Source organism: Armigeres subalbatus, chromosome 2, assembly GCF_024139115.2.
Source record: "Armigeres subalbatus isolate Guangzhou_Male chromosome 2, GZ_Asu_2, whole genome shotgun sequence".
In the NCBI taxonomy this organism is placed as follows: domain Eukaryota; kingdom Metazoa; phylum Arthropoda; class Insecta; order Diptera; family Culicidae; genus Armigeres; species Armigeres subalbatus.
The window spans coordinates 291,179,525-291,250,857 of NC_085140.1; the positions used below are offsets into that span (position 1 = coordinate 291,179,525).

A 71,333-nucleotide genomic window follows, 5' to 3' on the forward strand; every position below is an offset into this window, starting at 1 on the left:
TGCCATTCGCCAAGTACTGCAGAAATGCCGCGAATACAACGTGCCCACACACCATCTATTCATCGACTTCAAAGCCGCATATGATACAATCGATCGGGACCAGCTATGGCAGCTAATGCACGAACACGGTTTTTTGGATAAACTGACACGGTTGATCAAAGCGACGATGGATCGGGTGATGTGCGTAGTTCGAGTTTCAGGGGCATTCTCGAGTCCCTTCGAAACCCGCAGAGGGTTACGGCAAGGTGATGGTCTTTCGTGTTTGCTATTCAACATCGCTTTGGAAGGTGTAATACGAAGAGCAGGGATTAACATGAGTGGTACAATTTTCAATAAGTCCGTCCAGCTATTTGGTTTCGCCGACGACATAGATATTATGGCACGTAACTTTGAGAAGATGGAGGAAGCCTACATCAGACTGGAGAGGGAAGCTAAGCGGATCGGACTAGTCATGAACACGTCGAAGACGAAGTACATGATAGGAAGAGGTTCAAGAGAAGACAATGTGAGCCACCCACCGCGAGTTTGCATCGGTGGTGACGAAATCGAGGTGGTAGAAGAATTTGTGTACTTGGGCTCACTGGTGACTGCCGAAAATGACACCAGCAGAGAAATTCGGAGACGCATAGTGGCTGGAAATCGTACGTACTTTGGACTCCGCAAGACGCTCCGATCGAATAGAGTTCGCCGCCGTACCAAACTGACAATCTACAAAACGCTAATTAGACCGGTAGTCCTCTACGGACACGAGACCTGGACGATGCTCGTGGAGGACCAACGCGCACTTGGAGTTTTCGAAAGGAAAGTGCTGCGTACCATCTATGGTGGGGTGCAGATGGCGGACGGTACGTGGAGGAGGCGAATGAACCACGAATTGCATCAGCTGATGGGAGAACCATCCATCGTTCACACCGCGAAAATCGGACGACTGCGATGGGCCGGGCACATAGCCAGAATGTCGGACAGTAACCCGGTGAAAATGGTTCTCGACAACGATCCGACGGGCACAAGAAGGCGAGGTGCGCAGCGGGCAAGGTGGATCGATCAGGTGGAAGATGACTTGCGGACCCTCCGTAGACTGCGTGGTTGGCGACGTGTAGCCATGGACCGAGCCGAATGGAGAAGACTCTTATATACCGCACAGGCCACTTCGGCCTTAGTCTGAATAAATAATAATAATAGAATCATACAAACGTATACCAGTTGAACTGTACCTGTGAATTGCTGTGATTCAGGGTAATTATTAATTATTTTTTATCTTTCAATTTGGATTCCAAAAATCAAGCTCTATCTGGTAAAAGAGTGAATGTCACAAGAGAGAATTCTCTTCGTCGACTTCCCCTCTTTTAAATAAAAGTGACAAGCAGATGATTTCTTTGCAGTTTATCACCTCAGAATGCAAGTTCGCATTGTTTTCTATCGTGCTGTAGTGATAAACCACAAAGAAATCCACTGCTTGTCACTTTTATCAAAAAGAGGGGAAGTCGGCGAAGAGAAACCTCTCTTGCGACATTCGCCCTTATTCCAGATAGAGCTTGAAATAGGTATTTTCCCCTATTGCAAATTGTGTTATTTACATCCAGTGTTAATGCATCTTCCGTATAACGCAGGCTACTGTCATGCTATTGTTTAGCCCATCGCCAAATCGTAGCCAGGATGTCCCGGGCACATTTTTTTTTCATACTACTTTTCAATGATGACAGCGGTCTATGTCTATTGATGATGATGACACCGCGCTTGTTACAGGCTCGGTATAACGCATCTTTCGAAAAGATATTTTGGTTACAAAATAAAGATTGTCGCTGTCGTCGCTGTCCGGAATATCTTTAGCTGGCGAGCATAGAATGCTAAATGTCAATGAAGGGAAAATTCATACGATTTGACAGTTCGGTACCCAACATGTTTCGGACAGCAGAACAAAGGGAACCGAAGCGACAATCTTTATCTTGTAACTAGAATATCTTTTATCTCTGGCAGTCACTGATTATTAAATAGCAGGCCATGAGTCTGCTTCTTTCTTCATCGCGCAATCAACAAAGATGGACGCCTCTCAACACTTAGGGATCATCCAGCTTGTTCTGCGGAATCAGACCCCACTTTTGGCGATCCTGCCAAGTTGTTCCTGGTTGGAAATAATCATTTTCATATCCCATTGCAGGTAGCCTGGTTGAAGATTTGTATGACATGTAGAATGAAGAAGACACTTCCTCAGCCGAGCGGTAAGACGCGCGGCTGTAAAGCAATACCATGCTGAAGGTGGCTGAGTTCGATTCCCAATCCGGTCTAGAAAAATTTTGGGTTGGAAATTTCCTCGACCTTTCTGGACATATAAAAGTATCATCGTGTTAACCTCATAGATATACGTATGGTCTAGAAACCTCGCAGTTAATAGCTGTGGAAGTGCCTAATGAACAATAAGTTGCGAGGCGGTAATGTCCAAGTGGGGGATGTAACTCCAATAAGAAGAAGAGTACGTAGAGAACACTTTGGAAGAGTAGAGTGCTCCGCTGACAATCGGACGATGATCAACAGATGCTGTTGTGAACCGCTTCTAACATGGATAACAGATGCTTGTTCAGATCTCCATCTCTGGAGAGGAGCAATCCCTTTCCCTATCAGCAAACGACCAAAGCTCCCACCGGGATCCCATCTTCCCTAAGGTTGCTAGTTGTTGAGCAGCGCAACTACACTTTGCTGCCGTTGTCTGCATAGTTAGTGCTGGTTGGGTCAATTTTTCATTACAAAGTAAATATTCATGTTTTTAAAATTAAATTTGGTTTATTTTGATTTTTTCTTTCTTTTTCACACATATACATTAACAATAGCTTTCTTCTCTCCAAGAAAATTCCTTTCCTTTGGCTTTACAGATCGTAGTTTCAAGTCAAGTTCGAATTAGTATGTTTTTGTGACGTTTTTCTCAGTTTTATTTTTCTAGTGTTCTCTCTCAGTGTATAAGGTCGTGAAAATAGATTCGTTTTCAGGATGCTGCGGTTCGCGTCTGGCTTTTCTGGGTCAGCTTGAGAAACCTGTTAACCAGCGCCCGGTAGGCCCCACGGCAACAAACCCTTTCGGGAACTGGAATGCACGCCGGATGACAAGGTAGATGGCGTTTGGCGGAGGAACGGTCGAACGTTTAGACAATTGCGAAGTTTTCTTAAATCGATGGGCTGATGTTTGTTGGTAATTTGAACGTGTCTCTATATTTATCTCTCGTTTTGCCTAGTTGAAGATGGTAATTTCGGGCTGTACTAAACGTACTACGCGTCGCAATCAATTCTTTTCGGAAACGATGCGTGGGGACCGGGACTAGTCAACAACTTCCAAAGCGTAATTCGGATTGTTCGGCTGCGAAGCGCAACTCCACAGTAAAAACTAAATCATTTTCCATTTGTTTCAGTTTCGAATAGTATCTTATTTCGTTATTTTAATTAATAAAAATAAATACATTTTTTATTAATAAAATTATAAAAGATTCAGAGCGAAAGTACAAAATTAAAACGAATACAAACATAAAGAAAATAAAGAATGATAACGTTTGAAAAAAGTATCATTATCATTATGTTTTGATGGACATAGCTATCCTCTCTCGATATAACAGGCGATTCATTTTCCTTTGTTCTCGCATGACGCTCGCAAGATCTTCCAATACCTAATATACAAGTTCCGCTCTCGGAGAATTATTCGCGACGGACACGTTTGCTCACTTCCACATACAGATAACACGTGTACGTTAAACAATACTAATTCTTTCGGGCTGAAAATGTGTATGTGTGAGCGTTGATCATCGTTGTTGGTTGTGTCTCTCTCTCAATTGTTGTTGGCAAGATGTTGGTTGCTGTTGTTTCTCGGAGACGCTTCTCTGTATGTGTTTGTGAGGGGGAAACGTGCCACGCGCACTGGCTTTGCTCTGAAATCTTTTTGTGGTTGTATTTGTGATGACGGCCTACGTCAGCGAGTAGCGTGAGGATCTTTTTTTACGTGTAAATAAATTAATTAAATAAATAAAAAGGTGTATTTTATCTATAAATTAATTGGGGTTGTTTCAGAATTTAGAAGCCGTGGTCATCGAATGTAGGGAAGTTCAGACCGGCAAGTGATGGCAGAACAGATGGTTGTCTCTGGGGCTGTGGAAGAGAGAAGATAAAGAGTACGTTTTGGATGAGCATGGGTGTATCAATATTTTACATGTTTTTCGTTTATTATTATCAAATAATGCCGAATGACAGCGTAAAGTTTATATTTTTTTTAGGATACTTTCAATGGTGATCAATGAGACGATGATTCTTGGGTGTGATTGTTGATTCAGTGAAGTGCACGCCAATGTAATTTGAAAAGAATTATCACTTTCTGTAGTGATTCAAATGAAGATCAATGAAGGCATTCCATTTAAATTATTGAGCTTGTGATTGTGAAACTCGTTTGGTGCATTGTGTGTGATTCCGGTGAATGATACTCAGATAACACAATAAAACAGGAAGGTATTTTATGCTTGGGAGCTTGACTTGTCAAACGATGAATGGTAGGAGGTTACAGTAAATAACAGAAGAACTCGTCGTTATCAACTGGTGACGATTGAGTAGGGTACATGAGACACACTGAAGGTGGGATTAATCAGGTACTCAAAAACATAAATATTGCTACCATTCGGTACACTTACAAATGTGAACGGTTCATATGGTTCAATTTATTCGTTTGGATTGGGCGTACAATAGTCTATCATTTGTTTATTTGCAGCGATTTTACGCTCTGATGACCGATGGCTAAATCGATACAAGAAAAAAGAATTAATGAGGCCCAATTTTGCATGAGACATATTTTTGAGAAAATGAAATGAAGGAACATGAAAACTAATGGCTTCTCTTCAATCTGTTCCTAGCGTACTGATTTATTCAGAAAACCACGAGATCGTACGAGGATTGTTGAAATTGAATAATCGATTCTAAGCGGAATAGAACACAGAAAGTATACTTACTGCTGGGCTGGCACCGCGCTGCACTGAACCGCCACGTCCTCCCTTGGTGCGGAATTTGGTGGCAGCTTGTTCGGCAATGTCGGCGCGCTCTTCGGCTTCTTCCAGTTCCTGCTGAGCCTTGCGGAACTTGGCAAGATTCAGAGCGGCGATTTCCTCGGCTTCCTCAATCTGCCTCTTGTAAGTCTTGATCTTCTGCTGCAGCTTGTCGACGAGATCCTGCATGCGTTCGTGGTTCTTGCGGTCTTCCTCAGACTGGAAGGTCAGTTCCTTGATGCGGCGCTCAGACTTGCGGAGGTTCTTCTGGGCATCGGCGTGTCTTCTCTGTTCGCTGTCCAGTTCGGATTCCAGCTCGCGGACGCGCTGTTCCAGTTTCTGGATTGCCTTCTTGCCTCCCTTCAGTGCGTTGGTTTCAGCATCGTCCAGGCGGACCTGCAGTTCCTTGATTTGTTGTTCAAGACCCTTGCGCAGTTTCTCCTGGGTCTGGGCATGATCCTGTTCGGCACGGAGTTCATCAGCCAGGCGGGCGGCATCAACCATAGCCTTCTTGGCCTTCTCTTCGGAGTTCTTGGCTTCGTTCAGCAGCTCATCAAGGTCGGAGTGCAGGGTCTGCAGTTCAGACTCCAGCTTCCTCTTGGCGGCGGCAATGGAGGCGTTCTGGGCGGAAACTTCGTTTAGCTGTTCGTGAGCATCGCTCAGTTCCTGTTCGGCCTGGCGGCGGCCACGGTCAGCCTGTTCCAGGAGGGTACGCGACTCCTCCAGTTCGTTCTGCAGGGCGTTGGCACGGCGTTCAGAGATTCCAAGCTGTTCACGGGCATCGTCGCGGGCACGCTGTTCTTCCTCCAGGGCGCTCTGGACATCCTTCAGTTGTTGCTGGTAGCGCTTAATGTTCTTCTGGGCCTCAGCGTTAGCCTATGTAGAAAAAGAAAGCAAATAAATAAATTAGAATTGTGCTCCAATTTTATCGTAGAAGATGTATCACGTTACCTTGTTGGCATGATCCAGAGCAATCTCAAGCTCATTGATGTCAGCTTCCAACTTCTTCTTCATGCGCAGGGCCTCAGCCTTACCCTTGGCTTCGGCTTCAAGAGAGGCCTGCATGGAGTCCAGGGCGCGCTGGTGGTTCTTGCGGGTGTTTTCGAATTCCTCTTCCTTCTCCTGGATGCGGCGATCGATTTCCTGGCGCACCTGAGACAGTTCCAGCTGAGCGCGCAGAACCTTGTTCTCTTCCTGTTCCAGAGCAGCCTCGGCTTCCTCGAGAGCGGCCTGCAGTTCGTCCTTTTCGGCTTCCAGACGCTTGCGAGACTTCTCAATCTCGTGGATGTTGCGGCCACCTTCGCCAATCTGGTCCAGCAGATCCTTGACTTCATCAGCCAGGTTCTTGTTTTCACGGCGGACAGCCTCAAGCTGCTCCTGGCCTTCTTCGTAGGCACCCTTGAGACGGAACAGTTCGGTGGAGTAGTTGCGGCATTCCTTCTGGGAAGCGTCCAGCTCGGCAGCCAAATCGTCGACCTTGAGTTTCCATTCTCCAATGATCTTGTCGAAGGCCTTCTGCTTCTTCTCGGCAGCATTGGCAATCGAGGTGGCACGGTCGACCTCGAGCTGCAGATCCTCGACTTCGGTGGACAGGCGCTGCTTGGTCTTCTCCAGAGCGACGCACTTCTGGTTGAGCGACTCGATGGTTTCCTCGGCTTCGGCAAGGCGGGCCTGGAGCTTCCTCTTGGCTTCCTCGAGTTCCTCGGCGCGGGCAACACCCTCGGACTCGTACTTGCTGCGCCACAACTGGGCTTCGGCGTTGGCCTTGCTGAGCTGGCGCTGAATGTCAGCCTTGCCTTCAGCTTCCTCCTCAACCTGTTCACGCAGGCTGTCGAGGTCGTGTTCCAGGTTGCGGAACTTGCCGAGCAGGGTAGCACGCTCGCGGGATTCCTCGTCGGCGAGACGCTTGGTATCCTCCAGCTGCTGGGTAAGCGAGATCTTGATCTTGCTCAGCTGCGACACCTGGGATTCAGCATCCTCCAGCTGGCGGAGCAGGTCGGAGTTCTCGATCGACAGCTTCTTCTTGGAGGAGTCCAGGTCGTTCAGAGTGCGGTTGGTTTCATCCAGCTTGCCCTGGACTTCGTTCAGAGTATGCTGCAATTGCTTGGCAACCTTCTCCTGGGCAGCCTGTTTTTTTTTAATTGAATTGCCGCGGACAGGATGACGTAATGTTCGATTTCGACGGGAATGGTAAAAAGTCAGATGGTTAGTATCAATAATCCGAAAGCGGATACGAGGCCACTCATTTACAGAAGCTGAGGCTGTGCATGTTGATTTTCTTTGATCCTATATTTACAGTAGGATTGCTATTGCTGGAGTGCATAGTGAATTGATATTTTTAAAACGATGAGTTTGGTGTGGGTGTAAGTAGGTGTTATTGGGTGCTCGTGATGTGTTGTAGATGCTTTTGATAATTCTTCCATTAGGTGGGTAGTAGTGCGAGTTTTAGGAGCAGATATCGCGCAAAAAATCAGCCGGAAGTAAAATTTAACGAATGTATTCTTAGAAAGCAGCGTTAGAGCTGTTGGTATTGCTTGAAACAAGTCTATATAAAATTTTAGTTGTAGCTTAATTGAAGATAATGCCAGCTGCAAATCTTTTAATACCTTCTCATTGGCCAAATGATCTAAGCTGATACGGGAGTCGTTCAATTCAGCATAGTATTGACTGCGCTCCTTTTCGGCTCTAGGGAGATAATTGGATGACAAACATACAAACGGGTATCGGTTAGATTCGGTGACGTTGTGGTTGGGATGGAGAAATCATTTTTATCGATTATTAGAGAAAATAATTATCCAATTCAGTCGCTGCATCTACTCGTGGTTTTGGTGGTGGTGATGGTGATGGTTGGACTCGCTGTTATTGGTTGGATGCATATTGTTTTGTATAGTTTGGGGGTGTGGTGGAAGACCATGCTCAGTCATCAACTTGCTGCTCAGGCGGATTTGAAGGAGGTGATAAGAAAGGAAGAATGGAAATACATTACCTTCTCGCGGGCAAGAGTATCGCAAGCGGAGCGAGTGTTGTTCAATTCATTGTACATATTTCCGCGATCATGTTCAGCCCTGGATGAGGTATCGTTTTATGAAGGAATGGAGGATGGGATTATAGGATGTAGGAACGTGCAAGACAGAATATAGAAAGAAAATATTGCATTTAGAGAAGAACGGCTATGGTCAGCAATGCATTCCAACCAATCCGATTGGTTAACCTGTGAATGAGAAGATCGGAAACATATTTGATGCAGTACGACTATACTCACTTAGTCTTCAGCTTGTTGAGCTGGTCAACCTGTTCGGCCATCTCGGCGACGGCATCGTTGTGCTTCTTGCGCAGGTTGGCCAAGGTTCCTTCGTGCTGGATGTTGGATTCTTCCAAGTCGCGGCGCAGTTTGGCGAGTTCGGCTTCACGCTTCTTGTTCAGTTCGATCTGGGCAGAGGTGGCACCACCGGCTTCCTCCAGGCGCTCACCCAATTCCTCGAGTTCACGAGCCAGATCGGCACGCTGCTTCTCAGCCTTAGCGCGGGCTTGACGCTCGGCTTCGACTTCCTCCTCCAGTTCCTCAATGCGGCCCTGCAGTTCCTTGATCTGCTTCTGCAGTTTGCCAACCAGGGACTGTTCATCTTCCAGCTTGGCAGACAGGGCAGAGATTTCCTTGTCCTTGCGCAAGATGGTCTGTTCCAGTTCCTTCTTGTTGCGCTCCAGGTCGGCAACGGCTTCCTGGGTGAGCTTCAAGTCACCCTCGACCTTGCGCTTAGACTTCTCAACATCTCCGCGCAGCTTCTTCTCGCGTTCCAGAGAATCCTCCAGTTCGTCGAGGGTCTGCTCCAACTTGGCCTTTACCTTGTTCAGGTGGTTGACCTTGTCTTCAGCGGCCTGCAGCTCTTCGGCGGTCTTCTGGTTGACCTCACCCTGAACCTTCTTTTCCTTGTTCAACTTGTTGATCAGTTCGTCCTGGTGGGCGATCTCATCGTTCAAGTTGCGGATCTGGTGATCCTTGGAAGCCTTGTCCTGTTCGATCTTCTGGATCTGCAGTTCCAGATCCTCGGCATCCTTCTTCTGTCCTCCGATTTCCTGTTCCAACTTCTTCTTGGTCTGCAGCAGTTGGTTGCGGGCATCTTCCTCCTGAGACAGGCGCTCCTGGGTGTCGCGCAGCTGGTTCTCGAGGTCGTTCTTCTGGGCGTTCAACTTGGCAGCCTTCTCCTGGAAGTCCTGGAGGGCACCCTTTTCGCCGGACAGGGAATCCAGCAGAGCGGTCTTTTCAGCCAACAGCTTGCTGTTGAGGGCTTCCAGTTCCTTGCGGGCCTTCTCTTCCTTCTCGAAGGCTTCCTGGGCCTTCTGAGCCTTCTCTTCCAGTTTCTGTAATTTAGATTTAGAGGCGGGCGCACCTTTAGCACTACCATTCACACTATTTTCTTCGTCAACTAGACTGGTTGTCGGAACGGTTGCTTTCGCGGGTTTGTTATCGGCGTTGGGTGGTAAATTGTTTTCCGCATTGGCAAAGTTGAAGTTAAATGTAACTTCCACATCGGTTTCGATTTGATTTTCCATGTTGCTTCGAGCGTTCGATTAAGTAAGGTAAGTATTGTATGAAGTAAAGAAATGCTGCTACTGGTCAAATGCTATCGAATCACTGGATCTAGCTGGACACTATTTAACACTACTTAATTGCACCACAATTGGCTATGAATACTGGTTGATATTTCTCTAAGTCGTTGGACCACGTAAAGCTCAGGTAGAGGTCCGTCCGCTGTACTGCGAATCACTGGAGTGTATGAAATGATTGGCCATCCAGCAAGAGGTTGCGTTCGCTATGTCACCCACTTCGGCTCCAACCGAGCGCACAGCTTCGCTTAATCTTCGGCACCAATTAAGTGGACCTACGCAGTGGAAATATTTGTGCATATCTATTCCCATCCCGAGGACGAGAGTCATTAAGAAAACGACACTCTTCTAGTTCCGACAGGTTGAAACAATTTCCAACCGCTATGGCACGGGAATGTGTAAAATTATCACGAAGAGAAATTTTGATCAAAAATTGTTCAAAAATAACCTGGAATATTTTCCGCCCACGCCGAAAGCGGGGCCGATCCAATCGCGAGGTAATAATTTATTTTCCACCCAGCCCCACTACTGGAGGCGAATCGTCAGAGTGCTAATGAAATTTTATGTTCACTAATTTCCTTCCTCTTCGGAGTGTGCTACTAAGTGTTTTCGCCACAAGTGGCAAAGGTGATGCGGATCTATTTTTGGCGCTTGAATCAGCGCCGTTAATTATGGGTCCGGCACAGGTGAAAACCAAGAAAAACTGTTGGCCCGAGTTCCATGGAAAATCAAATCGTGATGATCGCGAATGCAACCGCTGCGGCAGTCGTCATCGTTGCCGTCATTTTTAGAGAAAGGAAACTTACAGCAATCTGGTCCTCAACGCGGGAAACGTTCAGCAGAGGCTTGACCTTCTGCCACAGTTTCCACCAGGCCCAGGTACGGAGCTTCAGGTACTTGCGCAGATTGCGCTGGACGATCTCCAGGGAGACGCGCTGTTCCTGCATCTTCTTGAAGTTCTTACGGGCGATGTAGCCACGGCACCAGGACTGCATCCAGGACATGATCTTGGACAGACGCTCGTCACGGAATTCCTCCATCTGACCCAGGACACCGGCACGGAAGAAGACCTGTTTGTGTGGAAGTAAATGGAGGGGGAGGGGCGGACATCGCGAAACACGATGTGTAGAGAAAACTGTCGGTTAGATCTTGTTCGGCTTCAGGTTTCTCCGTTCCACGACGACGGTGCGATAGCACACGGTCGGGCTCGGAGTTGTGACGAGTGAGTTACAGACATTCACGACAACACATATAATGGCTTTTTTGTACAGAGGATAGAATGAGAGCGGTAGGAAGCGATAAACACAGATATTTTTCACGAGAATGATGATGAAAAAAAAAGGATGGCGGTCGATGGGAGGTTGACAGACATAAAGGGGAATTTATGACTATGGAATGTGTGAATCGAAGGTGAGTGCAGAAATCTAACGGTGTTTAGATTCAAATGGTTTCTACTATTTATTTTTGTTTCGCATGGGTGAGTGCAGAAAAGAAAATGTTTCCGCCAACGGCGGACATATTAGTACACGCGCTGAATCACGTCATTCGGATTTTTTGATATTTTTATAGTGTGTGAGTTAGAAAGGCCAAATAACACAACATAGAAGCGAAAGATATCTGGAAGATTTCAATTAAATTTCTATGATTAAAATCACCATAAGTTTCCCACTTTCCAGATACCTTTGCTGACACTCAACACCAATTTTCAGAGACCGTCCAGTTATACCTTGGTCTTGCCCAATCGGAACTGTTCGTCCGGTAGTTGAATATGGGCCACAATAATCTGACATGCCTTTTCTGGTGAACAGGGTTCTTTAATCAGTTGAGGGCACAGAATTTTGTATCTGTGTTGGGAGAGTAAAAGTACAAAAGGGATATATGATTGTGGGTGTGTGTGCATTATGGTACAATGTGGATCGAGGGGTTAGTTCGGTATTCCTGTCGAATATCCTGACACTCTTCAATCTGCTTTTTCTGAGGGGTTATGTACATATTTATGAGCTATAGACAGTCTGTTCATTGGGAGGCTGGTCTCAAGTAACCTCTTATGGACAAATGCTGCTTTGAGGGTGATTTTGCTATCGGAGCGAATGAGTTCCCTAAGGTAAGTAACGAAGTGATCCCGTTGGTGGAGTTGACGGTCTCAATCGTATAACTCCGAGGATCCGATGGGGGCCAAATGAGAATATGTATAAATCCGCTTGCACGGCGCTCCAGGTGTTGTGATGTTGCTGCTGCTGCTTTGTACAGTTCGCGAAAGAAAAACCCTATTTCTGATTATGCTTCTACTCAATCGAACTATGGCTACTACTAGAGGATAATTTGGATCATGCCTTGGTGAGACCCAATCGGAATTGATCTTCGGACAGCTGGACGGTGTCGATGATGATACTGCCGCACTTCTTGCCGTCTTCGACGTCCTCAACAAGCTTCGGGCAGAGGATTTTGTAACTATTCGTGGGGTGCGATGTTGAAGCGAGACATGTTAGGATTATCGTAAATGGTAGGTGTAGAATACAGTTTCCGGGAGGGAAGAGATAATCATTTGGTAAAACATTAGTGTTCAGTTGGTTGAAATGAAGGTAGGTGAGGGTCGCGGTAGAATTCCATGTTTCAAGAGGAATTCGTCCGCTAGAGGAATTTGGTTTGAGTGTGGGTGGTGTGTTGAAAGAATCAAAATGTGGTTGGTGTTTCGGAAGAACGAAGCGTGTCCAGATCATTGACGTTCGGCTTCAGTTCTTCTTAACTTAAAGCACAGACTAAACAACTGTCACGGGGGGTTCATAGTTGGTTGTAACAGGACAGGCATAACATAACGCATACAAAAGAGTTGCTATTGGGAGTAAACGCATAACAAACGGTACTGAATTGGGGATTCATGCCTTGGTGTGTCCGAGGCGGTACGATTCGGAGTCGAGGCCAATGGAATTCAAGATAACTTCGGCGACGTTCTTAGGCTCTTTCTGTTCTTCGGCAGCCTTGGGGTTTAGGATTTTGTAGCTGGATAATGGCACAATCACGTTGTGTGGTTTAACATATGTGCGTGTGGTTCATGTGGAACGTGACGGGACATTCACAGTGACAAGGTTTACACGAAATATCGAATAGAATAAAAACATAAAAAATCAAATGAATTATTGTGCACCGGGAGCTTTGGTTCAACTTTCGAGTTGACGTAATCCCTGAAAGGAAGTGGTTCTGGTTTAAACTGTCATCGTAGACGTATCATTTCTACAAGTCCATTGGGTTGAGTTTGTGTATTTTTCGGGGGCTGTGGTGAAACACATAAAGGTGTAGACAATCACAATTTGGTGAACTGAACGAAGAGGAACGGGACTAGACAAGACAGAATTGAACAGGTGGTCAACAGTTTCCATCTTCAGATGTGATTCATCCCATTGACCATCCAAGGATGTGGTTCGTTGGGGTTCGATACTAATGGCGTATGATTGGACAAATACGACTGGGTAACAGATATAAAGTAGAAAAAGGTAAGTTCTCGCCTTGGTGTGACCAATACGGTAGGACTCGGGATCCAAACCGATGGCATCGAAACATTTCTGGGCAGCATTCTTCGGTTCGCTTTCAGCCTGCATGGCAGCGGGGGCCAAAATCAGGTAACTACAAGTCAAGAAAGAGTCAGCTATTAGTCAACCGCTAAGCTAGAATTCGTCCAAAGTCCGAACTGTTCGTCAAGGCTGTGTGGGCTCCTGGCACTAAGTGTAGCTATGTATTCTATTGTATGGCTGAAAAGTAGAAAAGTATGCTCATTTGTTGGCTAAAATTGATACTTACCGCAGCTTGAAGTCGGGGTACATCATTCGGTTGGGGAAACCTTTACGGCAAATACGGATACCTTCAAGTACACCGTTACAGGTCAGCTGGTGCATAACCAAGTGGGCATCGATGAGACCGGTCTGCTTCAATTCGTTGGGAATGATACAACGGACGAAGTGAGGCTGAGTCGACTTCAGGGTGGTCATCAGGTTGTTCAGCTGTTCCTTGTACGAGGAGGAGACAGTGGCGAAACCAGCGCCCTTCTTACCACGTCCACCCTTGCCGCCACCGGCATCAGCACCGCCAGACTGTCCTGGGTGATCGGCGAAGATTTCAACCAGCAGCTTGTTCTGACCCTTCTTGAACTGATCGACGACGGTATCGTTCAGAGGATCCTTGTTCTTCTCAAGCCATCCGGTGATGTTGTACGAGACAACACCGGCGTAGTGACCAATGGCGAAGTGACCGGCCTGGCAACCTGGCTTTGGTGGCTTGGGCTTCTGGAACGGAGCGGACTTGCCGAGATGGTTGTTCATCAGCTTCTCAGCAAAGGTCTGATCAGTGGCTTTCGGGAACATAGACTCTTCCTCAAGAATGGACAGGATACCCATGGGCTACGGAGTAAACAAGTTTGAATAAAACCAGAAAAGAAAACATCGGTTAACACGGCGCTCAACGCATCATGGTTAGACGTCCTCAAAACGGACCGTCCGGGATGCATCGTAAAGCATGCTAAGCTGAAAAATCGCGTGCAAATATTTAGTTAGTGCCATCAAAGTTACGCTCTCCTACACGGTTAGTCTCATTTATCTACACAATACAGTTTCCTGCAACCCTTTTCAGGCGCTTACCTTACCCATTTAGCTTTAGTACAAAGCGCATTTCTTCAGCGAAAAAAATGAAACTCAGCGAGAGAAAAATGAGTGGGAAACACTTCAAAAACCAAAGGAAAAATCTGTTTCCCACTGTGGTACAGCAAAAATGGTCTCGGCGTGGGGGAAACGCACGGAAGTGCTAACTTCCGCCGGGGCTAATCTACGGGACAAAAATTGAAATAACGTAGCGTTCGTAGGTAGTGGGTGGCTCGCAGTGACTGTTACTACCTTCTCGATCAGGTCGATCGTCGGCTGGAGATCCAGACCGAAATCAATGAACGTCCACTGTATGCCTTCGCGTTCGTACTCCTCTTGCTCGAGGATGAACATGAAGTGATTGAAAAATTGCTGTAGCCGCTCGTTGGTGTAATTAATACAGAGCTGATTGAAACCATTGTACTGTACCATGGCCGGGGTTGAACAGGAGGTGAGGTTGTGTGTGGGTTGAAAGGAGAAATAGATACACAATGAGCTATGAGAGTGATGATGGAGATAAGAGAATGATTAGTCGTTTAGAGAAAACCATGAATATCTGAAATGAGAACCGTTGTGGAATGTTGGAATATAACGTCTTGTGGTTATATTTCGGTTGTCGGGCAATTAGGGATGAACGTAGATAAAAAAAACTCTGGAGGGTTATAGAAAAGTTGTTGTGTATGGAGGAATCACGACATTCAACACGTGTGGGGTAATCAATCTGTTACGAGAGATTCTAGAAGAAAATACACAAAACGCATCGAGCAGTGGTTGGCCGGCAGAGATCACTCCCGAACAAATGGGCGCTCTACCTTCTCGATCAATTCAATACACTGCTGCAAATCCATGCCGAAATCAATGAAGGTCCACTCGATACCCTCGCGTTGGTATTCCTCCTGCTCGAGGACGAACATGTGGTGATTGAAGAACTGCTGTAGCTTCTCGTTGGTGAAGTTTATACAGAGCTGTTCGAAGCCGTTGTACTGTATGATTCGTGTGGGAAGGAATATGCGAGGTTAGTGTTATGTAAAGAATGACCCGGCAGGGGTTGAGTTGTCCCAAAACAACAATTTTTGTATTGTTCTTTCTAGGCCCCTGCCGGAAGATGATGGAGAACCCAAAGAGAATGACACGGTATTGTCGCGTATTGTGCTCTTCCTTCAGAGACACTCCGACGTAACCAATGATCAACGCAACTGTCTTAGTAATGGTAATGACGAATAATGGTAGTATTGTCTTTGGTACGGCGTTAGAAGTTCGGGTTTGCACGAGTCTATCTCGTTGAAACCCGCGTTATGTAACTGTGGTAAGCGTTTCGCATAGAAGCGGTCGTTGTAAGGGTCGTTGAGTTGTACCTTTTCGATCAGATCGATACAGGCCAGCAAGTCCATGCCAAAATCGATGAAGGCCCAGTTAATACCTTCCTTCTTATATTCTTCCTGTTCCAGGACGAACATGTGATGGTTGAAGAACTGCTGCAGCTTCTCGTTTGTGAAGTTAATACACAGCTGCTCGAAGCCGTTGAACTACAGTAATGGAAACGGTGGTTGAGTACAGTTAGTCGAGTCTGGTCCAGGTCATACACAAAATTGGGGTCCCCTTTAGGTGAGTATTCTCCGTTTGTCCGGTGTCCATTTTTTTTTTATGAAAAAGTGATGAGTGATGATGTAATATCGGTACATGAACATGAGCTTTTGCCACATAAAGAAACACGAGTATACCTGTTTAATTCCTTCGTGACCCCAACTGAAAAAGCTTGAAAGACCAACTTCGTGGTGCATGCTGGAATTGTGATTTATGATTTATACATGCTACAGGAGATACTCGTTCGCCAATCAAAGTCAAGTCTAAAAAGCAGCTATCCTTGACTTAGATGCGGAAACATTCAATCACAAAAAAACAAATCGTATAACGACGGGCAATAGGGATGAAATTTGGTATGAACCTTCTCAATCAGTTCAATACAGGCCAGCAGATCCATGCCGAAATCGATAAAGGCCCAGTTAATACCCTCCTTCTTGTATTCCTCCTGTTCCAGGACGAACATGTGATGGTTGAAGAACTGCTGCAGCTTCTCGTTTGTGAAGTTAATACACAGCTGCTCGAAGCCGTTGAACTACAGTAATGGAAACGGTGATTGAGTACAATTAGTCGATTCTGGATCAGGTCATACACAAAATTGAGGTCCCCTTCGTTTGTCTGGTGTCCATTTTTTATGAAAAAATGATGAGTGATGATGTAATATCGGTACATGAGCATGAGATTTTGCCACATAAGGTTACACAAGTATACCTGTTTAATTCCTTCGTGACCCTAACTGAAAAAGCTTGAAAGACCAACTCCATGGTGCATGCTGGAATTGTGATTCGCGATTTATACATGCTACAGAAGATACTCGTTCACCAATCAAAGTCAAGTCCAAAGAGCAGCTACCCTTGGCTTGGATGTGGAAACATTCAATCACAGAAAGCAAATCCTTAAACGACGGGCAATAGGGAAGAAATTTGGTATGAACCTTCTCAATCAGTTCAATGCAGGCCAGCAGATCCATACCGAAATCGATGAAGGCCCAGTTAATACCCTCCTTCTTGTACTCCTCTTGTTCCAGGACGAACATGTGGTGGTTGAAGAACTGCTGCAGCTTCTCGTTGGTGAAGTTAATACAGAGCTGCTCGAAACCGTTGTACTAAATGGTATATGGGTGGCGAAAATCATTAAGTGTGTGGCTCCAATGTGTTCCCGAATGTACGTTTGGTCGTGTTGGTTGATCATTTGTGAAACCCTCCCTTTCCCCCTTTGCCCGTATTGAGCCCCTTCCTGTTCCGACAAGAAGCAAGTCGATTTGGAACCAAGCTTCGTTGGCGATCACCTACTCAAAAAGACCATTTGAAGCAGATCACCCCCCATCGCTAGGATCCCCATGCGACCGGTTCGTCGGCAGTGTTGCCTCCAGTGTGTCGCATACTTACGTCGAAAATTTCGAAACCAGCAATATCCAGCACACCGATGAACTGGACGCGCTTCATCTTAGTGTCCAGAGTCTCGTTACACTTCTTGACCAGCCACTTGAAGAGACGATCGAAGATACCCTTGCAGAGGGCACCGACGGCGTTGGTGACCTGGTCCTTGTTCTGACCCTTGGTGACGAATTCGGCACCGACCTTGATACGTGGCTTCAGCAAGTTCTTGTACAGATCCTCAGTGACGCAACCCAGCAGCTTGGCGACGCGATCACCTTCCTCGGTACCGTCGGCTTCAGCCTGCTCTTCGCGACCCTTTTGCTTGAACTTCATGCCACCCATGTGCATGACAGCGGCGGTGATTCTGTAGATGTTGTCCTTCTCCTCCTGGGTGAAACCCAAGACGTTGAAGGCTTCCTATTTTAGGTACATGGGAAGAAAACGTGCATTAGAAAGTGTTCGTCCGACGTACGGACGTTCGGGTAAAATGCGACACATGAAGTAAAGCGCGCTTCCCCTGTTTGATTGATGTTCGCGACTCACGCATGGTTGCGGAAAAGCGGAAAATCAACCAAGTGGAGCTAGCGCGGTGGTTAGTAATGCTCAAAATGGCGTCTAAGCGTTATTCGAATAGCGTTTTCTACAAAGAAGTTTTGTTCATTTCGATTCCTGAGTGTTTCGATCTCATCGTAGGTGCTTGGATTCGACATGTTTTACGCTCTACTGTTCCAGACAGCTTCGTTGCGCAGACAGGTGGATTCTAATAGGTGCTCGTTTTGATGGTGGAGGTTCAGGATTTGGGAGAATTATCCAGTGGGTACAACAACTTACATCGGTCAGCAGACATTCCTCACCATCATCGACATTGGGAATGGTAATTTTACCCTGGGCGACGTTGTAGTAATCGTAGATGTCGTTGGACAACAAGCACATATCTGTAGATTTTCATCAGATGGTTGAAAGAACGGATCTCAATTATTTGGTTCTGGCTGTACGGTTGATGGCGGTCCGGTCGGTACTTAGTTTTTTTTTGGGATTCATTATATAGTGGCATGATTCTATGTTTTCTTCAGTTCTTGGTGAGTTGTGCTGCTGGTGCGCTTCGGCTCTTTGGTAAGTTTGATTACAGCGCTTTGGAACAAAACACACACACACGCAAACGTGTACGAAATAAAACACTCACACAAAGTGCGGAGAACATTACGTACACAAAAGGGTAAGGACGAGTAACGGGGAGCGTTAGTTGGTGAGAAAGTTCAGGAATTCATACATTTTGACAGCTCAATCCAGGACACGCGGCAGCGGACGCTTCGTATTTTTGTACAGCGGAACGCGATTTAATACAACAGTGGGGACTGGTTGGTGTGACGCTTGCAGTTTGCATTGGTCTGTACAAGGAAATTAGGTCGATCGGTGTGCGAGTGCACCAAAAGGTAATTCACCAAAGGGAAGACCCGGTACGACAGACTTACGTCCAATGATTCTAGCTCTTCTGCGTCGTTCACACCCGGGATGCGTGTCTTTCCTTGAGTAATCGTTGGATAATCACTAATGCGCGTACTGAGCATCGTTAGTTCTGTCCAATCGGATCGGTTCAAAATGTATGGATTTCAAAGATAAATACGAGTAATGAACACTTGATAACTGAGTGTGTATTCAGGTGAGATTAGTAGAGGATCTGGGTTTCGTGTAATGTTGGCAAAAGGACAACAACAGAAGCAACATTCAGCGATCAGAGTCCAGTTTCTGCCGATTCTTACTTCGGTGCCCAGCATTTCTTCGCCATCATCGACGCTTGGGATAGTAGTTTTCCCCTGCGATACGATATGGTAGTCATGAATGTTGTTGGAGAGCATACACAGCTCTGCAGGCCGATGGTGAGAAAGTGCGGTTGCATGAAATAGGTGATTCAAATTGTGTAGGGTACGGTTAGTGTAATGTGTGAAATCAACGGAGGCGTAAAACTGTAGTCCTGTGGTTTTCGCGTTGATGTCCTCACGAAGATACGAATGATGTAAACCGTCCGATGTGATCCGTTTCGAGGGATCCATCGGACGGCTGCTACTCTACGCTATAAATCAACGATAGTTCATAGTATCTACCAATGGAAATGAAGTACTCGACCATCAGTAGGGTCGTTCCATCAAGAACTACGCGATCTACATTCAAATCAACTGAAGCGATCCACCCTGTCAAAATCTATAACTACTGAGAGAACTGTTCATGGTTTCTCGAAATCTTACATCGGTCAGACTCATTTCTTCGCCGTCGTCTACGTTGGGAATGGTAGTTTTACCCTGGGCAACAACCATGTAATCGTAAATGTTGTCACTGAGCAAACATTTTTCTATTTGAAGTCCATTGAACAAAAGAAAATCAACGGTTAATGTGCGTTCTCTGACGATTACTGCTGCTCGGAGCAGATTTGATGGTGACGCGGTCTCCTGAAAAAAATAACTTTTCCTTTCGTGTTTCAGTATGAAAGGAAAAGTCGTGCTACGGGTGCACTTTTGTGCTATCAAAAACGCTACAATGTGAAGGAGGGGATATGTCTAACAGTACAATTCCTAAATTGCTGTTTTCGGGGTAGGGGGTTCACAACATACAAGTCCAGGTTTTCTTTGGATCGTCATTTGTCCGCGAAGTGGTACGTGGTCAAAATAGTTCGTAAAAGTCCCTTGTATTGTCATTTGCATCAGTCCGAATATATTACCTTTCAGTCCCTTGACGGAACCGGACATCATCTGGTAGAAGATATGGTAAGAACGCTCCAGCGTCTGTTGGGAGATGACACGGGCCTTCTCCAGCAGGTAGGTCTCAATATCAGCACCAGCCAGTTTACCGGATCCAGTGAAGTGAATACGGATGAACTTACCCTAGGGGGGTTGCAGAAGAAGAAAAATTGTGTTCAGTTTTCCAACGGCTCCGACTTTCAAGTTTCCAGCGTGACTTACGAAACGGGAAGAGTTATCGTTACGGACGGTCTTGGCGTTACCGTAGGCTTCCAGGACGGGATTGGTTTGGACGACCTGATCTTCCAGGGAGGCCTTCTTCTCAGTGCCTTCCTCCTTCTTGGTCGAGGCGCCAATGGTGGCGAAGTACGCAATGACCTTCTTGGTGTTCTCAGTCTTTCCGGCACCAGATTCACCGGTAATCAACATAGACTGGTTCTCGTGGTTGGTCAACATGTTGACGTAGGCACCGTCAGAAACGGCGAACAGATGGGGTGGCACTTCATTACGACGCTTACCACGGTACATCTTGGCGACACGCAGAGTATACAGGGGCCAACGCTTGTAGGGATTGATGACAACGCAGAACAATCCGGAGTAGGTCTGTGGGTGGGTAAAGACATTGTGGTTAGTCGGCGGTATGACTGGAATGAGTGTTAAAACGAAATGCAACGGGGTACGAGAGAAAACGCTGGTCCCGAACGCGCGGCACATGTCGATCATGTGTTTCTCGGTCCGGGACGCAGTGGTGAAGGCGATTCGTGGTGCGGTGTAGATTTTGTTCTACGATACCGACGCACAGAACACTCGAATGAATTGTGTAGTCAATGTGAAAAGACATTTTTTTTGGGAACGCGCTGCAAGTTGCAGCTATGGTTTCGAATATGGTGATGGATTTTCAGAACGATCCATCCGACGATAGAAGATGATGTTGTAGTGATGTAGTTGTGCGGGTGTTCGTCGATCCGGGTGTAGATCCAAAACGGGTGCCATTTTTGCGATTGATTGGTCCTTTTTCGAGGAGGTTTCACGCTCGCAAAAGCTGATGGTGCAAGGAAGGAGTGGATTCTTCTTGGGATGTTAGTATCGGGAACAGTATTGGAATGATTTTTGGTTACATTTTGAGATGATTGTATCCAGCGGTGAAAGTCAGCCAGGGTTAGTTCTGGGATATCGAATGGTTGGCGGTGTTAGCCAGTGAGTTCTTACCGCAGAAGCAGAATACTTACGTAGATAAGCTTGGCCCTATAACGCTCTCTCAAGTTATGCAAGACAGAGGCATCGTTAAGATATGTCAAGTTGGACATATCCTCGCATTTCTCGTATTTCGGTGGATTGACCTGGTTGACCAGATCCTTCTTGAAGTCCTTGGACTGAATAGGTCATGCGTTCAACAAAAACATCAAGTACCCCGAAGTGTTGGGTGACCCCATATTAAGTCGAAGCCACGTGCGGCATGTCGACAATATCGATAAATTTGATTGGAAGTATAGAAGAGAAGAAGAGCATCTGTTAGTTCTCGTTGCCATGAACTTACGTAGATCAGTTTGCAGTAGTATCGTTGGCGCAAGTTGTGCAGTACAGCAGCTTCGTTTAGATAGGTCAGATCGGCCATATCTTCGACTTTTTCGAACTTTGGAGGATTCACTTGGGAAACCAATTCCTTTTTGATGTTTTTCTCCTGCTCGTGTAGATGTGGATGGGAAAAAATTGTGAAGAATGTGTTAAGTGTAGTTTTTGGTAGAGTGCTGGGTTGAATGAGAACAATCCATCTGTTGGTGATCTATCCTGCCGACCGAATAGAAGTTGTGATCTTTGAATACATCTTCCATTTCGTCTGGTACTGAATTCGATCCCTTCAGAGTCATGTTCCGTATATTGTCGTGTTTGAATCCTCTCCGGTTCCGTCGAAACTGCGCGCTATCAGTCGATTGATACTGTTGTCTATGTCCGCGGGTTGTGGACGTCGGAACGAATGGTTTTACCTCACCACCGGGCAGGCCAACGGTGACCAGCTCACCCTTGGTGGCCTTGATTTCACCGAGGACGTAGCCCTCCTTCTCGTCTGGAACCCAGCAGGCCTTCTTGGCATCGTACGGCTTGCTTTGATCGATACGCTTCTGTTCGAGCGACACGAACAACCACTCGCTTGGATCGGGATCATCACCGACTTGAACAACTGGCTTCGGCATCTTGAGCTTTTTTAATTTAAAGTGAGACGGGGGCTAATGAGAGACACGTTTATTTCGATTGATTTTTTCAGCCCTAGTTGCCTTCCTGAAAAGGGAAGAAAGAGAAAACTATCGGTTAAATGTTGGCACAATTTCTTTCGTTTGGTTGGCAGTTTTAGCTGGAGCCATTTCAGTTTGCAGCAAGATCGAGGACGTCCTAACGTAGCGCAAAACCAGTGACTTTATTCGGTTCAACAGTTGATTCTTAGTTCAACTATAGATCCAAATAAAGTCACTGACAGTTTAAATCATCTCATATTAAATGTTTTTTTTTTTTAATTTTCTGTCAAGTATTTTGCAATGTATTGCAATTGAACAGAGCAATACTTTTGAAGTGAAAATAAACTCAAATTTGTAACACAAACGATAACAATTCTAAAATCAGTTCTATTATCGTAAAAACAATTAAAATTTCCTTTCCTTGATCTATCCATTTTTAGATCGTCTCATTAAACTCTCAATCCGATAGTGTGTACAATATCTTCATTGTATGCAAACCTTGCACCGAGCAATCAGATCATTCCTTCAACGGCCGATGAGTCAAATTCTACAAAAAGAAAATATCACGCTTGCGCACCCGTGAAATCGCGCAAACCTGGAAAGTGACGATCCCACGCAGAAAATTCCAAGTTATGCAACGGTATTGATCACGACACAGACTGTTTTCATCTTTTCACGCAACCCCTCGGCAACTTGGCTTCTAATAATAGACACCACCGGGATTGCACAAGTAAAATTTTTCCGCCTCTGCTGGGGCCATAATTTTCAAACTATAGGCGGGCGAGAAAATTTTCGCGCGCGCTGTTCGGGATATTTTTAAACATTTCCACCGAAAGCAGATTTTCACATTCCACCGGGTTGAACATTTGGACGGGCTACGGATTAGATATGAATCGTTGATTCCAAATATGCCACTGCTAACACCGTTTGAAAAATAATTTATGTACAAGCAAAGGTAAGAAATTTTGGCTTTGAATTGATAAACTTTCTGGAATTCTTTGCTTTATGATAATCGTTGATTTATTTAGGCCAAGTTTTCGAACCAACTATCATAGAGTCTTCATCATCCAGTAAAATTTTCACCAGTTCTAATAATTCACTATTTTGCAACCATTGAAATGTGCAATCAGTCTAATCAAAGCTAGGCTATGCCTCCAACAAAAATAAAATGCATCACATTATGCGTTTATTGCCGAACACCTTTCCAAATTACCTCAACACTATTACCAGTTTCTTCGAGATCACTTAACAATTCGTTAAAGTTCGATAAACTTCGTATAGTCCAATAAATATGATCACTTATAAGAACAATCACCGTTCCAACAAATTACACCGAATAAAAATTGTACTCCAAGGTGTAACACCCGAGAGAGACACACAGAGATCGACTAGACTAGAGACTAGAGAGAGACGATCTGCAACCAACGACAATCGCGATCGAATTGAATAGGCCCTGCGAGCGATCGGTACGATCAAGTGGCCGTGTCACGGCGCTACCGAGCCGAAAATTCACGAACGTGAACCGAAAGCCAAAACACACAACCGTGTGAGTCACTCCGCTGACCGTCTGGGAAGGACAACCATAGAAGTTCGGCCCTGTGTGTCATCGAGAGGATACGAGACAGGGTCCTAGGACCGATGACGGCAATCGACACGAAGATGCGTTTCGGGAGTTCTATTTCTGAAACACAAGTCGACCGGCTCCCGAGCAGGGGTGTCATCTATTTACGTAACCAGCTTGACGATCGGCTATCGTTCGGTTCGCTGCCAGCCCGTACCCCAATACGGACATGACACAAGCGTGTACTCTCTCGGGGAATGAGTTGCGTGCGCACGCGTGCCGTAATTCACACGTGGATGCGCAAACGCACTTCACCGATCGGTAACCTGTCGCCCTCACTGCGCCCAGCAGGTGGCGAACGCTGCAACAATCTCGGTATGAATCACTCCAGTCAAATACGTGGCAAAGGTATCCCACTTTGACAGCTGTCTGGCGCCAAGTTCATTCACAACCGTTCAAATGTTATGTAAGGCGGAAACAGTCTCATTTGCCATTCATAAAAACAATCTGCGGACAGCACCTGAATCAATCACAAAATAATTACAGAAGATCAAAAAGCGCCTTGCACTGCTGATCAGTTTTTCCACAACTGTCTTCCTTCATGTCCTTATCACTTATCACTGGAAGACTACCATCAAAAAAGTCCATCAAATTTCGTTAATAAATCCTTTACTCAGGCACTGTAAGGCACTTTTTGATTTTCATTCGTAAAAATTTTGTATTTTTCAGAACAGTCACGTAATTTGCTGTCACATCCTTTAAGCTGGCGCTCAGATCATTCCAAACGTTAATCCATCGATTAGGTTCAGGTTATCCAGTAATCCAGATGCACTTGACAATTCTAATATACGAAAAACTTCACACTTCGCCCCGTTTGATGATATAATCCTCGATCAATACAGGTTGTTCCAGGTCAGCTCGGAAATACACCTTCTCGAACCCCTCGTAAGTATCGTCGCCCTAATTGGGTTGAGCTCACTCTACCTTCCCCCTCTCTCGCACTATTTCACACCGAAATGGCTCCTTGCAACCCAATATGGAGGACAAAAGCTAGAATTTGATGTTATCACTTACGCGTTCGAAAGCCGTTCTAACCGAGAAATGTGTGGAACTTGCTTTTTATACGGGCCAATTTGATTGCCTGTTGAGTGCCTGGGATTTGCCTCCCGATTATGACGCACACCACCCCAACGTCCTATGTATTCGGGTACCCACACACGATCAGCGCCACACGGTGACCTCCTGTATATAATAAGGCACCCACCTCACCCCACCGGGAATGTGCGCGAGATGCTGCGAAACCATTCAGCTTTCCACGCTTTTCCACATCTCAGTGGTGTGCGCGGCGGTGGGTTCAAGGGTCCCCGCATAAGATTTGTGGACATGAATGTAATCACAATATCACTAAAAAATAACGGGAGCTGACCACAGCATGCAGAATTGACACGCAAAAAAATATTCAGGCCTAATTAGATAAGACATTTTTAGAACATGTTTGCCAACTATAGAATGAAATTTCCCATCGGAACCATTGTTTCCCCTGCGTAACTAACGTATTATTTTTTACAAATCTCTTTGGATTTTTGAAATGATGAGGAAAATGTTCGGTCTTCCCTTAATAAGTGATATTGAAAACAAAAATAGCAAACCAGTTGCCGTAATCCGCACAAAACTTATTTATTGATTACAACAAGAGCCTAAAAAATGTTTAAGATTTACTTTTTCAAATCCAAAAACAACGTATCTTTACGCTCTATGCTTTTTTGCCACTTTGCCAATACAAAAATAAAGGCAGTTGCCCAAGAATGACCCTTTTGATATACTGATAGTTTTGGTAACAGTAGGACCCCTCTTATAGGGCGATCCTTAAAAATTGCTGTACCATACAAAGTATTTACGTAGAACCTTACGGATGGTTCCTGGAGTGACTTTTGCTTAGACTAGCATATGCAATTCATTAGTCGCATTTGTCGATCTGTACAGTGCGTGTATTATTCGTCCCGAGCAAGAGAAAAAAATATCTTTTTGATATTCGGCGGAGAATATGCTTGTATTGCGCTTTAATCAGGTTGAGACAAGTGCGCTCTTCTATAGTTTGAAGTAATTATCGGGCAAGTAAGTACTGAGTGCTGCACGTCGATTCGGTCGCCCAAAACGCGATTCTTCACAGTTTGCATATGCCACCGGGCGTGCATAATCTAACTTGTTTTTCTCATCGCGAGACAACGAAGGTAATAAGCTGCTGTTTGGAGGATTGTGTGCAAGTATTGTGTGTCGTTTCGGTCGTACAAAGCGTGATCCTTCTCAGTTTTCATATGCCACCGAGTGAGTTTTTTTTCTTCTCGTCGCGAAACAGCGAAAGTAATTAATTGGTGTTTTATCCCATCCCATAGATCGTATCGCTTACCGAAGTGAATCCAGATAAATCGTCCTTCGTAACTAAAACGATAACCTATCCCAAGACAATCGTGGAGATGCAGAGGCATACTTGGTCACTAGTAGCAACGAGAGTTGGACTAACAATCCTTTCCTTCCTATAAAATATTTGAGCTACTTGCAACTTAGTAGTTGCAACTACTAATTGTGCGGTCATGATGCTCATGCTCATGCTTATGCTCATTCATTTTCGCGGTTGAGCATTTTGTGGTATATTATTTGGCGGTGTGTAACTTTTCACGGTCCGACATTTGGCGGAATGTATTTTTTTTGCCGAATTACTTTTGGCGGAATGTATCATTTCGCGGAATTCCGTTTTGCGGAATATTGCATTTAGTAGATTGGCAAATTTTTGGTTAAAAATGGTGTAAATTTCAGCAGATAGTCACTTTCTCAGAATAGCATAGTATAAAATGGTTTCATCTTTTCCTTCTTCTACTTCTTCTTTTTTTATTCTTCTGTTTAGTGTTACTTTAACACTATCACAATTATTAACAGCGAGGTTTCTAAGCCAATTTACCATTTTTGCCTTTCTAGTATAACAAAGTTGTACCGAAAGGCTCACATTTCCTGTGGTGCGATTTCTTAGTCTCAGTGAGTGAGATTTGTAGGATACTGATACCATTATTGTCTGTTCACACTCACTTCCTGGCAATGAAAACTAAAAATTCTTAGCAGCAACAATCAAAGATAAAGTAAACAAAAGACCTCTTTTCTCACCGCACATGCAGCCCGCAGTGAAAGTGAGGGCCCTATATAAATGCATAATGAATACTATCACTTGAAAGAAAAATACAGGAAATTTCTGCCGAATGATTATCAGCTCCCGTCCACTGTTGGCAACCCGAGTTGGCTAATCTACGTATTCCTGCTTTGTATTTCTGACTGAAGGGCAGCCCCATAGGCAGAGAGAAATAGAGAAAAATACCGAACAAAAGAATCACACTCAGCAGGCGCTGTTGATAAATTGCACCACTGATCATTCCACTCCAAAAACGAACTTTTTATAGATGACTCAGAGACCCACAATGTGATATACCAAATCGTTTCAGCTCGACGAATTGAGCAAATGTCTGTCTGTCCGTGTTTTTTTTTATTTTTTATAGAGGGATGAAGGCAAATCTGTATACAGACACCTGAAATTATCAGTCAGGGAGTGGGTTAGCGCGAAAAGCAGAAGGCCAGACCGCTGAACCCACACAGATAAAGATATGTTGTGATTTTAAATGTATTTTCATGCACATATTTGGAGCATGCAAATAAACGTAACATTCAATCGATTTCACTGTTCTTTAAAATCGAAATAAATTTAAACTGTGCTTGCTTGTTAAATTCAATCAAATTTAGTTGAATATCGAATGTTAATTTGTTTGATATGGTTGGGTGCAATTTTACACGTCGTTGAACTTTGCTGTGCACCCAAGTAACAGAGGGTTACTTGACATACCCTCTCTTATAACGCCCTGCCTCTTATAACGCCAGTAAAGGCTGCCTGCTGCTGCTCTATTCGTCAACTTCATTGTAGGATGCTATTCGGCTATCCTGGACGTCGCTCTTGCGACCGCTCTCCACTGTTCTGGGTTCTGGCACATTTTTTGACGATGTTATCGGTGGTAGTGTCCGTTCCACATGCTTCCAACATTGCACGCCTCTCCGTTTCGGACCGGGGGCATGTGAACAGGATGTGTTCAGCCTTTTCTGTCACGTCTCGGCATTGCGGGCAGGCGGGAGAAGCCGCGTGTCCGAACCTGTGTAGGTACCACTTGAAGCATCCGTGGCCTGTTAAGAACTGGGTCAAGCCAAAGTTTAGCTCTCCATGAGATCTGCTTATCCATGCCGACACACTTGGGACTAGACGATGGGTCCTCCTCCCTTAGCCGAGTTGTCTCACTCCCTCAGCCATTTGGCTACCGTTGCTGCCTTGATATTCCTTCGAGCGTAATCGGTGCCCCTGAGGCACTTTTCGTCTTCCTCCACCACCAGTTTGATAGGCATCATGCCCGCGACGCGAGCACACATGCCGCTTCGCGAGATACGGTGCGATATGCGGTGATGACTCTCAGGCACGTTAGCCTATGAGTACTCTCCAGCTTTCGCACGTTGCAGGTTACACTCAACGCCGATCCCCAAGCTGGACCTCCGTATCGTTGTATTGATTGCGCTACGCTTACCAGCAATCTGCGCTTGCTGGAGCACACCCTAGAGCTGTTCGCCATCATCCCGAGCAGCATACATATTGCACATCAAACACAGTAACTTATATATTCAGATTCAGTCACAATATGGCTACTGCAACCCGATTTGCTCAACTTGTGCTCTTCGGGATCTTCGATAGTGCCCCTATTGCCGTCGACGCGCGCTTGCAGGCGTAGTCGACGTGACTATTAAAGCTCAACTTATCGTCGAACATCACCCCCTATTGTTTCAGAGATCTCTTGGAGGTAATGTCACAGCCGCCGACTCTAATTATCGCCTCTTGAACCTATTTCCGGTTGTTAACGACTATCATTTCCGTTTTATGATGTGCCAGCTGGAGCTTCTTGCTGCGCAACCATTCCACCACTAAACAGATCGAATAGGCAGCAGTCAATTCGACCTCCTCGATGAATTACGATGAAATCCGCACACGGTCATGGTTACGTCAATGACGAATCCCAATAACTTGACTCCTGGTGGGAGCTTCAACCTCAGCACGCCATCGTACATCATTAGCCACTTTTTAATTGTTTACGTAACAGTTGTACTGAAAAACGTACAGTAAGGTCTATTTTAAGTTGATTCAAAAGAATAGTGGAACACGACGGATCAAAAGAAAACATCGTGCATTCGGTAGCTTAAGGTCACTCCTGACGGAATCCAAGTTTCAAAGTGCTCGCGTTTTCGGGGGCACACCACTCGATAAGGAAGCAACGCACAATTGCCATTTTTGTTGATTTAGTTTTGCTGCGTCGCAGCTTGCGTGAAAAAATAAAAATGACAGTTGTGCGTTGCTTCCGAATCGAGTGGTGTACCCTCGAAAACGCGAGCACTTTAAAACTTGGATTCCGTCAGGAGTGACCTTAAAACCGAATCTTTCAGATGGTGGCTGTTTGGCTTGCCGCTTTTCATGGTGTGTTGATGTGAAAATTGACTATTTTTTCTAAAAATTCCTTAATATCTTTGACAGGTTTCAAGATAGATCAAAGTAGTCTTCTAGACAAACATGTTTTTTGTCATTATGCACAACTTTCTAGAATAAACCATAGTGCTAAAATCATTTTCAAAAAAGTTAAGCTCAAAATATGATTTTTGGGGGTCATTCATACAAAACGTGCTCTAATTCGTTACAAATCCGTTTGTCCAATATGGTGTCTTCAGAAAAGATGTTCCAATTCACATGCTTTATAGCATTGCAGAGGGCCACCACTGCTGTTGGTTATTTGCGTAAATTTTTTATTTCATACCGCCCTTCAAGGTGAATAGATCATTGATATTTTCTTCTCAAAAGAAAGCCCAAGAAATATCCTTCAACATCATGACTCTAAAATGTAGTTTTTAGGTCGAAAACTAAAAAACGCACGTTTTGGGGGCTTCTGAACCAGTGTGCGTCGCTTGCATTCGATGGCGAGTTTTGCAGTGTCAACCACCGATTGAATGGCACCCAGAGTAGACCTGTCTAAAAGCCGAATTGCTCACTCGATAATCCTCCTACCTCCTCCACGTACGGCGACAGCCTGTTCAGGATCAACTTCTCCAGTAGCTCCCCTACCGTGTCTATTAGATAGATTGGTCTGTACGCTGAGGGGTCTCCTGGTGGTTTACCAGGTTTCGGTAACAGGACCAAACGCTGTCGCTTCCATATATCCGGGAATGTCCGCTCGTACAGAAACCTCTGCACGGCTAACCTAAACATGTTCGGATTAGGCATTATGGCTGCCTTCAACACCATGTTCGGGATCCCGTCCGGATCAGGTGCTTTACTCGGATCGAGAGACTTTGCCACCGTCATTAGCTCCTCTACCGTCACCCTCGCCATTGCTTCGTTATTTGCTCCTACCCTCGCTGCTGGCGGCCAATGGGTTGGGCCGTGGTGCGGGAATAGTGCTTCGATTATCGTCTTCAGCCTCGTTGGACATCGCTCGGGAGGTGCCAGTGCTCATCTTGTTTTGGCCATCACCACCCTATAGGCGTCTCCCCATGGGTTCGAATTGAGGCTCTGGCACAATCTGTCGAAGCAGGCTTTCTTGCTTTCTTTAATGGTTTTGTTTAGAGCCAGTCTCGCTGCTTTGAATTGCTCGATGCGTTCCTCCCTCACTTCCGCCGAGCGTGTCCTTTGCGTTTTTCTTCTAGCCCGGAGGCAGGCTGCTCGGGCTGCAATATGCTCGCTCCACCAGTATACCTGTGGTCGACAATTCCGCGGTCGTGCCTTCCTCGGCATGGTAGCGTCGCATGCTCGTGACAGAACCGCAGCCAGTTCATCGCCACTTTCCGTGTTTTCCTCTAGGCGCAAAGCTTCACTGAAGGTTCTACTGTCGAAGTGGGCGACTCTCTTTGGCTCGCTGCTTATCCTGTACCGGATAACACTATGGATATAGCCGTCGTCGTCCCTCCACTACAGGACACCGGTCAAACTTGGACTGCAGAATGTTCCATCTATTATCGATTCCACTCCATTTCGCTAGAAGGTACTGCGGGAGCCGTCATTTCCTAGTACGACGTCCAGCTTAGCTAAGGCCTCTAGTAGCGTTTGCCCTCTCCGGTTAGTTAGGCGGCTTCCCCATTCCATCGCCCACGCATTGAAGTCCCCTGAAATGACTACTGGCTTGCGACCTGCCAGGTCTGATGTCAGCCGATCGACAATCTGGGTGAATTGCTCTATCGGCCACCTTGGCGGCCTTTTATCTGGTTGAGGTTGAGCTGCGATACTTGCACGGCCTCCTCGTACTAACACTCAACGAGCAAGCAGGCCCAGCCATGACGTGGTTGTATATCTGGTTCCTGATCGCACATAGCGTACACGATGGCGCTTTCTCGCACCTGTGCGCCTTATGACCCTCTTCGCCGCATCGCCTTCATAGGTTACTCCTATACGGCCATTTGCACGCCCACGATTTGTGTCCCCCTTCGAGGCAGCGGAAACACTGTCTTTCTGTCCGTGTGTATGTATGTATGTGTGTATGTGCGTGCACAATTGCTATAAAAAATAGCTGATTTTTCATTAATTCTCAACCGGTTCTCTCGTAACAAATTGCATTCGACAGAGAATAAAGCGTAGTTGAGTACTTTTGAATTTCATAACGATTGCGCATACCAAAAAAGGTTGTATATTAAAATAGTTATGAAATATAGTGATTAAGTTTAAGCTTGCTTTAAAATGCTGTAGAATCAACTCATGCAAGCTCATCAACTCGATTTAGTACACAACTTTAAAACAACAAATGGGACTCTTGCTTTAATAGCATGCAAGTTAAGATGCATAACGTCGTAACGCTTCTACAGGTATAAAATAGCTCGAATGAAACACGCACGCTTATAATACTAAAGATCAGATCATTTAGAAATGCGGCACTTTCAAATGCGTGTATTTTTGTAACTTCTAGTTTGATTGGAAAACCTTCTAAGAATAGAACAAAAGTTTTATTATTTTATTTCATATAAATGAATGAAACGAATCATGAATCGTTATTTCAAAGAAATTCTCGCAGTTTTCTATTGATGCCGCTTGTCAGTCGGCGCACACCTTCTCCACTCATGATTTTGGCTAGCCGATTACACCAATTCTTCATACGGCCAATGTCAGTGGTGACTGCTTCCTTCATCTTTAGTTTCTGGTTAATAATCACCCAAAATTACTCTATTGTATACAACTGAGGACAATTTGATTGACTCAGTTTTTTTGGGATAAACTAGCCTTCACTATTGTAGTACCATTGTAGCACTTCCTTGCTACAATGGCTGCTGGCTAAATCTGGCCAAACGTAAATTGGCCATCATGGGACTGAATCAAGGGTAAAATCCGGCTTTTGATGCAGATGGACTTTGTAGGATTGTGCATAATTATTTTTCGTTTCTCTTCCTGCATGGTGAATATTTTGAAACCACGTTAGTTTAGAACTGTGAAAAAATAGACCGAAAAGAACGGGGGTCCCGTTGCGTAGTTGGCTACACGTTCGCCTTATAAGCGGACGGTCATGGCTTCGATTCTCAACCCCTTCACCAACCTTCGTCCAGTCACTGGAAAACGTGTTTAGCGGATGGGGCTATGGGGGACGCCCGTCTACAGTCAACTGCGACATTTGACCCTCACGCCACACACCGTCTTCTTGCACACCGCCAAAGATGGTCCTAAGCACCCGTCTCTCGAATACTCCGAGTGCTTGCAAGTCCTCCTCGAGCATTGTCCACGTTTCATGTCCGTAGAGGACAACCGGTCTTATAAGCGTCTTGTACATGACACATTTGGTGCGGTGGCGAATCTTTTTCGACCGCAGTTTTTTCTGGAGCCCGTAGTAGGCCCGACTTCCACAGATGATGCGCCTTCGTATTTCACGACTAACGTTGTTGTCAGCCGTTAGCAAGGATCCGAGGTAGATGAATTCCTCGACCACCTCGAAGGTATCCCCGTCTATCGTCACACTGCTTCCCAGGCGGGCCCTGTCGCGCTCGGTTCCGCCCACAAGCATGTACTTTGTCTTTGACGCATTCACCACCAGTCCAACTTTTGTTGCTTCACGTTTCAGGCGGGTGTACAGAAGGGCAGTTCAAATTTCAAAAATGTTCGAAAATTCCAACTCCCATATGTCTATTAGCATCATTTTGATAATATAGGAGTCCTGGCAAAATTTCAGGCAATTCGGTGGCCATTTAGGGGTGGCGCGAAGTCAATTTATGTTTATATGGAAATTTGTATGGGAAAAACTTAAAATTTGTTCAAATCCCCCTACAGCTTTTAAATCGTGATGAATTCAAATAAACATCCCCAACCTCCATTTTTGGAATCTATTTGAGTTCAACCAGTGGGTAACTCATTAATTTTGATTTATATTTCCACTGCTACGTTGAGGCTAATTACACAATTTTAGCCATTTATCCCATATTCACACTGTCAATAGAACCGTTCAATCCACTCAAATCTGATGTGTTATCCGGAGGTCTCATTTATATAGATTCCAAAAAACGAGGTTGGGGATGTTTATTTGAATTCATCACGATTTGACAGCTGTAGGGAGACTTGAATAAATTTTACGTTTTTCCCATACAAATTTCCATATAAACATAAATTGACTTCGCGCCACCCCTAAATGGCCACCGAATTGCCTGAAATTTTGCCAGGACTCCTATATTATCAAAATGATGCTAATAAACATATGGGAGTTGGAATTTTCGAACATTTTTGAAATTTGAACTGCCCTAGTGTACAGTTCTGCCACCTTTGCAAATGTTCGGCCGCGATGTCCATGTCATCCGCGAAGCAAATAAATTGACTGGATCTGTTAAAAATCGTACCCCGGCTCTCCGCATGACACCTTCTAGCGCAATGTTGAACAACAGGCACGAAAGTCCATCAGCTTGTCTTAGTCCCCGGTGCGATTCGAACGAACTGGAGTGTTCGCCCGAAATCTTCACACAGTTTTGCACACCATCCACCGTTGCTTTGATCAGTCTGATAAGCTTCCCAGGGAAGCTGTTCTCGTCCATAATTTTCCATAGCTCTACGCGGTCTATACTGTCGTATGCCGCCTTGAAATCAATAAACAGATGATGTGTTGGGACGTTGTATTCACGGCATTTTTGAAGGATTTGCCGTACAGTAAAGATCTGGTCCGTTGTGGAGCGGCCGTCAACGAAGCTGGCTTGATAACTTCCCACGAACTCATTCACTAATGGTGACAGACGACGGAAGATGCTCTGGGACATCACTTTGTAGGCGGCATTAAGGATGGTGATCGCTCGAAAGTTCTCACACTCCAGTTTGTCGCCTTTCTTGTAGATGGGGCAGATAACCCCTTCCTTCCACTCCTCCGGTAGCTGTTCGGTTTCCCAGATTCTGACTATTAGTTTGTGCAGGCAAGTGGCCAGCTTTTCCGGGCCCATCTTGATGAGCTCAGCTCCGATACCATCCTTACCAGCTGCTTTATTGGCCTTTAGCTGTTGAATGGCATCCTTAACTTCCCTCAAGGTGGGGGCTGGTTGGCTTCCATCGTCCGCTGAACTGACGTAGTCATCTCCTCCACTGCCTTGACTTTCACTGCCTGTACTCTCCGCGCCATTTATATGTTCCTCGAAGTGCTGCTTCCACCTTTCGATCACCACACGTTCGTCCGTCAAGATGCTCCCATCCTTATCCCGGCACATTTCGGCTCGCGGCACGAAGCCTTTGCGGGATGCGTTGAGCTTCTGATAGAACTTGCGTGTATCTTGAGAACGGCACAGCTGTTCCATCTCCTCGCACTCCGCTTCTTCCAGGCGACGTTTCTTCTCCTGGAAAGGCGGGTCTGCTGTCTCCGCTTCCGTCTATAACGTTCCACGTTCTGCCGGGTACCTTGCTGCAGCGCGACCGCCCGCGCTGCGTCCTTCTCCTCCAGAATCTGTCTGCACTCTTCGTCGAACCAATCGTTCCGTCGACTTCGACCCATATACCCGACGTTGTTCTCCGCTGCGTCGTTAATGGCTGCTTTGACTGTATTCCAGCAGTCCTCAAGAGGGGCCCCATCGAGCTCATCCTCTTCCGGCAACGCTGCCTCGAGATGCTGCGCGTATGCAGTGGCGACATCAGGCTGCTTCAGTCGCTCTAGGTCGTACCGCGGCGGTCGTCGGTACCGAACATTGTTGATGACGGATAGTTTTGGGCGCAGTTTAACCATCACCAGATAGTGGTCAGAGTCGATGTTAGCGCCACGATATGTCCTAACGTCGATAATGTCGGAGAAGTGCCGTCCATCATTCAGAACGTGGTCGATTTGTGATTCTGTTTGCAGTGGTGATCTCCAGGTGTACCGATACGGGAGGCTGTGTTGGAAGTAGGTGCTGCGAATGGCCATATTCTTGGAGGCGGCGAACTCAATTAGTCGTAGGCCGTTTTCGTTCGTCAGCCGGTGAGCGCTGAACTTTTCAATAGTCGGTCTAAACTCCTCCTCTTGGCCAACCTGAGCGTTCAAATCTCCTACGATGATTTTGACGTCGTGGCTTGGGCAGCTGTCGTACTCACGTTCCAGCTGCGCGTAGAATGCATCCTTATCATCATCAGTGCTTCCGGAGTGTGAGCTATGGACGTTGATTATGCTGAAGTTGAAGAACCGGCCTTTGATCCTCAACCTGCACATTCTTTCATTGATCGGCCACCACCCGATCACGCGCCTTTGCATATCGCCCATCACTATGAAAGCTGTTCCCAGCTCGTGTGTGTTGCCGCAGCTCTGGTAGATGGTATGATCACCTCTAAACGTTCGCACCATTGATCCCTTCCAACAAACCTCCTGCAGCGCTACGATGCCGAATCCACGGTTCTTGAGCACATCGGCAAGTATGCGTGTGCTCCCGATGAAGTTGAGAGATTTGCAGTTCCACGAACCGAGTTTCCAATCGCTAGTCCCTTTTCGTCGCAGTGGTCTTCGCCGATGGTTCCGGTCCGTACTCTCTTGTTGATTGTTCGTTGCTTATGATTTTTTAAAGGCTGGCTTGCAGGGCCTGACACCAAACCCCTAAATTTCCGGAGGACCATTCCTCCTTATTTCCGGTGGACCATGGTGCACAGTTTCACTTAGAGTCCCTCGCTGGCACTCGGACGATGATCAGCCGCCCCTAACATGGAGAACAGACGCTGTTGTGAGCCGATCCTGACATGGAGAACAGACGCTCAATAAGATTTGCACCTCCGGAGAGGAGCAAACCCCCGCTTCCCTGTCAGCATACGACCATAGTTTCCACCGGGGTTGGTTACCCGATCTTCCCTAAGGTTGCTCGTATCCCGGCCAGCACCACGGGGAGGTAGGGATAGGAGTTGCTGGGTAAGAGGCTAAGGACCGCGAGATTGGGTCTATTTTATTCCTTCAGGTACGCGAAGTACCACCCGGATAAAAATTTACAGTATCTTGTATGACATAACCCATTGAAATACAATAGATTGTGTGGCAAACAATACAAACTATTGTATGCTTATTGTAAAATGTTCACGGTTGTAAAAGATCTTTATTGTACGTACATTAAAATCACAATATATTTAAATGTTTCCGATATATTTTATTATATTTTTATTGTTCGCTTATGTTTAGTATTGCTCATCAAAAACTAAACAATTTTTAAAAGTATTCGGTTTGGATGATCTGGAAATCCGTCTAATGTTATTGAATTAATATAATTTTGGAATATTTCATGGATTTATTATATTGATGAAATAACAATTGAAAACAATAAAATTACAATAGCTTTGTTTGTTAAATGAATAAAAATGTTATACCGGTTCTCAAGTATATATTTTCATATTGCAGGTCTTGTTGCAGGTCTAGAAATGTTTTGCAATAAAAATTTGATTTCAAAAAAATGAAAGGGAACAAAAACTTTTGCTTATAATTTACTCGGAGAATGGCTGGATTCATTTGACCGTGTACAGTTTTGTTTATAATTAGTGAAGAGATGAAAATAATGAAACTGTATGGTGCAGAAAGTGTTTTTTCATTGCAGTTTCTGCTGCTGAGAAAGCGGTAGATCACTATGGCTTCTGTACCGTGGTGAGTATCTAAAATGTTGAAGCGCGTTAGAGCATCATTATTTGGCGCGAGTATTTTGATCACTCTCACTGTACTGTCATTTTAGATTAGTCACTCTTTTTCGCATCGGTCACTATTTTCGGTATTTTCGGTTATCATTTCGGTGGCTGCATTCCGTATCGGTGACGTTCGACGTTTGATAGTTCATCAAATAGTAGCGCTGTTATTTGGTCAATTTGGTCACCTGTCAGCTGCGCTACTGTTTTAGCAGCGCGTTTAGTAGCGACCGATAAAGTGTCAAGTAATGATACTGCGCTGACAAACGGCTTATACTCACCACCGGTAATCGTAATCTTATACTACAAAAGTTCAATGTACATAATGAACGCAGTGGTTCATCCCGAACAAAAAATAAATGAAAATTTTATCATCATAGTACCTGATGACATGCCTGGTCACATGTATCCTTGTTCCTTTACAGAAATGAAGCTTATGATAAATAAAATACTGCTGCTTGCTGGTCACTGATTGAAGATCGTTCAGTGGCTACCATTGGCCAATATCACCAACGGAATATAATAAGAACTGATGCAGGTAATTTTTTATTTTCTTCTCGACGTATTTTTTCTAATAAAACTGACGTTCTTTTATAATTTACATTTTTCACAGGTTTATATCTATTCGGAACAAAGTTAGTACACTTTTTAAACCGATGTTGGATTTTTTCCCAGATACAGGTAACGCACTTAACTTTGAAAGTAGTGCGCTGGATTCGTCTAAAGATATGCTAAACAACCGGAGGAAAATAAAATGATATGTAAAACAATTAATTGTATTGTATTTTTATTGTAATATTGGAGTATAATGTTTTATAAATCCTGTTTTATTCCTATTGTAAAACAATAGAAACAGTAATTGAAAACATTTAAAACACAATGTTTTCTATTGTTTTGTCGCTCGAAATCATCCCATTGAAGAACCGTAAAATCAATTGTTTTGCTCCGAATTTTGTATGGAAAATTTTCGATTTTTTTATTGTAAAGATACATAACAACCCCCCTTTTTAATTGTAAAAGTCCCATTTACCATTCATTTTATCGTGGAAAACCATTATTTCTCATGTGATTTTATTGTCGAAATTCCATCATATTCAATGGTAAAAATTATGTTTTAAATGGTGTTGTAACAACAAAATTTATGATATTTTAATGATATTTTTTATCCGGGCAATGGTACGCTTTACCCAGCATTTGCCGTACCCAACATGTGTAAGTGTATGAAATGTACGAATGTATATTATGGAAATAAAAATGACGCTGTTCTAATCGAATAGTAGTGAAAGATATGATCAGCTCAGTGATGCCTAATGGGCGAATGAGCTATAAAAATATATTAAAAAAAAAGACCGAAAAGAATGGTTTACTAATTATTAAACTCTGTGAAAACTTGCATATCCGACCACTATCTCTAAAATGAAGCGCCCCATTTCTAAATGATCTAAGCTTTATAAGCTATTTTACGAAACGAGTGAAATTACAGGAGACCTAACACTTTTCATACGGAACACTTGCGAAAATGAAACGAAATGATGATGATGATGACTGCCATGCAAATTACCAAAACAAAACTCCGAGCAATCCACTCAATTGATGGTGCAGTCTCGATCAGCTGATCGAAACTGTCTCATAAAATGGCGTATACTTGGTATGTTTGTAAATACATTTTAAAAATACAGTAATATCCCGATTTATCGCCCTCCTGGTGATTTATGGTGTGATAAAATAGGAAATGTGGCAAAACAAAACCGGATTTTTTTTAATTTAAATATTTTAATTTGTTTCATAAATATGAATAGGAGGTAGACAAAATTGGGGAGTGACAAAATCGGGTCAATACTGTAATTCAGCATTTCAACTAATTTTCCGATAATGTATTTGATTGATTAATGATGTTGTTTAATAATGCACGAGAAATGCATAATCACTGCTAGGTGGACTAATCTGTGGACTGGTAAAGTAAAGTACAGTTGGTACCTTATTTTTTTGTAAAACCATTATATATAGTATGTGAAGTACATAGTTTTGTACTACATAATGACAATGCGGTGCACTTGAAAATGCGAGTATTTTTAAATTTGGATTCCGTGAGGATTGTCCTTAAAGACGACATTATCTACTCCTTTCGCCTTAAATCGGGCAGACGCATCCCTTTAAGGATCTTTTTTTCGCTTTATACCAAGCAAACGTGCCCATTTCAAGAAAGTAATATCTCCTCACTTTGCCTAAGACCGTATTTTTTAAAAGAAAGCATTGCCTTCTTTCGTTGTTGCAAACCACAATATAAAAGAATTGAGACTGAGTTACTAAGCACTAGTCAGGGAAGATCCATAAAGTACGTCACGCATAAATTGGCGATTTTCGACCCCCCCCCCCTCTTTGTCACACTTTTTGTTTCAAAGCTCTAAAATTTTTGTATGAGCGTGACGTACTTTGTGGATGGCCCCTAAATAAATAGAATTCAATAAATATTTCAATGGTAATTATTCAAACAAAATTCTACCAAATGGAATTCCGCGAAATTTCGTTCGGAGAATTGGTACATTCCGCGGCAGAGATGCATTCTGAACACTAGAACGCGTGTTCGAACTCAAAACGTTCTGAACACAGCACACTGTTCAAGAGCACTGATATAACATCCCAAGTAACAAATTCAAAACCATATGAATTTATTCATAATTAGTAATGGTTTTAAGAAAGATTTTAAAATCTTCTTCTTCTTCTTCTTATTGGCATTACATCCCCACACTGACAGAGCCGCCTCGCATCTTAGTGTTCATTAAGCACTTCCACAGTTATCAACTGCGAGGTTTCTAAGCCATGTTACCATTTTTGCATTCGTATATCATGAGGCTAACACGATGATACTTTTATGCCCAGGGAAGTCGAGACAATTTCTAATCCGAAAATTGCCTAGACCGGCACCGGGAATCGAACCCAGCCACCCTCAGCATGGACTTGCTTTGTAGCCGCGCGTCTTACCGATTTTAAAATACATGTATGTTTTAAAAGAGTTTTCAATAAGAAAATGGCGCGTTCAATTTTATGATTCTTAAAATAGTATTAGAAATCTCTTTAATTGAACAATAAAAACAAACATTGATCTAGCGCTGATGCTCTTATGAATGTTTTTAAAACATTCTCCTAGATGCATTAAAAGTTTGAACAATAAGTCCAAATGAATGTTTCTTATAGAGTTCCTTTGGCACACTGGGATAAAATACAACTTTTCCATAAACTCACATTAAAACCACAACAAAAGCTTTTGAGTCTCAGTTAAATTTTTACGTTCTGGCATAAAACTAATTCATATATGTCAAACATGGAACCCAATCGATGGAAAAAATCAAGTCAAGTCGATCTTTCAAATGAAAAGTACACGATAACGTATAAAATAGTAAATTAGATACAATTCCAAAAACCGTTAATTCTTCAATAATAAACACTAGAACAGTTGGATGATGAGTTACTGCAAACAGGATACGAAAATGTCAACCGGAACGAAGAAATGCTTGCAGACGCAGTACATCTTCTTCCATTTATCGTCCGGCATCGATGACTCCAACTGGCACAGTTTTCCCACCAGGTGTTTTTTCGGCCAACGGAGGATGCTTTTTGATTCCCACCCACTGGGGATGACACCGAAACAGATTTTTTTTTATCATCAATTCCTCCCGATGTATTGCTTAATTTATGGCCGGGAGGATTAAGGCTAGTGAAAAGGGTTTTGGTTTCAGTGACTCGGGTGAGCTCTTCTATGACACCCATCCCCACACTACATGAGTTGCAGATTTCCGTTTTGCCCACCTTGGACCACCTTAAAAAGCTAAATATGAGCTATATATATATAGAGTTATGAGATACTTTATTTAATTCGCAAACAATAATTATTATTAGCTTTAAAATGAACAAATATTATTAAAAATTTAGATTTCCGGTACCAATGGAAACCCAAAACCAAAACAAACAGCTGTCAAAATATTCACAGATAACCCACTCTTATTCAAGAGTGCCATAAAGGCGACGGTACTGGTAATGGGTTTAAACTAGATATAACGATTTTAACAAAGTTTTTTTCAAGAGGAAATTGTTATATTCAAAACTGGATTAATTTGTAATGGTTTTATTCAAAGTAAAATGGTGCCTTTGCTATTTTACTTGACTGAAAATCAACAACCATATTGGAAATTTTGGATTGGCTAGAAACTATATTGCAAGTTACAGCTCTTATAGGCTGAATTTCATTGTAACACCAATCCATGTTACAATGAACTCTTTCATAAATTTACTATATATGAACAATTTTTGCGTTAGAGTACAAGAGCGCTTTGATTATTGTAATATTTGAATAATCATTTTTCCGCAATATTTTCAAAGCACTAGTCCATTTTTCATAGTTTTACGTAAAAATCGACAGTAAATTTTGAAGCGCAAGTTTTTTCTTTGTATTTTTAAAATAAAATTTGCAAACATATGAAATGTATTATTGGTTTTTAGAGACATGGCGACATGAATTTTGCGTGAAATATTTACATTTTATTATTCTCTATGATTCCCCTTTTTATTTTATTAATAAATATAATTAGGTCTGAAGCATTCTCAAATAAGAGTATTGTAAAATAGTTTGTGGTTAAAATGACTTTGAAATAGTTTTATGGAGGATTAGAAAACCATGAGAAATACGTTTTGCATAGATCTGAATAGTTTTAAGATATTCTTATTCTATTTCTTCCCAACTTCTACAAGTGGGCCAAATTGAGCTTATAGATGATGTATGCTTAGTTTATTAAGGTGTTGAAAGAAGATTTATTTCTGGTTTTATCAAGTGGTACTTACACTCTACTTCAGATGTGCCTTCAAGCAATATTTGTTACTTGGGATAGCAACTTGTATCCTAGGAAAACCAATTCAAGCGACGGCATGCTACACACTTTTCGGTAATGGAACACGTGAGCAGTCTTGAAATTGCTTGCATAGAACTTGAACTTGCTTGACTTCCGGCTACCATGATTCTTTTGAGATTCGGCTTAAAAACGATTAATAGGCCCATAACCTATTGTGTCTTCAAAGCGAACTAATTGAAACAGCTTGTTTGTTTCACGTGTGGCTAATAACTAAAAAAAATCACCGGAATTCTTTTTAGTCGTCTCCGCTCTTTTCTTTCTATTGGCAATATAGCGTCTAATGTGAGATTGTCACCTCGCAGCTAAGTGTTCCTTAAGCACTTCCACAGTTATTAGCTGCGAGGTTTCTAAGCCAAATTATCATTTTTGCATTCGTATATCATGAGGCTAACACGACGATACTTTTATGCCCAGGGAAGTTGAGAAAATTTCCAAACCGAAAATTCCTAAATCGAACCCAGACACCTTCAGCATGTTCTTGCTTTGTAGCTCCATATGTTAGCGCAGCTCTAAGGAGATCCCTTTGTGTCTACATGAGACGTTATTCGAATTCATGGAATTTCCACGGGGAATTTTTCTGAACCTCCACTGAAAATTCTTCAAAAATTCTATTTTGTATTTTACGTTATATTTTTTTTTAATTTCTTTATTATAGTGATTTTTCAAAAATTATAGAGTTCATCACTTAATATTTTTTTTTTTTACGTTAAATGTTTTTTTTTACTAAAATACGAAATGGCACTGGTTTCGTGCTCAAAGCTTTTCACACCTACAGAAAACTCATTGGACTTAAAAAATGTCCTCAATGAGAGTATCTATCCCCTTTATTATTTTTCCGAAAAAAATCACAATGATATCATTTTAATTGGCTTCAATATATCGGATTTTCGGACTGTTGCACTTTTTACAATATGCGAATTCTGGTGTTATGAAAGTTGAAGCGAGTTGTGGAAGGTTAAGCACTTCCACAGTTATGAACTGCGAGGTTTTTAAGCAATAAGCTACAATTTTTGCGTTCGTATCTTTGCGTTTGCTTCTGAACTTCCACTAAAAATTCATCCAAAATTCTATTTTGCATTTTATGTTATATGTTTTCTTACTAAAATATGAAATGGCTCTTATTTCGTGCCTTAAGCCTTCCATAGGTACCATTGTTTTGCACATAGGACCAAAATAGATGCGATAAGGTGAACAACCGAAACAATCCAAGTTGAAGCAGTAACCAATAAGTATTGAATTGATCCTCTTTGGATCCCCATTTCAATTTGTAATGATTTTATGAGTATCATTGAAGAAATTCAAAGCTGCTCCAGCCACAACCTAGACATTTCATTCTAAGTCGAATAGACGTTTTGGCATAATCGTTTTGATGTTCTTAAATCCGCAACTCTTCCTAAATAGCCTGCACTTGCTTTTAAAATACAATATATTCGGATCACGTACGCCTATGCATCACCCCGGGATGGCGCAAGACACGTCATTCGTGCGTTTGGTTACTCCTCGGACGCTAGCAATCCCGAAGCGGTGGTGATCATCCAACGATCACCTAAACTAATATCCATCGTTTATCTGCATACGCGCACACATATTTACACGTTAATATCTGAATCGGCTCGCAGCGTACGGGTTGGGAAAATCTGTCGCGGGAAATCTTTCCATCGCCGGCAGGTCATTCTGGCAGACCAGATCAGGCCCGCTCGGACTTGCCGCTATGTTCCGGTGCATGCTAGTTGCTTTCGTTCTACAGGCGCGAACTGACGCGAATGCTGCGAACTTTTATTGAACGCGCGAACTATTTTTTCCCAGAAAACTTTTCTTCTGGCCATTTCATTCGTTTGTGCTGCTGGAAATCAAACACGCATCCTACTGACCGATCAACGCTCATCCACCAGCTACTGATTGGTAGCACAGTGTTTCAGTTGAAATCATAGTTCATCTACAAGTTCTCAAACAACAACTTCTAAAAGAACACAACATCATGCTATTATTGTAAGAAGATCGCTTCAAAATGTTCTGGAATAGATCCACCACAATGCAATCCAGCCAACAACCACCGGCCGGCAAAGTGTCATTGTTGCCTTCCCTGAATAGCCGCGCGAAATGGGTCAACATCGCTTTTCCCGGCGCTGCTCGGGTTCGAGTTTATTTTTACCTTCTCTACCCGATCGACGGTGATGCTCCGAGAAAACGCCATTACCAACCAACCAACACCGACATCGACGAGGACGACCACCGGTTGTTCTTTTGGAATGCATGTGTCGCGACATGGCAAATGGAGGCAGCCGAGCGATTCGTGCGGAACGTAAGTGCCAGGCCAGCTCGAAGAAAGTCCTCATAAAGCGAAAGACGCAGGGGAGTATGGCGTGAAACGCATTGGAGGGGGAAAATGTTTCAGCATGGGATAATTCGAAGAAACATCAAAATAATAGTTTTTCACAGGGAGGATAATTTATTTACCAAATTGATTTAATGTGATTCAGTCAGTCAGTGAGTCAGCAAAAACTCGAAATTTGTTGTGGAGAAGATCTATCGCATGAGAATAGATTCAGAATGAGACACTGCAAAGAGCTTTGCATTTAAAATTTTGACAGTAAAAATGCGTGGATGTTTGAGAAGAATTGAAAAAGATCCTTCTTTTCGGTACTAATTTTAAAATAAAATCTTATGAACTGTAATTTCGAGCCAGACCCAGTATATGTCAAGTAAGAGATCGACTTTGTACGTTGATAATCGACACAAACGTTGTATGTTCTCAATTTTTAACTACTGGGAAATGTTTTTTTTTCGCGTCCATTGTACCACCTTCCTCTATATGAAAATTTGGATGACGATTAGCATGACGGTGTTGGTAGTAGTGTATTCATTCCACCGACCCACTGCCACCCACCGTTTGCAGTTCACGGGGCACCACATACTTGAGTGATGAATACATATCTCATGCTTCCACTTGGCTTGATCTGTTCGCAGCTTAGTTAGCAGAAAAGAACAAATAGGCACCCACCAACGCCGCGCTCAGGGTGTGGGAGTACTGAAATAGGTTTTTTTCCTTTGCGCTCAGGCTTGAATGGTACGGAAGGTTTTTTTTGTTGGAATCTATTTCAAATTTACAATGGAGGCGCCGAATTCTTTTTAAATCGACGGAGTTCATGGCGTTTTCTTCATTTATTCAAAAATAAAGATTTATGTCTGTAGAATTCGGTTTGATGAAAATGTTCAAATTTAAAAAAATACACTGTATATTGGAACAAATTCATAATGAGCAACAAGCAATTAAAATCATTAGTTGTTTCAGTATTATTCATGCGTACAACATTCTGTGCAAAAAAAATCCAAAATACGTAAAAGGGGACGTAACTATGGCGTTTTTTTTAAAGAAAAAAAATAGACCTTTCAGAAAGTAAAAGTGTAGAAGGAATATTTTTTGACAAACAATCCTATTCATATTTTTTATTTCGGTCTTCTTTACCGTCATCGGGTAAAGTAATAATATATAATTAGATTACCTAATAACTTTCCCCTAAAATCAAAGCTGTTCATTTTCGATGAAATTTATTCGTTTGATGATAATTTGAACTACGTACAAACAAGCTGAAAACCCTATTAACGGTCACGTATGAGGAGCTCCTAGTACACAGAAAAGTGGCTTGAGTTGGAAACTAACCGGGCGACTAGATACTTCGAATTGTTCTGGTAAGATCTAATTTGTTTCTAGAAAGTTTACCATGAATCACTTACACCGATTTACGTCCAATTAGCCCCACAAATGGTTTTAAAATTATTCGAGCTACCGAATTTTGATATTTTGTAAATTTGCGGTGCCTGGTTATATTTAATTGAAGAGAAAACGCATTTAACAGGCTAAATAATCAGAGGCTTACACTACAACCACAATTAATAGAAATGGTTACTAGGGTAGTGTGGTTACTATGGGTATAATACTTCATTTTTTTTTATTTATTTCGTTATCTGCCTACCGTTTTGACTCAAATCCCGAACATGACTCATATTCAGAACGTCTTAGCGCCCTAAAACTAAAATTTTCATCTGTTTTCCATTCATTCATTTCATTTATTTAGTTAACATCTAAACAGATAACACTGAATCAACAATTTGACGCCACAATGCTCGGTTCGAGGCCGCATCTCTCCATCCTCGGATACGCCCCACGCTCGCCAAGTCGTTCTGCACCTGGTCTGCCCATCTCGCTCGCTGCGCTCCACGCCGTCTCGTACCTGCCGGATCGGAAGCGAACACCATCTTTGCAGGGTTGCTGTCCGGCATTCTTGCAACATGTCCTGCCCATCGTACCCTTCCGGCTTTAGCCACCTTCTGGATACTGGGTTCGCCGTAGAGTTGGGCGAGCTCATGGTTCATTCTTCGCCGCCACACACCGTCTTCTTGCACACCGCCAAAGATGGTCCTAAGCACCCGTCTCTCGAATACTCCGAGTGCTTGCAAGTCCTCCTCGAGCATTGTCCATGTTTCATGTCCGTAGAGGACTACCGGTCTTATTAACGTCTTGTACATGACACATTTGGTGCGGTGGCGAATCTTTTTCGACCACAGTTTCTTCTGGAGCCCGTAGTAGGCCCGACTTCCACAGATGATGCGCCTTCGTATTTCACGACTAACGTTGTTGTCAGCCGTTAGCAAGGATCCGAGGTAGACGAATTCCTCGACCACCTCGAAGGTATCCCCGTCTATCGTAACACTGCTTCCCAGGCGGGCCCTGTCGCGCTCGGTTCCGCCCACAAGCATGTACTTTGTCTTTGACGCATTCACCACCAGTCCAACTTTTGTTGCTTCACGTTTCAGGCGGGTGTACAGTTCTGCCACCTTTGCAAATGTTCGGCCGACAATGTCCATGTCATCCGCGAAGCAAATAAATTGACTGGATCTGTTGAAAATCGTACCCCGGCTGTTACACCCGGCTCTCCGCATGACACCTTCTAGCGCAATGTTGAACAACAGGCACGAAAGTCCATCACCTTGTCTTAGTCCCCGGCGCGATTCGAACGAACTGGAGTGTTCGCCCGAAATCTTCACACAGTTTTGCACACCATCCACCGTTGCTTTGATCAGTCTGGTAAGCTTCCCAAGAAGCTGTTCTCGTCCATAATTTTCCATAGCTCTACGCGGTCTATACTGTCGTATGCCGCCTTGAAATCAACGAACAGATGGTGCGTTGGGACCTGGTATTCACGGCATTTTTGAAGGATTTGCCGTACAGTAAAGATCTGGTCCGTTGTCGAGCGGCCGTCAACGAAGCCGGCTTGATAACTTCCCACGAACTCGTTCACTAATGGTGACAGACGACGGAAGATGATCTGGGATATCACTTTGTAGGCGGCATTAAGGATGGTGATCGCTCGAAAGTTCTCACACTCCAGTTTGTCGCCTTTCTTGTAGATGGGGCATATAACCCCTTCCTTCCACTCCTCCGGTAGCTGTTCGGTTTCCCAGATTCTGACTATCAGTTTGTGCAGGCAAGTGGCCAGCTTTTCCGGGCCCATCTTGATGAGCTCAGCTCCGATACCATCCTTACCAGCTGATTTATTGGTCTTTAGCTGTTGAATGGCATCCTTAACTTCCCTCAAGGTGGGGCTGGTTGGCTTCCATCGTCCGCTGAACTGACGTAGTCATCTCCTCCGCTGCCTTGACTTTCACTGCCTGTACTCTCAGCGCCATTCAGATGTTCCTCGTAGTGCTGCTTCCACCTTTCGATCACCACACGTTCGTCCGTCAAGATGCTCCCATCCTTATCCCGGCACATTTCGGCTCGCGGCACGAAGCCTTTGCGGGATGCGTTGAGCTTCTGATAGAACTTGCGTGTATCTTGAGAACGGCACAGCTGTTCCATCTCCTCGCACTCCGCTTCTTCCAGGCGGCGTTTCTTCTCCTGAAAAAGGCGGGTCTGTTGTCTCCGCTTCCGTCTATAACGTTCCACGTTCTGCCGGGTACCTTGCTGCAGCGCAACCGCCCGCGCTGCGTCCTTCTCCTCCAGAATCTGTCTGCACTCTTCGTCGAACCAATCGTTCCGTCGACTTCGACCCATATACCCGACGTTGTTCTCCGCTGCGTCGTTAATGGCTGCTTTAACTGTACTCCAGCAGTCCTCAAGAGGGGCCCCATCGAGCTCACCCTCTTCCGGCAACGCTGCCTCGAGATGCTGCGCGTATTCATCTGTTTTCCATACTGGGAATCAAGATTACAAAAGAATTCAAGCTCGTATGGAGAAAACTACACAAATAAAGCTAAAATGGCCATTTGAAATCGATTGTTCGGAATATGAATTATGTTCGAAATTTGAGTCTAATCGGTACTTGGATCCCTATTTGTTCATGTTCGTAAAATAAGTGAGTCTTCAAAACGCATTTTGAGTTGAAAAATATTATTTTGATTGCAGCTTTGCAGATTGCTACTATTGCAAAGCTTTTGCAATAACTTTCAAGCCCATTGTCCGATTTGGATTTCAAAAGGAAAAAATTGGGAAGGATTCATCGAATGCATTTTATTGTGCGCAAATTGGTTAAGGGTTATAAGTGCCTAATAAATGAATGACCTTTTCGCACACCCACACATACAAATACGGGTACATGCACACACAGCATCGATCCAGTTCGCGATCGACGATCGGGGGAGGTAAAACGGGCAGGGGTCCTGTTTGAGCTAAATCGTTACAAATTTGGCACTATGGATCTTATTGCTTGCTTCAAATTATGAGTGCAACATGTTTTACATTTAAATAATGAAAACTAAAGGCTATATAATTGCTCCACAAAAGAAATTTCGATAGAAGGCTTGCAAATCATTGTTTTCTCCAAAGACATCACACGCAAAAAACCGTTCATGAATTCGTGAACTAACGAGTTCACGGTGTATGTTTTCGGGAACAACAGTCACGGATTCGGGAATACAGTCACGTTTCCTGGAACGTTCTGAAAAACGCTAATGGTATTTCCGAATCCATGAATTAAATCACGGTGTACTTTTGCTGGTTCACGAATTCGGTAACGCTTTTTTGCGTGCATCACTGCTAGGTGGATTAATCTGGGTTTTTAATGTATTTTAACTCTAATTGCCAAGCCCATAGTCCGATCTAGCCAATGTTCAATAGGATAAAATGGGACATGATTCGCCGTTGAATGTACCCTGTTGCGAATAAATCGGTTTATATAGAAAAACAAAATGCATGTCAATAGGAAACAATGGGACAGGATGTTGCGTTTAATGCAACTTGTAAATCGATTGAGGGTAAGTGCATTAAAATTGAGCTAGACTTTTTTCTAATAAAAGTATTTCAGCCATTATTTCTGAGCCCATAGTCCGATCAGGCCAATTTTCAGGGAATCAATATTCGAGCAACGCCTAACAATATACCCTTTGTCGTCAACAGAGCTTGTTACTGATGCAACGTACACACTAGTCAAGCAGTTTAAAAAACATTAACTCCGCCCCCAAGAAAACGCTTCGGTTGCTGCTTTGTTTGAACGTGTGTGAAGTTGTTCGAACAACCATTTGACAGTTGGCGGCTCGGTTGGAAAAAAATTCAAATGGTTTGATTTTGGTTTGAGTTGTCGAGGGTGGAGTCAAGGTTTGCCGAATATGTTTGACCATTTGTAGTGAAGTTGCACAAACCCCCATATATTTTTTGATGGTTGGTGCTCAAGTTGAGGCTTCAGTCGTTCGTGTGTGATATTGTTAGTCGAATAAATTGATTGTTCGTGCCGCTGTTGGTAAAACTTGATTGATGTTTGAATAAACGAGAGGTAGAATCAACGTTGGTCAAACTGCTTGACCGTGTGTACGTTCCATGACAAACGCACCTCGCAACAAGCCTTTGTCCGAACCCAAACACAATATGACAAGAATCATTTGGCTTGCATGCTCTGCAAAATAACGGGATGAAAAGATAGCATCAAAATTGTCTTTTTTTATGTTGCTGACAAAAAAAAATCGGATCTTTGTCATTATTATCTCCGACAAAAACAAAGCTTTGTCGTTTGTTCCCTTTTATCGCTTGTTTCGTATGCGCATCCAAGAAAAATTGATTCCTTTTGATGCATTTTACGCCAAAACTATATTAAAAAAAAAATTGTTCTACAAAATTGTTCGAAAAAGTAAGGCCATCATTATTTATTTATTTATTTCGTCAAACATAATGTAGACAACATTAAAAATTCATAACTATTACCTACATTACATTGTGGGCCTCGTGGCCGTGTCCAAGATTTTTTTATGTACAGGTTATCCGACTTGTCAATATCCCCAACTCAGCCATCTTGGATTTTTGTATGGAATTTATGCTGGTTTGTTTACGTTTTGCACTGAAAATGTATGTTTCCCCCCCGCGCTGGTTATTCCCATCTACTGACGAAGTCGGATAACCTGTACATGAAAAAATCTTGGCCGTGTCCCTGTCTTTTCTTGACATTAAGTCTTAGTAAGCTTTTGTTACACCATATTTTCTGGTTTGTTGATTTTTATCGAAACCCCACCAAATTTGTATTTTGTTCGTAAAGATGTCATTGTCAATAGTATTTTGATTTCCATAATTAGTATCATATCGTCCGCATGAATAAGGATTTTAAGATGCTTAAGAATAAGAGAAATATCGTTTAAAAACAATACAAATAGAAGAAGTCCTATATGCGAGCCTTCGGAAACCCCAGATGTTACTTTGACTGGAAGCCACTTATTCTTCTTCTTCTTACTGGCTTTATATCCCCACACTGGAACAGAGCCGCCTCACAGTTTAGTGTTCATTAAGCACTTCCACAGTTATTAACTGCGAGGTTTCTAAGCCAAGTTACCATTTTTGCATCCGTATATCATGAGGCTAACACGATGATACTTTTATGCCCAGGGAAGTGGAGACAATTTCCAATCCGAAAATTGCCCAGACCGGCACAGGGAATCGAACCCAGCCATCTTCAGCATGGTCTTGTTTTGTAGCCGCGCGTTTTACCGCACTGGGCTGAGCTGGAAGCGACTGTTTCCCTTCAAATCGTACTAGGTATTTGTTGGCGGTCAGTTGAATACGATTCATTCCACTTAAGAAGTCTCATATCAATTCCCAATTTCTCAAGCTTGAAAATCGTCATTGGAATATCAAGTCTATCGAATGCTTTGCTAAAGTCTGTGTAAAGCGCCTCAACATGACTACCTTTGTCCATAGCATTCAATGAGTAATTTACAAATTCTAAAAGATTGGTAGTAGTTGATCGTCCTTTAAAGAACCCGTGTTGTGCATCTGTTATTCTATGATTTATTTGGTTGAACATCCTTCTATTGATGATTGATTCAAAAAGTTTAGGAATACATGAGATAATGGCCACTCCACGATAATTTCTAATATCATATTTTTTGCCCTGATTCAAAAATGGGAATTAGAAAAGACTTTCTTCCATTCTTTTGGAAAGCTACTAGTTTCTAAAGATAATTTGAATAACCAAAATAAAGGTGTCGTAAATTCACTTGAAAACTTTTCCAAAAAACATTGGTGAAATTCGAAAAACCTGGAAAATATGCTTACGTGATGAGGGTACGATCCCCTGCAGCACATTCAATGTTAGCTTGATATTGCAAAATATTGTTGCAATAAAAAAATAGGGTGGCTCATTATACAAAAATATCTATTTTTTTATTTCTCTGAATAATGACATGTAATGTTCTACAAAAATGTAGCGCAACTTCTTCTATATAATAAAAATGAGATGAGATTTACTTCCTGACGATTTAACTCACTAACGGGTTGACCGATTTGCAAGATTTTTTCCCTAATCAATTCGTTTTGGGAACCGCAAGGTTTGTATATACAAAAAGTTGGCGAATTTAACGGGGAAATGTAAAAAATCATTTCAATATTGGGTCAGCTGTTGAAGAAAACAAAACAAACGCAAGGAAATTGATCTAGAGTGCGGTGCTGCAAATAGCTCATTGTGACATTTTCAACACCCGGGCAAAGCTGGGTTTCTTTCGCTAGTATTCCAATAAATTTAGCTTAAAAACTTTATCTGCAGTTATCAAGTTGGCTGATTTAAATCAATTTTATTGAAGCTTCAAAAGTCTTCAGAAGGTGAGTTTTATCATTATCTTTTTTTTTATTACTTTATTATTGTATATTATATTATGTATTATTGTGAATCACCTTGTTGCAAGATTAACGAAAAAAGATGCATCTTCGGCCTAAACTATACCTTCAAGAAAAAAAAATTGTTCTGCAAAGTTGTTCTGGATACTTGGGCCCTTATTATTAAGTTTTCGGAAAATAGGGTGGGCCATTTTATAAAAATGTGATTTTTTTGCGGAATATTGACATACAGTGTTCTACAAAATTGTTTTTCAATCAACTTTGGTATATTTTTTTTTCTGTAGCTCTTAAGCTCACTTGTTTAGAGCGATTTTACTTACTAGGATTAGGGTGTCCCTAAAAAAAAAAACAATATTTTTGATCTGCTCAGTTTATTTTTTGTTTTTTTATGAATGTCACCTTTTGAAGATTTTTGGGACTTTTCAGAACGCGTGTATCTTCTTCCGTTGTCGAGTTATATCAATTTACTTGAAAAAATATGACTTTGGTAAAATTGGTAAACCACGAGGGGAAAATGATGAAATATTTTTTGACATAATAAAGAATATGAATTGCTCTTTCGAATGCCGTGTGAATATTTTTTTTCTCCTGCCCTAATCGGAGATATCAACTTTAAAAAAACATGTAATTTTGACAGGAAAACAAACATAGCTTTTGATCGGCAAAAATATTGGGCATATTTATGAGAAAGAGCATGATGACCGTGTATTTCGTAGTTGCTACCCCTGTGATCGCAATTGCACAGGGAACCACCGGAAGCATGGGATTTGCTCTCCAACCTAAATGTACACAGTCCAAGCTCTAGTTTTTTTGGATGGTTGATAACAGCGCTAGCCACGTCCTCACGATCATCGGGGATGATGAGGAATTGATGATGCAGTTACTTGCCCACTGCAAGCCGAGAACACCTCTGCATTCGCCACGAGTTCCTGCGGAATTTTATTGGAATCTGGGGGTTAGATTTTATGGCAGAGGTTCGTCTTGATTAACGGGTTGCCAATGCGATACTAATGAAAGGATGGTGCATATTATAATTGGATGCCGAAACGAGGCTAGAACTTATCAAGTTGTAGGTATAGGGAAAGAAGATGGAAACGGTATGAAAGCCCATTTCCAGTTCTAGCGATTGCTAAAACATGAGAAATATATGTAAAGATACAATGTAGAAGGAATGGAACGGACCTGGGATTGAACCCACGACGTCCTGCATATGAGGCAGAAGCGATAGTCATATGACCACCAAGCCCGTTGCAAAACATATTTATTCATCAAAAGTTGCATTTTTGAGCTCTAAAAGTCGCCCGAAGACAACATCTCCGAAAAATCAGAAACAAAAAAAAAGTAGATCAAAATTACTATTTTTTTAGGGACACTCTAACCCAGCGGCTCTCAACTTGGGGTACATATACCCCTAGGGGTGCCTTCGCTGGCCCCAGGGGGTACCTCGGACTACAATGCGTAATGGCGGATGTATAAAAAAATCCAAGCAACACTTATGTTTTGATAATTGTGTAATTTTTTTATTTCAAATTTTTGTTTTGTACGTACTATGTATGGCGGTCAGTTAATCAAAACCTATTGTATCCTCAAAACCCAGCACAGTATATGACAGGCTGTGGGATCTGACAGAGCTGTGTAGCAAAAGATCAAAAGGACCAAACGTTGAATGAACACATTTTAACAACATGCTTCTGAACTAAAATCTAGAGTTTTCTCTCGAAAAGCTTTGTTGCTTCGTAGCAAGAGAATTGGAAGCATCCTTCGACGCTTCAATGGACCCTCGCAAGCCTCTTTCAAAAGGTTCGAAAGCCTCCTTTTAAGTGGCTCGGAAGCTTCTCTTCGAGTGATTCGAAAGCCTCTTTTCAAGAGACGCGGTCAACTTTCAGGATCCTCGGAAAGCTCCCAACGAGATGCTTGGAAGCCTCACTTGAAGAGGCTCGGAAGCTTCTACTCAAGAGACTCGAAATTATTCTTCCAAGAGGCTTGGAAGCGTACTTTCAAGAGGCCTCATTTCCAGAGGCTAGGAAACATCTTTTCAAAAGCCGCGGAAGCCTACTTCCAAGAGGCTTGAAGAAGGTTCTACATCTTACTGGAACCTGGCCTGCTTTTCAAATTAGTATTCTATAAGCATTTCTTCTGTTATTAATTTAATGCTTTTCTGTGCCCATGATTGCATGAGTATGTATGCTGTGTGGTAAGTACTTCCAAGAGGCTGTGAAGCTTATTTGAAGATGCTTGGAAGCCCCATTTCAAAGGTTCGGAAGCCTCCTTTCAAGAGGCTCGTAAGCTTCCTTTCAAGAGATTCAGAAGTTTTTTGTTGAAAAGGCTTGCCCGAGTAGGAGCGACGACCTCGATAAATTGTTATGAACTAGCCTTGCATAAGAGGTAAAATACCAAAAACTTATAAGCAAAATACTTTAGGCATACCATGCTTAGATATTTCAATACCAAACGAATAATAATTGGTTATGGTTGGCTCAAGCATTGCGCATATAAGTTTTTGGTATTATTCCTTTGGTATTTTACCTCTTATGCAGGGCTAGTTCATAACAGAGTATGGTACCAATAACATAATTAGGTATTGTTGAGCCAATTTCTCTTGCTCGGGTGGAATTCTTCTTTCAAGAGGCTTGGAAACGTACTGTCAAGAAGCTCAGAAGCCTCCTTAGTAATGGCTCGAAAACCGCCTCATAAGAAGCTCTGAAACCTTCCTTCAAGATGCTTGGAAGCCTCTCTTCAAGTGGCTCGGAAGCCTCCCTTCAATAGGCTTAAAAGCCTTCTTTCAAGAGGCTCGGAAGCTTCCAATAGCCAAAAAAGTATTATAGGAAGCTTGATGTATAAATTTACTTTGAATTGGAGCATTTACAGTAAAAAAATAGGGGGTACCTCAATTAATACAAAAGTTCGAAGGGGTACCTCTAAAGAAAAAGGTTGAGAACCGCTGCTCTAACCCAAGTAGGTAAAACTGCTCTGAATCAGTCAACTTAAGAACTACAGAAAAAGTTTTTTTTGGCAAAATTAATTTTGAAGTATGAAAATTTGAATTTTGAAGCATAATATTTTTTTTTTCTAAAAAATATTGTTTTGGCGTAAAATGCATCTTTCTGCGTAAATCTGTATCCTGGAACATAGTGCAATGGGACAGGATTTCACGACTGTAGCGAGAAAATCAGTTGAGGGTAAGTTCATATGAAATGAGCTTGACTTTTGCTATTTTTTGTGTACACAAATGCACACCCAAACGTAGGATTACTTCAACTGGGAAGAAAAGGAGGCCATTCTGCAGATTCAAATCTGAGTCCGTCACGAAAAGTGGTCAGGAAGTATGGGCTAATAACTCAGCCGTCTTCCAACCGGGTTTGAAGATTTTTACCCTAATTTCCCGTCAAAAATGTTTATTCGTTCAAAAGACTTCATTTTATTTAAGGTCAACTTTCCCAAGAAACGTAAAATAAAAAAATCGAAAAAGTGATGTTTTTCAAGATTTGCCTAACATTTGCCTGGAAGTAACAAACTTTAAACGACATATGAAACAAACATCAAAATAACCGTAAATTTACAAAGTGTGTCTAGCTGTGCATTATTATTTAACCTCAAGTCCAGGTTCAAAAAGCGTTGCGGATTGTCACTGGCTTTTCGATATTTATCAATGAGGTTGAACATGCATAAGTCTCTCTATATTTTTAATTTCAATCCCGTTCTTTTTGACTTTCTTGTTGAAGAAATGGTGACGCGGGCGCTTGATCCAAAATTCAAATAAACAATTGCTTACTTTGAGCGATTGATTGTTTATTCTCGCGAACTATGAAAAATTGAACAAGATACGGGAATGTTAATACTGTTGTATTTTAAAATATCCGTACTCTTCAGTAGAATAGAAGTTGCATAGGTCACATCACTTTCCATGGTGAATGCCGAGCTATGTTAATGATTACCTTACCTAACCAACACAGTTTCCTTCCCGTGGTAATTGTGGAGATGCAGAGGTATTCTCGGTCTCTAATAGCAGCAATTACTACAAACCAAAATTCCCTTCCTTTACCAACTGACTGTAAGGTCTTATCCAGCGCCGTTATTGATCAACATTTGCGAGCTGCTGAAACGTGCACTTCGAGAATGGTAAACACCTGAATAGTGGATCGAAGTGCAATTTGCACCAATTCTGATGCTGGCGAATTTTAGGATATTTTCGACACTCACAGTGATAATATACTTAGGGGTCGTACACTAATAACGTAAGAACTTGTCGGGGTGGTGGCTGGGTCTGCCATTTTCTTACGCTCCATATAAATAAAAGAATATTTGAGTGGAAAAAATCTTGCATGGGAAGGAGGGGGTTGAAAATTCCAAAAAAATTGCTTACGTTATTAGTTTGTGGCTCCTTATCTACATTTACGACGGCCTCGCCTTAGTTACTAATTTCTCCGAGTGAGGAGACGTTTTTCGTAGATGTACACCGCAGGTTTTGTTCGCTCGAAATTACTTTTTTCTCCAGTTACCTATGTCACGGATTTTTGAGTGCAGCAGGTACTTATTCTCACCGGTTAGGGAGACGTCTTTTTTCGCTAATGCACTCCGCAAGGTTATTTTCCTAGGAATTTGTTTCTCCTTGTAAGCAGTCTATGCGACCTCTGGTCGAAGACGGTGATTCTGTCTTTTTTTTTATCATACTTGAGATACTTGTTTCGATCCAAGGAACCAAACCAGAAAAACATTTTGAAACTACTACGAAGAGACCTTTTCGTTTCAGTTAAGGAGTCGAAGACCGGAGTTTTGGATTCTAATGAAAAAATCGGGAGTATAACATAGAACTTAACTTTATTTGAGACATTCATACGACAGGAGTAAGGGTCTTACTTCTACATGGTACACCAGTGATTTACAATTTTGGAACTAGGGTAAAACGATCTATTATGGAGGGCTTAAGCGCCGCTTCGAAACAAAATTTATTTCAAAAATTCTTGAAAAATTAGCTGTTTATCTTTTTTTATATTGCAGTAGTCGAATAGGATGCTGCTTAACTCTAGTTCGTAAATATTACGTCAATTGTACTAAACTTATGTTGTTTTGATTTTATCGCAATGAAACAAAATATGTACCGCAATAATAGGACGCAGTTGTCTATTTTTGCAGTATTTTTTGAAGGTCAATCCTATTGTTGCAGTATTGCCTGTATTTCTAATGGAGAGCGATACCACAACAATATGACCTTAGCACTACCGCAATAATAGGCTCATTTTGAACGGAATTTTGTCAAACAAAAGGTATTCTAGAGGTTTATTCGAAGAGTTTTAGCGGATCCATAATTGTTTTTGATGCTATTATATCCGGGATGGACTATTTAAACACTACCGCAACATTAGGACATTCCACAATGATAGGACGTTTCACCCTATTTGAGCCATATTTATGCTCTCTTTATGGTTTTCATGATTGATCTATGAATGTATTTTCTATTTGATAGTTACAACTATTCCTAAATGTGTGGTCATCTTTCCATTTTAGGCCTAATGTCGTTCTTGAATGTGTTGTGATCCACCACCATACAATAGTATTGCACTTCTATACTAACTCCCTTCCAGATCTGGTAACCTCGATCGGTTCTATTTAGCTTGATTTATACAGCCAGATCGGGAAAGGCTCACAATTTAGAGCGCGGCTTATTTTTCAAGGATTGCATAATTTTTATATCGTTCCGACAGGACGAAAGAGAAAGAAAACATGGATTAATGTTACATGCGCCTACGCGTGTTTATCGTTGAATCTGTGTATGATGTTCGTTTCTAGCTATCCTTATGTGTATTAGCTATGCTTTTCTCCGCTCTACTTATCACTTAAATTTTCTGAATATGACATAAACATCAGTATGGCTGAGACCAACGCGTTGCGTTTGTTTGCTGGGTGCAACAACGTGATTGCTTTTAGGACAAATTAATTTGATTCGCGCAACGAATTTTTTTAAATTGATAAGAAAATTATTTTGAGCTTTACTTGTCATAAGACGAGTTCGTGCAATTCCATTTAATTCCACCTCTTGATTGTACTTTTGCGAGATGATCTCAACAGTAAGGCCGTCTTTAGTGTCTCGTACTTGAATCGACTTTGAGTCGAGTTGAGGTCCAAATAAGAATCTCTCAAAGGTACAATCCAGTTGTGGAATTAAATGGAATTGCACGAACTCGTCGTATGACGAGTAATTATTTTCATTACTTTTAATTAAAAGCCTAATGGAACATGTTTTAGATAAAAAGTAATCAAACGCAAGTGTATGCAACCGTACGTTTTTTTTTCGTTTATATCCAAAAAGGAGGGCATTCGTTTTTTACTAAAAAGGAGGACATGTCCTCCTTTAAGATACCCTATGGCCGGCTACTCTCTGCACATATAACTTCGATATCTTTATAAAGCCCTAAATATAACCCACTTATAGCAGCCCAGTCGATTGGGTCTCTAAATTGAATGTTCAATTCGAACAACCTCTCCAGATTTTTGAAATATATGAAAAAGTAATGTATACTGGAAAAATTCACTTCGCAATTCACATGAATATAAATACCCATTTTGATCGAAATGCGTCGTTTTATTAGCTTTATTGCATTTTGGACGATTAAGAAAAGAAATCTTCCTTTGTGTGAAGTGGTTATTCAATAGTAATGACTTAGGTTTCGCCAAGAATCCGCGATTTGTTACCTTTAGTATGTCACCACCTGAATAACCGCTAGGCACAATTTATGACAATCCTAATAAAACGTCCTGTGTGAATCCCAACGTTGTTTATTCCATCAAATTGTAATCTCATGTAAACTGAATCTAAGTTCCCACGCATTTACTCCGTTAGATTTGTGCAGCATACCCAGAATACATCCCAAAACACCCACTCATGAATTCGGTGGAAAATCATTATGAATTTTCCTCGCCGCCGTTTCAAACATTACAAAACATTATTCTTTAAGATGTGCGACTGTGATGGTTGCCAGTTTCTAGTCCCGTAACGTTTCTGGTCGATGTTATTTTTGCCATCGCTGAACGAAAAAAAAAACACACACATTTCGGCCCCGTGTCGGTGGGATGAGAAATTTTTGCCGCATTATTCTTTCTCACCCACCGACTGATGATGACTTGTCAGAAGCTATGCTATATGTACCGATCTACCAGCCAGCGAATGTTATTGTCAGATGGTCGCAGATTTAGAGATTAGATTGTTTGCAACAAGGGTACCACCATGTACAGATGATGCTGGTGTGTCCCAGGGGATCATCACTCTTTCTACGGCATTTTTAAGCCGAGGAATTTGGTTTCCTCAAACTGACTGTGTATTTTGATTGTAATATTTCAAGTGTTACTCAATTATATTTGGCAGTTCTGCTCGATGCTGAGCGACAGACTACGGGAGATGCTTTCTAGTCTACAACCCAAGTGCTCAATGAAAAATTTTGTTTTGCAGTTCATGGCAAGCAGCAGCGGAAGCTGAACTTATTCAATGTTCGATAGCTACTTAAGTTGAAGATTGTGGCTCAAGGAAGAAGAAAAGCTACGTCAATACTTTTGTATCGCAGCAAAAATAGCATTCGTTACGTAAGGTTGGATGGCAGAATTGGACAAAATTATTTACTATCACTGCTTTTGTCAGCTGAGCTGGGTCTCAGTACAAGGACACGCAGTTAAACTTCGCACAGACTTGATTCTATAATTACTACTTCGTACGATACGAACGACTGTTAAAACGTTGATTGTACATTGAATGGTTGGGGCTTTTTTTGTTTTGACACTGAAACTTCATGATGAATACTCGTACATAAGCGAGAGGATACACGAGCGTCGTAGAGGGCTTTGATCTGATTTCGTCCGTCCATAGTTACAAGTATACTTGGTTCGTTAGATAACAGATAAAATGAATCATAAAATACTGTTAAAATAACTGAAAAGCTACAATATTGACGAAAATGGGAAGCTTGCTCGTATTCGTTGTTCATGATTCTATTGAAGATGCAAATTTGAAAAATGAGTATTAAATTATTTGAGTTATGCTTCCGCTTACCACATCTCATAAATCTGGAAAATCTTCGCATGATTTTCTATTTAAATAAAGCTGACTTATGGCAATGGCAGCATAAGAAAAATGCTAGAACTATCGTTTCAGTTATCTTAATCCACAGAACACTACCATTTTTATATGCTATAATATTTTATTTTTAGTTATTGTTAATTAATACATTGTCTCTGACAATTAGGATTCTTCCCCTGGTTAAAATAAACCATGAAGGAACTATAATGTTTCTAAAAAACAAACCCAACCTAATGAATACTAATGGTGCAAGGAACTACATAATCGTTGCAATAGTACCCGAGTAGACGAAAATAGCTCAATAATATCAAATGTTGATAAGATAGCAAAATGAGATATGAACCTGATTGATATAAGAGATAAAAGATCAGACGACAATATCAATATTTTGCACTAAAATATCATTAGAAGATCAAGTTATGTTATTTGTAATAAGTTATCAATATCATGTGCCATTAGTTTGTTCTTATCCATAGCATATCTTGATATTTAAATGATATTTTGGTGCAAATTTTTATATTGTTGCCTGTTCTTTTATCTCTTATATCAATCAAGTCCATATCATGTTTTGCTATTCTGTTTTTGTCTAAAGTTGGAAATTATTTTATTGGACATTTGTTGTAATGTCTCAATATTAGAAATTCTATGTAGCCTCCTGTAGCCTTGCGAGCAAAGCCGCAGTATTGTCAATCCGGAGATGACCGGTCCAGTAGAGTGATTCAAATTTTGACTTTTTCGCTCCCCTGTGCTTAAACGATTGTTTTTGCTATTTTAATAGTCCTCCCAAATTTTTAGCTGATTTGGATGTAATTTGGTTGTGCACGTGCCGTTTGAAGGTTGTATGAAAATTACTATGAGAATTGCCACTTATGTAAAGGATCGTTTCGTGAAGCAGCCCAGAATATATTTAAATATGTTTAACGTATCGTTATCATATAATAGATCCTAAGCTGAAAGTCAGTTGTTGTTGCGAAGCAATTTGATTTTTGTAAGCAAAATTATGAAGAAAACAGAAATGCTCATTATTGATATTGATGTTATTATTTTACGTGTTAAATTGAATTTCCCACAATTCAGTATTTCCATAATAACTTTTATTGCCTGCATCAAATCGTTTAGCAACAACGAGGATATTTTCCCTTGTTAAATTTCCTATGTTGCTAATGTATTCATACATTTTTAGAGCTTAATGGGCATTGATGGGGAACGGTTTTTCACAAAAGTTACTGTTTTCATACAAGCTTCAAACTGCTTGTGCTCAGTCAAATTACATCCAAATTAGCTAAAAATTTAGGACGATTATTAAAATGGCAAATGCCATCGTTTAAGCATAGGGGAGCAAAAAAGTCAAAATTTGAATCACTCTACCGGTCCAGTCTAGGATGTTTTCGGGTGGGAAACATTCTTGACTTGGTGGGCACAGTGTTTCCCTTGTACTTGCCAAACAAGATACATACCTTTTTGAACTCGGCTGTGGCTGGTTCTAGTAGGCTTTTCCCCATCACACATTACTTCATTAAGACTACAAAAGTCAGATAAAAAAGATAAATAAATACAAATATAAATACAAATACCTATGCAATGGCGGGCATAGAAAAGCTTTCAATACATAACTGAGGAAATGCTAATAGATTTACTAAGTTGAAATGCAGGCCAAGTTCTAGTTGGAATGTAGAGCCATGAAGAAGATGAAGTTCATTGGTGCTATACCAGGTTGGCAACTTGAGAATTATTTTATTGGCACAGCATACCTACAACATGGGTGGTCCAAAAATTTGTTTGTAAATCAACAACGTGTTGGTAAGACAAAGTTTTGATTTTGTATTGATAAGTGGATCCACTTAATATATTTGTTACATTTAGCTTGGATGCCTTCAATGTGATTTTTGAAAGTTCATTTTTGATATACGGGGACATTTTATGGGTGTGTTTGCACTATACAAGCATTCCGGAATCGAAAACTAAATTCATTCACAACGGGACTCATGCTCAACAGTCATTTTTATTATTCCCGCTATGCTGCGTCGCAGCATGCGTGGAATAATATAAATGGCAGTTGTGCGTGGTTGCCTTGTGATATTTGGCCCATAGAATAAAAACCAAAAGTTTTTCATGTCACTTCTTTCGTACATTTGTTGTTGGATATCCTCATTTATAGAGTAGAAGGATATCCGATACGATTTGTGATCATTTGGATCTGCTATACAAAAATGTGTGCAAGAAAATGGAAAATTTTTCATTGCAGCTTAGTGTTATTTGGCTGAACGCCGACCATTTAGTTTTGGATTTCGGGATGGTTGTCCTTAAATAAAAAGCCCATTTGTTCATTGCTTATTTCGTGCTTTATAAAATTGCTATTATCCCGTTACATTTTCTACATTTTTTGTTGAATTCATTTTGTTTTTCAAACTGAGACCGAAGTGGCCTGTGTCGTACCGGTGTCAGACCATTAGGCCTGCTTCTTCCTTTATCATGTTCCTATTTTTCCCCTTCTTTGTTCTAAGCTGTTTCTTCTTTCTTCTTCGCTCTCCTTTCTTACTTTTTCTTTTTCCTTTTTCTTACTTTTTCTTCTTTACATTAACTCCTTCTTCCTGTGAAGCGGACTTTGTAGTCATATGGCTACTGCTTCTGCCTCATACGCAGGAGGTCGTGGGTTCAATCCCAGGGTCCGTTCCATTCTCCTACTTTGTATCATTCTCTTTATTTCTCATGTTCTAGCAATCGCTAGAACTGGAAATGGACTTCCATACCGTTTCCATTACTATTCCTATACCTTCAACTTGAGTATTCTAACAGTAATCTGCTAGAATTGGAAATGAACTATAGAGCTCGTTTCCTACATCCAATTAGAAATTCCATGAGTTACCTTCTCCTATCTATCACATTGGCAGCTCGTTAACCAAGACGGACCTCTGCCTCTCCAACCTAACCCAGAAATTCCAATAAATTCTGCATGAACTCGTGGCAAGTGCAGAGGTATATTCGGCTTGCAGTGGGCGAGTGATTGCATCATCATTTCCTCCCCCTTCCCTACATTGACTTGCATTCTGACGTGGCAGGCGCCAGTATGACCTAACAAATGAGATCACCAGTACTTGTACATTGAAGATGTGTGCTAGTCCCAAGCAAACATCTGTTGGTCCCTGTGCAAGAACAGCTGATCTGGTCATAATGGAGTAGTCAATCAAGCTCAAGCTCAAGCTCAAGCTCAAGCTTACATTAACTCCTTCTTCCTGTTTTCTTCTCCTTTCTTCTTTATTTTCCCTTCTTTCTTCTTGATTCTTCTGCCTTTCTTTTTTCTTCTTTATTTTGTTTGCTTCCTTCTTACTTCTTTTTTCTTCCTCTTTTCTTCTTTTTTTTCTTCTTCCTTCTTTCTCTTTTTTTAACCTTCTTCCTTCTTCTTTCTCCCTTCTTTCTTCCTCCTTCTTCCCTTTTCTTTTTTCTTCTTCTTCTTACTTTTTCCTTCCTTCTTCTCCTTTCTTCCGTCTTCCTTCTTCCATTTTATTTCTTCATTCTTCCTACTCTCTTCGTCCTTCTTCCTTCTCTCTTCCTCCTTCGTTCTTCTTTCTTCTTATTTCTTCCTTCTTCCTTATTTTTTCTTGCTTTTTCATTCTTCTTCTTCCTTATTCCGTCTTCTTTCTTTCTTCTTCCATCTCCCTTATTTCTTCTTCCCTTTCCCTTCTTCCTCGTTCCACTTTCCTTCTTCCATTTTCGCCGTACCTAAAAGATTTCTACATTCCACTTGGTTCATGGCTAGGGTCCGCAAATCGTTAGGGCTGCATGGTCCAGTTTTCCGATTTTCACGGTGTGAACGATGAAATTTATACTCTGGTGCAATAGGGTTATTTAGGGGTATACTGCCGCTAACCGCAAGTCGAGCACATATGTATAAGGACGCCACATACAAATGTGCTCGACTTGCGGTTAGCGGCAGTACTATGTTTTTACATATTCTGAATCTGCATGAAAAACTGAGAATACCTTCAATTTTTCAGAATTTATGAAGCGCCAGAACTATTTTATTAGCATTTTAAATTTATATGGAACTAAAAACTTGTTTTTATGCTGCACTAGCAGACCCGTCAAACTTCGTTTCGTCTAAAATTGATTTATTCTCTAATTAGTTCTCAAGTTATGCAGTAATTTATGCTTCCTTTGTATGAGAGCCCGCTTTCCAGAAGGGAGGGGGCCGAACCACTACAGAAACATGTCTTCCCTTCCAAAACCTCCACATGTCAGATTTGGTTGCATTTGCTTAATTAATTATCGAGTTATTAAGAAATTAGGGTTCCATTTGTATGGGAGCCCCCCTTTCCAAAGGGGGGCGGGGTCTCGAACCATCTTAAGAACCTTCCCCGGTCCCAAAAACCTCTGCATACAAATTTTCACGCCTATCGGTTCAGTAGTTTCCGAGTCTATAAGGGTCAGACAGACAGAAATTCATTTTTATGTATATAGAAGAAGAAGAAGAAGAAGAAGAAGAAGAAGAAGATTGGCTATCTGTCATTATATTGATCAAAATGGCTTATTGTTTGCTATACAAAAATGTAAATAAAAGGTTTACAAACAAAATAAAAATATTTTAGAGATCAGCAAAGCATGCTTTTTATGTTAAACTATAAAAAGCTTCATTTTTTTTTGCTGAACAACCCAATTAGGCCACTACAAATATTTAATTTAAATTATGTCTGACTGGATTCCGAAAGGTCAGGGGGGGATAATAAAAAATAAATAATAAAATGGAAAAAATCAATAAAACTCCTCGGATTTGTTAAAGAATGTTTTGAAAATCCTTAAAATCATCCAATGTTGTTGCCCCTTCAAAAAAATAATTTTTGGGCAAGAAATCCGAAGGGGGGAGACATACTTGTTTTTGAATATTTGTGTCGGCCTTAGTGGTTTTTTATCAAGAATTTGAAAATCTTGGAAGCAAAAGGCATTTTTTTGGCGACCGAATGCAATACCGAATCCTTGCATTCTTACACTAGCAGATTTTTTTTCTGAAAAACGGTAGATCTTGTAACTGAAGCAAGTCCCACTACTGCTGCTTGTCATGACAATCTTGTACTTGGACTTAGTCATCCCTCTTTTCCCAGTGTACTCTCAGTGACGACTCCTCATCTATCTACCCTGAGAACAGTCAACATTATTAGAACGCCGATGGAATAAGATCCAAGACTATTCAGTTTTTCCTAGAGACCGCTTCTAGTGACTACGATGTTATCGTCTTGACCGAAACGTGGCTTCGAGATGACGTCAAAAATATTGAGTTATCGTCAAACTATGATATTAATCGTTGTGACCGTAGCATACCAGTTGGTTCCAGAAAAGTTGAGACACATTCATTGCCGTTAAAGAGGACATTTCCAGCGCTTCCGTTGGACTTGTCAGATGCGATTCGTTTGAGCAAGTTGTCGTAAGGCTCTCATTTCCGTCTCGAAACGTCTACATTTGTGAAACTTAACATTAAACAACAGTGAAGCTGATAAATATAGACGAGCTCGGTGGCCTGCATAATGGACTTTAGGCATAAAATGACCCAAAGAACATCCTATGATATAAAGAAGGCAAAATTATGCCTTCTCCGTTATGCCTAACATCCATTATACCTAACGTCGCAGACCCGAAGGTCGTGGATTCAATTTCAAGCTAGTCTTTTGCTTCTTTGTATTTCTATCTTAAACTGTCTAAGACGAGCTTAGTCCTTTCATTCAATTCCACTACGTTTCGAATTCCGGAGCAATCCACTACGGATTCACCCGGAGCAATTAAGGGCAATTTGCACGGAATCCAAATTTAAAAGTACTCGCGTTTTCAAGGGCACTGTCATTTTGATAATTCCAGCTTTGCTGCATCGCAGCATGCATGAAATAATAAAAATGACAGTTGTGCATTGCTTACGTATTGAGTGGTGTGCTCTTTCAAATTTGGATTCCGTGAGGATTGTCCTTCATATAAGAAAGGTCAAAATTGCATTTTAGGAAGATAGATTCAGTCATTTCCATCAATTCCATCAATTCTCGGGTACTTATTCAAAAGGACGTATGTGATTTTGTAAACAAAGATTCAAACGTCGGTTTATCCAATCTGATGGCTCTCCCACGTAAACCAACACCACCAACAGGTAGCCGAAGGCTTCCCCTACCTGTCTGTGGTGATGGTTTGCGTGGGAGTGCTATCAGATTGGACAAATCGACGTTCGAATCTATGTTTACAAAATCACATACGTCCTTTTGAATAAGTACCCGAGAATTCATGAAAAAAAATCATCTGTTTAAAAAAATTAGAAAAAAATGTGGAAAAACAATGTTTTTCCAATGACTCCTGAACGCAAGGACCGATTGAGCCAATTTTCAAAAATTAGGCAAGATTCTGCGTCGAATGCAATCAAATTGGATAAAGCCAAGTACAAAAAAGTGTGTCTCATATTTTTTTGTACACACACATACATATATAACCTCAATTTGTCGAGCTGACCAAAGTTCGGGTTTGGAGTGATCCAATAGCCTTTACATATACTTAGTATACGAGAAAGGCAAACATTATTTTCTCACATGTAAGGGTAACCGGACCCTTAGTGGATGTAGCACCAATAGTGGAGGTAGTGGTGTATTAATGAAATTTTTCATAATTATACAACGTTCAATTTTTTTGGCTAATTTTATTTGCTAATTATCTAATACATGCATTTATCTCTTAGACTATGTGTTCCGTGTTTTCTTAACACTATCATCCTTATTTCCTTTGTTACATTTTCAGTTATTATTAATACATTTGAACCATGTAGGAATTACAATGTTTTCAACTTAAACTAAACTAAACTAATTTATACGAAGGGTACAAGGAGCTAAACGTTGCAATAGAAGATTGCAACGATTTTTGTCTAAAATTGGAAATTATTTTGTTGGACATATGTTGCAATGTCTCAATATTAGAAATTCTATGAAGTTCATTGGTACTATATCACGGAGGCAACTTCAGAATCATTTTCAAAATTTTATTTTGAATCCTCTGGAGTGCCTTCTTTCTGGTATTGCAGCAACTATTCCATATTGGCACAGCATTCAACATGGCTGGTCTAAAAATTTGTTTGTAAATCTAAAGTTTGTTCTTAAGACAAAGTTTTGATTTTCTGTTTATAAGTGGATATAGACACTTAATCTATTTGCTACATTTGGCTTGAATGCCATCAATGTGACTTTTAAAAGTTAGTTTTTGATCCAGCAGAAGAAGTCCTAAATATTTAGCTTCGCTAGAACAATAAATTGGAACCCCATTCATAGTGACAATATGTCTGCTAGAAGGTTTCAAATAAGAAGCTCTCCCAAGTAACAATTTCAAGGCTTCATAGATTTATTTAAGTTTTTTAACGGCTTTATCGCTGCTTTGCTCAATGCCGCGAGATTAGCCTTATTGGAAGACTTGTAGATATCTTCAAAATCGTAATAAAACGTTCAATAAAACCACAAATGTCAAATGCTTTATAAGCTTATTAGGGGCCTGATGATTATCTTGAGGACTTTAATAAAACCAATTTTGAAAACTGTCATAAAGCCTAATATATTTGTCTTGGACTTGTCTTACGCATAACCTAAATAAAACTTAGTAGTTTTAATTAGGTTTATAATGGTATTGTACAAGAACACAATGTTTATGTTGAACTTCGTGAACTATGGTCAATCAAATGGCTAAAAACAGATGTTTCTGTTCCATGTTTCCCATTTGTGGAAATGCTGTATTGACCACAGATTTGAAACGCAAGCCAAGTTCCAGTTGTATATAGAACCATCATGAAGCCGATTGGAACCGATTGCAGCAACTTTCAGCAAAATACTTATTGTATTTGAAAGTTACGAAAATTGTTATTTTGGTCGTCAAAGTTGCCCACAGTGTAATAGCAGCCATTCTGATAGAAACAAATAATTTTATGTCGGCGTAATTCTTTTGCAAAATCCATTGTCATTAGTAATAATCGGTGCATTTGAAGATGATTTGAAGCACGAGAAATGTTTCGTTGCAAATCGGAATGCCACCAGAAAAAAGGCAGCATATCGACTTATTATTTACACTAATTAATTGGCCGTTTATCACAGTATTACGACGGCGCACTTGAACAAACTCATTTTCTTACCTGTTTTCACCAGAAATTCGAACGCGCAGAAAAATTTTCAAGCACGCGAAAGAATTCTGGGCATCCGTTTTCCAATTATTGAACATTATTTTCCATCCATGTCCGTGATGTTGTTTTTTGTTTCATTCTTCCAATTCTTCGATTATCTTTTTTCTACAATACAATAACAAAAAGCTCCACGGAAAAGAAATTCCCTTTTTTGACAGCGGTTTTATGGAACTCTTATGAATAACCTTAAACTTGCTTTGAAGACGATCTCAAGATTGGTCCACTTGGTCATAACCTAATCTTGTAGCGGTCATCAAGAGGTTGTCATGTAGATTTTAGTTTTATTGCTAGTCTTGAAAATTTGCTCTACAAAACTGCTAATAGAATATGATAAAACTCAAAATGTTACTTGGGCTCGGCTAATGTGAGTAAATTGTAAGCTGAGTTTTGGAAGCATTCGGGGAAATTTTCAATTTTTGCAAGTAAGTGGAGAGAATATCCAAACTTTTTGCAATCTACTACCAATGACACGAAGGCTTCGCCCTTTGCCTGAGAGGCCCGTGTCATCTGCAACAAATATTTTTGACTTCCTGGTGGTGAATCAGGTAATTCATAAGTAAAAATGTTATACAATATGGGCCCCAGTATGCTTCCTTGGGGAACACCAGCTCTTACAGGTAATCTATCAGATTTCGAATTCTGATACCTACATGTCAAACACAGTCAAATGCTTTCTCTATATCAAGAAGAGCAACTCAAGTCGACTATCCTTCAGATTTGTTGATCCGAATTAAATTCGTAACTCTCAATAACTGATGGGTGGTTGAACGCCCATGGTGAAAACCAAATTGCTTAACAGCAAAAATATAATTGTCAATAATATGAACCATCATTCAATTTTAAATAATCTTTTCAAACAGTTTGCTTATTGAAGAAAGCAAATTGATTGGCGATAACTAGAAGCCTCAGCTGGATTTTTGTCCGGTTTCAAAATTGGAACAACTTTTTCGTTTTCCATTTATCTGGGAAGTATGCCAATTGAAAACATTTGTTAAATAAATTAACCAAAAAATATAAAGAGCTCTCAAGAAGTTTTTTGATAGGTATGTAGAAAATACCATCATCATCCGGAGCTTTCATATTCCAAAATTTTCTAGTAATAGATCTCACTTCATCCAAATTAGTTCCCAACGAAGGGTCGAAAACATTCTCTTGATTGAGAATGTCTTCGAAGCTCCGTGTAACCTGATCCTCAATTGGACTAGTGAGACCTAGACTAAAATTATGGGCACTCTCGAACTGCTGAGCAAGTTTTTGAGCCTTTTCGCCATTTGTTAATAAAATTTTATTTCCCTCTTTAAGCGCTGGAATTGGCTTTTGAGTTTTTTTAAAAGAATTTTCGTTAAAGGGTTGATTTCCAAAAGGGTAGTAGATAGTTTCAGTTGATGCACCGTGCTTTAAATATCCTGTTAATTGCGACTTATCCTAAGATTTCGCTTGAAAAACTATTGAAAACAACGATTTTTTAAAATAAAATTGACTCCCTTGCACCTATCCTATAGTCATACAACCGTACTAAAAGTGGCATGTCTCATAAGAAATCGATGGATAGAACGCCTTTAAACATTATTAATAACGCCTGTAATCATTTACTCTCTCGGCAAGTCAACCATACACCAATTTTAAGAATTTAGCTTCTGAAACAAGAAATTTGCAAAGGAGTGAAGCTCACACTAAATAATCGTTCTGATGGAAAGCATTGTGGAACTTGTTAAGTGCTTGGTTCTTCAGGTTGTTCAATACTAAATGTCGTTTCATTATTTTTTCATGTATTCGTCAAAAAACAAAATGTGAATAATAATACTATTCAAGCTGATATTGATTGTTGTTGAATGTTGATACAGTCGTTCAGCCAGAGCAGTAAAATTCTGCCACCGGAACACGACTCGCTCCACACCGGGTATGGGTATTGCAGAGTAATCCCACATACTAAACCACGATCATGGTATTCGGTTTGGTAGATTTAGGTTAGCCTGACCGAAATAGAAAAAAAAAATCAACGATGAAAATCCCAAATTTGTCGGTGTTGGTGTTGGTATGGTGGTGATCTATGAGGGACCGAGACTGCGTTGCCGGCGAGGGTCAGACACGGGGTGCGTGTTTTTCATCACGGCTACAACGAACGAGCGCCAAACGAGGACACAGATGCGCGGAGATCTGCAGCAAATAAGTCAGTGAGGGAAGGTTTGCTAATGGTAGAAAATATTTCAATTAGCAAACCAAACCGGCCGAAAGTAGAACGAAAGCAGCAGCCGACGACGTCGATCGCCTTGAGTATGGAGCGAAATGGCCGTGGATGACCCGGAGAGATGGTATAGAGGTAGGTATGGAAGGTACGTACATAATGGCATGACGAATCGCTGAGGAATCCGAATATCCTTCATGTTTATGGGGAAAATTTTAGAGGGGTTGGATTGCATTGCACGGGAGTTATTTCGGTTGTAAATAAATGTTTGAAATTGCAAGTTGGGATTTTTTCATTGCAGATATGTGCACATCTGCTGGAAAAGAAAAATATTTTCATCCGTTGGATGTTAACGATCCGTTGCCAATCCATGGTGCTGAGTGATGGCAAAATACATGGTACTTCATCAGAAACATGAGAAGCCGTACCACATAAACATCTGGCATTGAATCAAATTTAAACACTGATACGATGATATATTTTAGAGATCCCTGTATCAAAGTTGCGACGATTCTGGCAAACAATTATTTTACGATTTGAAACATGTAGGGTCAAGGCGGGCATTTCGTCATAGACTAGAAAACCAATGAAAGAGACAGTTTTTTTGCCAAACTCATCCGTACAAAATCGTATCCTCAGGAGTTACGTACTGCTATAGTCACGCAAAATAAAGCGTTCCCGAATTCGTGAACCAGAAAAAATACACCGTGATTTAATTCATGGATTCGGGAACACCAGTCACGTTTTCCAAATTCCAGAAAACGTGACTGTTTTTCCCGAAAAAATACACCGTGAACTCGTTAGTTCACGAATTCATGAACGAATTTGTTTTGCGTGTGGGATTCTAGCAAATGGACGTTGCTTTCGTTGGTTTTAGCCCCTATAACTATGGATGGAAATACATGCTGTGTCCCTATTATTTGTTAGAAATCTGAAAAAAAAACTAATAGTTTTACAGATTGTGGTTTTCCAGTGAATTGGAACCGAATACATCTTTTATAAAATGAA

At 41.7% G+C, this 71,333-nt stretch overlaps 1 protein-coding gene and 1 long non-coding RNA gene across 31 annotated transcripts; one reads left to right on the plus strand and one right to left on the minus strand.

Moving 5' to 3' along the window:
- Positions 1–2,752: 2,752 nt before the first annotated feature.
- LOC134212400 (myosin heavy chain, muscle-like) lies at positions 2,753–24,815 on the minus strand. Of its 30 annotated transcripts, XR_009979266.1 has the most exons (17): positions 23,375–23,599; positions 21,916–22,207; positions 21,160–21,303; positions 20,153–20,533; positions 19,912–20,074; positions 18,030–18,133; positions 17,208–17,615; positions 16,184–16,354; positions 13,406–14,001; positions 13,114–13,231; positions 10,417–10,680; positions 8,268–9,364; positions 7,992–8,070; positions 5,957–7,132; positions 4,973–5,881; positions 4,658–4,760; positions 2,753–4,124 (listed from the first exon to the last, which is right to left on the minus strand). XR_009979266.1 is itself a non-coding variant. In XM_062690228.1 (16 exons), the coding sequence occupies exons 2-16, from the start codon at positions 22,120–22,122 to the stop codon at positions 4,050–4,052; spliced, it is 5,892 nt and encodes a 1,963-aa protein (XP_062546212.1). In that variant the 5' UTR covers positions 22,123–22,207; positions 24,797–24,815; the 3' UTR covers positions 2,753–4,049. The 30 variants fall into 30 exon arrangements, 29 of the variants coding, with proteins under 29 accessions (XP_062546212.1, XP_062546211.1, XP_062546209.1 ...); XM_062690228.1 differs by lacking the exons at positions 4,658–4,760; positions 23,375–23,599 and adding an exon at positions 24,797–24,815; XM_062690227.1 differs by lacking the exons at positions 4,658–4,760; positions 7,992–8,070; positions 13,114–13,231; ... (1 more) ...; positions 18,030–18,133; positions 21,160–21,303 and adding exons at positions 7,612–7,690; positions 11,337–11,454; positions 15,051–15,221; positions 18,959–19,062; positions 21,468–21,611 and having other exon boundaries at positions 23,375–23,601.
- An 11,640-nt stretch (positions 24,816–36,455) lies between these two features.
- Positions 36,456–37,644, plus strand: LOC134216528 (uncharacterized). The gene is made up of 3 exons (XR_009980708.1): positions 36,456–36,864; positions 37,325–37,437; positions 37,513–37,644. It is a non-coding gene; the product is annotated as an uncharacterized LOC134216528 (long non-coding RNA).
- Positions 37,645–71,333: the final 33,689 nt, after the last annotated feature.

Coding starts and splice junctions, on each gene's coding strand:
- LOC134212400 (XM_062690228.1), bottom strand. CDS start 22,122: ATGCCGAAGCCAGTTGTTCAAGTCGGTGATGATCCCGATCCAAGCGAG. Junction 17,616..18,029: donor AGGAATGTCTGCTGACCGAT/GTAAGTTGTTGT, acceptor TACCTAAAATAG/GAAGCCTTCAACGTCTTGGG. Junction 13,232..13,405: donor TACCCCGACTTCAAGCTGCG/GTAAGTATCAAT, acceptor CTTGACTTGTAG/TTACCTGATTTTGGCCCCCG.